This window comes from Macrotis lagotis, chromosome 2 (assembly GCF_037893015.1).
Source record: "Macrotis lagotis isolate mMagLag1 chromosome 2, bilby.v1.9.chrom.fasta, whole genome shotgun sequence".
In the NCBI taxonomy this organism is placed as follows: Eukaryota; Metazoa; Chordata; class Mammalia; order Peramelemorphia; family Peramelidae; genus Macrotis; species Macrotis lagotis.
In genome coordinates, this window is record NC_133659.1 from 22,255,705 (window position 1) to 22,327,793 (window position 72,089).

Consider the following 72,089-nt stretch of genomic DNA (forward strand, 5'->3'; position numbering starts at 1 on the left):
CTTCCCTGTTTGAAGGACCTTCCCAACTCTGGCAATCTCTGTTCTAAGTTCTAAGTTCTGATATTCTCTATTTTAAGTTCCCCCACATCAGCCCTGATGTTCTCAGTTCTAGGCTCATTCCAACACTGGCATTCCATTTTCTAAGTGAAGCCTAGACATAAAGTCCTAGATTAGGTGATTATGAGGAGTACAGAGAATAATTTCTTGTTGTTTTTTTAAAATTCTAAGTCTTACTTATCTTCATTTCTCTTAGTTGCCTACACCTGTGTCTTTTTTCCTAACTTTTTCATGTACTAGGAATCATCCCCCCTTTTCTTGCCTCTCCACCCCCAGCACTCCCATCCTGGAATTTCCTTTCCATAGCCCAGCTAGCTGAAAGAGACTCAGGAGAGCTGATTGTTAAATTTTAGCAAGTATGCCAAATCAAAACTTTCATTCTCTTCCTTCCCTCCTTTCCTTCCTTCCTTCCTTCCTTCCTTCCTTCCTTCCTTCCTTCCTTCCTTCCTTCCTTCCTTCCTTCCTTCCTTTCTCTTTTTTTCTTCCTTTTTTTTATTATTTAAGCAAAGGAGAAAATATTAACAGATTAAACAATATTTTTTTGAGGGAGAGCTAATTGTTAAACATTTCCCAGCATACCACTGCCTCTATCTTCCATTTTTTTTTTAGGTTTTTGCAAGGCAAATGGGGTTAAGTGGCTTGTCCAAGGCCACACAGCTAGGTAATTATTAAGTGTCTGAGGCTGGATTTGAACCCAGGTACTCCTGACTCCAGGGCTGGTGCTTTATCCATTATGCCACCTAGCCACCCCTATCTTCCATAATTGAAATCTTGTCATCCTTTAAGGTACAATTAAAAAAAGAAAATAATTCCAGCCCATTTCAGAATCCAACCTAAGATATTAGATTTCAAAGTCTTGGCTAATGGGTCTTCTGAAATGGGTGAGAATATTGGCCCTTATAGACTTTGGTGGCTCTTTGGTTTTAACCATAATCTCTAAATATAGAAAAATAGAGGGTTGAGCAACCAATTATTTTTTTTTTTTGACAAGAAGATTTTGAGGATCACTACTGTGTATGAGATGAACATAGAACATAGAACTCATAGGCCCAGAAGGAGCTTTTGAAATTACCTATTCCAAGATGGTGGAGATTAGGTGGAAACTCAACTGATGCCTTCCAACATTCCCTTCCAAATAAGTTTAAAATACTCTCTCAAATGGAATTATGGAGTGACAGAGCTAACAAGGAGTCAGGGTGAGACATTTGTCCAGACCAAGATAATGGAAGTGGTTGGCTGGAGAAGTCTTGGGATTTGGCTAGAATGGCCCACCCCATGGGAACATCTGCCACAGACCTTAGAGGCAGCAATAGCAGTAGGAGCAGCTTTAAGAACCCTGGTGGAGTGGGCAGTGGGTCAGACAATTGGACAGAAAGAGATTACAGGGGGCACTTTGCTGGTACCGGCAACAGACTGGCATAGCCTATATGCATTTCTAGGTAATAATTCCAGGACAAAGAGAACCATGTGCATTTGTGGCAGCAAGGAAGCAAGGGGTCTTCCAAAACAAAAAGGTGCCTGATGCTATGCCAATAAGTTTAATAATCTAAGTGAAATGGAAGAAAAATATTAAAAACAAAAGAAGAAATAGAATGCTTAAATAACCTTACATTAGGGAAAAACTGAACAAATCATCAATGAGCTCCTTAAGAAAAAATCACCAAAACCAGATGGATTCACAAGTGAATTCTACCGAATGTTTAAAGAGCAATTAATTACAATATAATATATATATTATATATTATATATTATATATTTTATATATATAATATATAATATAAATATAAATAGACAAAGAAGGAGTCTGATCAAATTCCTTTTATGACACAAATGTGCCACTGATTCTTGAAGCCAAGAAGAGCAAAAACAGAGAAAGAGCACTAAAGGTCAGTTTCCCTATTGAATACCGATGCAAAAATTTTAAATATAATACTAGCCAAGGTGACAAAGGTCATGCACTATGACTAGGTGGGATTTATCCCAAGAATGCAGGGTTGGTTTAATATTAGGGGACAACCTCTATCATTCTATGATTATCTTAATAGATACAGAGTAAGATTTTGCCAAAATAACACTCATTCCTATTAAAAACACAAGAAAGCATAGGAATAAAAATTAAAAATTTTCAATAAAATAAAAGTAGTATCTTTCTAAAATCATTAGCAGGCATTTTTTTTTTGTAATGGGGATAAGCTAGAAACCTATAAGATCAGGAGTCCATTATTACTACTATTATTCAATATAATATTAGTAATGCTAGCAATAACAAGGTAAGAAAAATGAATGGCAATAAGGAAAAAAAAATTTCACTTTGAAAATGATAGGATGATATACTTAGAAAATCCTATAGAATCAACCAAAAAGGTAGCTAAAACAACGGATAACTTCAGTAAAGTTGCAGGATATAAAAACCTACATAAATAAATATAATTCAGCAGGAAAAAATAGAAAGAATTCCACTTAAAAATATCTATAGAAAACAAAATATTTGGGAGTTACCTTCTAAGACAAATCCAGGAACCCTATATATACAATTACAAAATTTTTTTTTCACAAAGTTAAAGACCATTCTAAAGAACTGGAAAAATATTAAGTGCCTAAGGGTAAACCAAGCAAAAATAATAAAAATAATAATTCTGCTTGAATTAATTTACTTTTCTAGTGTTATTACAAACAAATTACTAAAAATATTTTATAGAACTAGAAAAAATAATTATAATTCATCTGGAAGAAAAAAGGTTAAGAATATCAAGAGAATTATTTTTTTTAAATGTGATAGAAGGTGACCCAGCAGGCTCAATTCTCAAGCAATGTCATAAAGTGGTAATCATCAAAACAAGTTGGTGCTGGCTAAGAAAGAGACGGATCAGTGGAATAAGTTAGGTATATAAGACATAGCACTAAATGAACATAGTAATCTAATATTTGATAAACCCAAAGATCCAACCTTTTGAAATGAGAATTTACCATTTGACAAAAATTGCTGGCAAAACTCAAAAAGGAGTTTGACAGAAGGTAAGTGATATTGTCCTTCTCTCTCAAAGAAGACCATAACATTAGAAGATGAATTGAATTTGAGTCAAGGGTGCTGTGCTAAGACACTAGTCTCACTTTTCTCCTCTGAGTCATCTGGGTCCAGTGGCCAGATATGAAACAGTACAACTGGAGATGATCCTGGATGAGAAGTAATCAGGGTGAAGTGACTTGCCTAAAATTGCAAAGTAAGTGTTGTGTCTGAGGCAAGATTTGAACTTAGATCCTCCTGACTCTAGGGGAGATGCTCTATCCATTGCAAAATTCCATAAACTAGGTTAAAAACCCCTATATAACTACATGTAATTAAAATTAGCCTTGAATCCTGATTCTGAAAGACTTTAGAAGTTTCCCAAGATAGCCTATAAGAAGGTATTGGAGTTTTTTGAGAAGGTGGAGGTGGGGGAGTATGTGGGTGACATAGTCAGACCTGTACTTCAGCTACATCATTTCAGTAGTATTGTGTCAGATACATTGGACTGGGGAGAAAACTCAGACCAGGAGACCAGTCAAGCTATCATTGGAATAATCTGAATACAAGGTGATCATCTGAACCAGAGTGGGAAAGATAATGGATGTGGACAGGTAGCTAAGTGCAACAGAAGAAAAAACACTGACCTTGGTGTCAGAATTTAAATCTCACTTCAAAATGTCACTAGCTGTGTGATCCTGGGCAAATCACTGAACTTTTAACTCCCTCAGCTCTCTTATCTGTAAAATAGAGATGAGTAACAGTACCTATTTTTCGGGATTATTACAAGGATTGAGTTAACAGATATAAAAGGTTTTATAAACCTTAACATGCTTTAGAAATCCTGGATATGATTATCATTGTGGAGATATAATTACTAAAACTTAGTAACTGACTTAATGAAATATGGTGAAAATACATTGAGAATTTGGGAATAATTGAATGAATGCAAAAACATATTTTATGTCCAGATACTGAGCTACAACCATCAGTGATGAGATAATCTCTGCTCTGAAGAAGCTTGGTATTCTATTGGACATGGATAGTTCTGTCCCTGGAGAAGGAGCTTGAGTCTAGGAAGTCATGGGGAAGGTGAGTGGAGTCCGAAGCATGAGGCTTTCCAGGAGCAATAGCGATAGCCTTTTGATTATTGTTTCTAAAAGGTGGAAAGCTAGGAGGGGAATGCCAGAGGGCTGATGGCAAGATGTCAGATGTTCACGGCCATGGATGGGATGTGAAGCATAATTAGAATAAATATAATGGTTTTGTGGTTCCTCACTCCTCTATTAAGACAATTCAGCCCTAGGGAAGAATTCCAGAATTAAGTATCTTCCTGCATAAGAGGAGGCTATGATCTATGGATGTCTGCTTTAGAAACTGAGACAGAGAAGTAGAAGTTTTCCCAGTTAGTAAGTAGTGGAAATGAGATTCAGATTCAGGTCTTCAGACTTTGAATCCAGAACTTCTCCAGCTTTTCTGTCGGGGGATATAAGTTCTGCTTAAATGGACTGGGAAATGAAAGCTATGATTGTCAGGTAGTGGATATGATATTGATTCTGCTATCAAAGCTTTGGGAAGGCTTTGAAGGCCAGGGAAGAAAATAAATTCAAGTCAGTCTAATCAGAAGAATGGAAAAGCAGGCTTCTATTTGTTAGTAGGGTAGGGGGTCACCCAATTCAAACAAGGGACTCTGAATACTATGGCTTTTAATTTAGGAATTTACTTCTTTCTATTGGCAAGAGGCCAATCCTCTGCTTGGGACTTTGGATTGCCATTCACAGCCATCTTTGGAGCTTTCAGGATATTTCTCGACACATTTTATCTCTTGGAAAGGGACTCTCCTTTAAAAATTTTTATACATATAAGGGAATTATACCTTTCTATATGTATAAATGTAAAATATGAATTTAAATATTATATGTATACACAAAAATGTTATTTGTAATATATATATATATATATATATACATATATATATACACACACATATATTCTTTAAGGTAATAATAGGTTCACCAAAAACCCTGGCCAAAAGTTAGCAATTATTTATAATTTAATAAGGGATCAAATCATGACTTCAACTGAATTCTCTCTATGTAGAGGTCATTCCTAAGAGCCAGTCATAATCATGCCTTGCATTTGTAGAATATTTATATAACTATGCATGCATATATAGTCACACATGTCGTTTTCAAAACCACTCTTCTTGCCTTATCTCATTTGAGCCACAGAATTCCAAACTTTCAAAGATGGAAGAGATCTGAGAAGCCAAGTACAAGCTGGGCCTGGAGAAGCTTTCCAAAATAGTTTAGTTGGGTAGGAAGTAAATGATTGAAGAGTCTGTGGGCTTCATGGATGTTCTGTGGTCTAGTGTCTAGGGAGCTACATTAAGAATCTACCCGTCTGGAGTCATTGAATATTGGTACTAGAAGATGTTTAGAATAATACATTTAGAGTTTAGACTATTTAACCAGAAAGAGTCTAAGTTGTAAATGTATTTATTTGACCAGAAAGAGACTTTAGAGATTAGAATATTAGAATATAGACTCAAGAACTGGTAGAGACCTTAGAACTGAGAATGTCAGAACATGGAGTTTCAGATGGGGAAAGTTACCCCTTTTTTTATCTCCTTCATGAAGCTTTTTCTAACTACTCCCTTCCATCCCCCAACCCAGCATCAGTTCTTTCTCTCCAAATGACTATGTTTTGGCCAACTTTGTATTCATTTATATTTATTCTTTTATCTTTATGTGGTAAATACACATACATACAGATCTATCTATCTATATCTATCTATATCTATACAAATATATATATATATATATATATATATATATTGTCTTCTGCATTGAGAACAAGAGCTGTTTCATGCTTTGTATTTTTTTCCCAGATTTTGGCACAAAGCTATTATATATTAGGTGCTTATAAATGTTTGTTTGATTGATTGAACTGAAATTCAATGTTTATGTGTATACAAAGGCAATGGTGGTTCCTTCCATGAGGGAAGTTTTCAAGAAGAGGGTGGATGAGCCTTCATGAGGAATAGTGAGTTTGATGGAAATGGCTGCCCAGGTCCCTTCCATCTCATAGATTCTGTGATTTCTCTAGGTGCTTTCTTATATCCATGCCATCTATGCCATGAGAAGGTGAGGGTCAGGACTATATCACTTTTATGCTGGATCCCCAGTACTTAATGTGGTGTCTTATACATGATAAATATTTAGCAGATGTTAGTTGACTTGGATATTCATTAAATAAGATCAGGTTTAATAGATATAAATAGAAGCCTTCTACTTGGTTCCAAAAAAGTCAATGGCATTAGAATAAAACAAGGACTGGGCAGTAGTGCAAAAGAAAAGACTCCAGAGGCTTTAATGGACTAAAAGATTATTATGAGTCATCACTGTGATGTGGCAAATTAAAAAAAAAGTTGATGTAAACTCAGAAGGCAGATCAACAGCTCACTTGGAGGCATGAAGACCTATGGTAGGATATTGCCTCAAGTCACTTGTTTAATAATGTTGGGGTTATTTTTTGTCCTTTGTTTTCGAAGAGAACCATGACAACAGAGAGAGGATACCATAACAAGCACAAAGGGGGACTGTGCTAAGTTGCCAATCCCACTTTCTCCTCCAGAGTTATCTGAATCCAGTGGTCAGATATGAATCTGGATGACTGGAGATGACCATGGGTGTGGGGCAATCAGGGTTAAGTGACTAGCCCGAGGTCATGTTGCTAGTAAGTGGCAAGTGTCTCCGGTTGGATCTGAACTCTCATCCTCTTGACTCCAAGGTCAGTGCTCTTGAGCCCTGTCAGCCACTTACTAGCTATGTGACTGAGGGCAAGTTCCTTAACCTCTTTGTGTCTCAGTTTTCTCATATATAAATTGGGTATAATAGTAGCACTTACATCTCACGCTTACTGTAAAGATCAAAATGAGTTAAGATATGTAAAGCACTTTTTTAAACCTTAAAGCCTTATCTAAAATCATCATCATCATCTTCATCATCATCATCACAATGACCAATATAAGAGAGGCTGTGGTTCTGATGTCCTCTTCCTTAGTCAAACATATTTGGAGACTGGTGTTCAGTTCTTGGCCCCACTGTTTAGGAGCAACATTGAGAAACTGGAAAGCATCTAGAAGAAGGCAACCAGGGTGATGACAGCTTAGTCACCAAGCCACAGGCATATGGATTGAAGAAACTGGAGATGTTTTATGGAGAGAAGACATAGAATGGAAATCTAACTGGATTTGGCATCAGAGAATCTGGCCTCAATTCTGACTTTGGAATGAATGAATGAATGGAAAAACACAAGTACATTTGTTAAGTCTTGCCCCAGGTGTTAGAGAAAAAAAAAAGTGAAATCTGGCCCTGCCCTCAAGGAACTTACATTTTAAGTCCTGTCATATTGGGTCATTCTGGATCCTTGTTCAGGTTTGCAGGTTCCCTTCCAGCTCAGAGAATTTGGCATTTTTTGAGTCGTCCGAGGCCACCCTACAAATCTATGGCTGATCTGGTCCTCAAAATCAGGAAGAGATGATGACAGACCATGAAAAAGGCAACAAAACAAAGACACTCCCCCCCACTCCCCCAGTTCCTCCCACATCAGGGCAAAGTAGGACATTTAATTCTGTGAAAAGAAGAAAACAAACAGAGAGAGGTTCATTCTGACAGAAAGCAAAAAGGGGTTTTGAAAGAATGAAGAGTAAATAATGAAGAATGAGACCAGTCCTTGGCAGTGTCCCTTTCAATGACAAGTAAACAGGACATTATCCAGTGAGGTCTTGGGATTTCAAATCACTTCATATTTAATCAAGTTTCATTTGTCCTTCCAAAAGCCAGTTCCAGGAAAAACATCAGCTAATTTTTGAAAAGAAACATCGCCTTTGAAAAACATGCGCGTGCACACACACACACACACACACACACACACACACACACACACTTTCAACTATTGATTTGATAGTTCATTTAGGATTCTTTTTCTTTGCTGTCTATGACTGAATTTTTTGTTCATATATCTTCCCTGCTTCAGTGCCTCAAATTCTTCCCTTCTTTCCTTTTTCTTCCTTTCTTTTTTCTTCTTCCTCCCATTCTCCCCTTTCTTTCCTTCTTTCTTTTCTTCCTTGCTCCCTTCTTTCCTTCCTTCCTTCCTTTCTCTCTCTATCCCTTTTTCCTTCCTTGATTTCTTCCTTGCTTCCTGCCTTTTTCCTTCCTTCCTTTCTCCTTTTTCTCCCCTTTCCTCCCTTTTCCCTTTTCTCCCTTGCTTCCTTTTCTTTCCTTCCTTTCTTCCTTTGCTTCCTTCTTTTTTCTTCCTTCCTTTCTCCTTCTTTTCCTCTTTCCTTCCTTTCCTTCTTCCTTCATTCCTTTTCATTTGATGTGAATACCATACTTCTTATGGAAGGAGACAATACAATATCTGAAACCCAGACATAAAATGGTTCTTGGCAGTCGGTCTGGCTAATGACACTAATTCTGCCCTTTAATGAAAACAAGCTCACTAGATATGGTCATCGAATACTCCATAATTAAGGTCAAGATCAGTCAGAAGATGATTAAGGTAGGCAGCAAGGTGGGGTAGAAAGATTTTCTAATTGTGGCTCTGCCTGTGGCTTTGCTGTGTGGCCTTGGGCAAATCATTTCCCTTTGAGACCCTTATTTCCTCTTCTGCAGGGTAAACCAGTTGACTTCTACCAGCCCTACCATTTCTGACATTGTCTTTTTTTGCCTTCCCTTTCCAGTATGGATGTTCTAATTTCTTAATAAAATATTTATATTTCCGACTACATACAGTGATAGTTTTTACCATTTTTCTGCAAGGCTTTGAGTTTTACAATTTTTGCTCTCCCCCTCCTTTCCCTCTCCACTGCCCCCAACAGAAAGAAATCTGATATAGGCTTTACATAGGATGCTCTAATTTCTAATGTTGGGCATTCTAATGTTACTGTTATAACATTCTATGTTTTAATATTCTATGTCCTCAGGCCTTTTGTATTCATACATTTTAAAATCAGGAGATCCTTCTTTCTACTCTATTTTCTAATTTTTACTTTTCTGATCTCCTTCTAGCTCTGTGTTTTGTGTTCTAACATTTTTTTATTTTACTTCTCCCCTTTTCACCCATTCCTTCTAGCTGCTGCGTATCTTCTCAGGTCCCTATAGCTCTGACATTCAGTTCTGTCTTTTTAAACATTTTATGATCTAAATTCTCTCTATATTTTAATATCTTGTTCTAAGAGCCCTATGCTAAAACAATTTGCTTGATTGTAAGTAGATCAAACAGTATATAAATTCAAATGATGTGATGGAAGGAATGGGCAAGCATAAAGGAGGATCTACCCAGCCTTGATGGTATAATGATAGTCTAAGTAAAGCCCTCCCCAGAATGCTTTTCCCATCTGTTCTTAGAATAACGTTGATCTCCAAAGTGATGGATAAGGTATTGAGGAAGGAGAATTTCTTTCACCACATAATGGGCATGAGCATGAAGGGCACCAGACTGGCCCAGATTGACAGAGAGATAAAACAGAGCAAAGAACCCAGACTCCTAAGTGGACAGAGATAACATGAATCAGATAAACCAGAGGTGAGCCAGTGCCTCTTTGGTGGAGAAGAGATTGATGGAATGAATTGGTGGTTATCCCCAATCCTTGCAGCATTCCAGGCCAGAGGGAAGGTTATCACCAACCTGCGCTGGGCCTCAAGGTGAGGGGTTCAGCTGGAGATCCCCTCCCCTTTTTTCTTCTCCCTCTAGAACTCCCAACCAAGCAGCCCTTTGTAAACACTGGGCAAATACCAGAGATGAAAGGAAGCTCCAGGAGCATCCTAAGCCCCACCACCTTGAAGGTGTCAATTTGCGGTCCAGGCTGGATGTCTTTTTGAACAATGCCATAAAAGCTACTGACTCATGGGAAGCCTGCTATGGATTGCAAGTCAGCAGAAGGTTTTTTTAATCTTTAGTTTGTCCCTCCCCAAGCTTCTTTAATTTCCCCTTGAACCTGCTAATTCTCAGAGTCAACAGGAGAGTTCCAGAATCAAAAGATCTAGAATCTCAAATTTGGGAGGGTCCTCAGAGGTCATCTCCTCCAAACCTCTGCCCAGGGCAGGAATCTTCCCTAGCAAGGGGGCAATCCAATGTCTGCTTGAAGTGATGGAGGCTCATTAACTCTTCACATTATCTATTCTTTGTAAGACAGCTCTAACTATAATTTTTTTTTCCTTTGTGAGTCCAAATCTGTCATCTTATGCCTTTCACATTGGTGTTCTACCTCTTGGGGCAACCCACTACAGACAGAGATCCTCTGCCCTTAGATAGCACTTTGCATGTCTGAAAATGTTCATCATGGATCCCTTCTAAGTCTTCTCTAATCTGAACATCTCCAGTTTAATCAATAGATCCTACTAGGAGATGGTCACCACCCTCCTTTTCTTTTGTACAAGCCCCAGTTTGTCAATGATATTCTTTTTTTTTAGTTTAATTTTTTTTTTGCAAGGCAATGGGGTTAAGTGGCTTGCCCAAGGCCACACAGCTAGGTAATTATTAAGTGTCTGAGATCTGATTTGAACTCAGGTCCTCCTGACTCCAGGGCTGGTGCTTTATCCACTGTGCCACTTAGCTGCCCCAATGCTATTCTTAAAACGTGGTAGGCAGATTCAGAAGGAAAACTCACATTTATCTTTACAAAGTTGTTCCATTCATTAAGTACATCAATAAGTTAGTCTATAAACACATATTAAGAGATTACCATGGATCAGGCACCATGCCAAGTCTTGAGGTTACAAAGACAGAGCAAAAATTGTTCCTAACTTCCAGAAGGTTAGGTGCTATTTGGAGAGAAATAAAGCATACAAATATGCATATATATATATTTATACACACATACATACATATTTGTATATAAGTATAAGAAATATGAAGTATAAAATAATACACAGTGATTTCAAAGGGAAGGAGGAGTTAATAGCTAAGAGAAGGGAGATCAGGAAAGGCATCCTAATGAAGAAAATTCCTTGAATAGTCTCTCCAAGGAGACTAAAAACTTCAGAAGTTAGATGTGAAGAGGGAATGTCTTTTAGATATGGGAAGACTATTAGAAAAAAATACTCAGAGGCTGGCTGTGGACTGGTATATGGGAGAAGGGGTGGGGGAACCAGCTGCCAGTCTGGTTTGACTAGAATGTTGAGTGGGAAGGAGAAAAACATATTATCCTCATATTCTAGATAGGCAAAGGATGGTTCAGAGAAGTTATTTGGTATACCAAAGGCTTCATGATTATCTAGCCCCAGAGATTTGATTGGAACCAAAGTTTTTGGACCTCCACTCAGAAGGGGGTTCAGCTTTTAAGATGTACCCAATGGAGGCACCTTCATGATCATCATTTTTATGATATCCAAATTTCTGTCTATTTCTCTCATTTTCTCAGCTATCTCCTTTAATGCTTTTTTCCTCCTTGCCTGGGAACATGGGGGGGGGGGGGCAGGGATTTCAAGGAGGAAGCTAACACAATGGGTGTTATTCTCCAGCACACTATGGGCTGCTTCAGCAAATAGGAGACAGGGATCATTTTTTAAGTTACAATAGGGGCTAAGACAATAAGTTACCTCCAAGGTGATCTGAGGGCTGGGAGGCTGGTGGGAGGGCTCCATGCTCTTCCTGCTGGGTAGAGCCAAGGAGGGAGTGCACTCTGACCCAAGGAATGAATAGATGCCCTGATGACAATTGGGCCTTATCAGCTGGGCTCTCAGTTCTGTCTACTCTGTCTGATAATATTACAGACTGTTTGTCTCTCCAGCAGAAATGTTGACTCACAACAACCCAGCCTAGGGGCGGAGAGGGAGGTGATGATGATGAGGGTTGGTGGGTTCAAGCAAGGGAGGATGTTTAAAACAAACTAGTGTTTGTAGGCAAAAAGGCAATTAGGTCTTTGATCTAAAACTGGAGAGGACTTTAGAGGCCATCAAATACAACCCCCTCATTGTACAGAGAAGGAAATTGAGTTGGGGAGAGCAGATGTAACTGGCCCAAGGCAGCACTGATTACTATCCCTAGCTAGGCAGCTAGTATATTCCTACAGAAAATCACTTATCCTTTTTGCCTCAGTTTCTTCAACTGTAAAAAAAAATGGAGATAATCGGAACCATCTACCTCCCAAGGCTGTTGTGAAGATCAAATGAGTCAATATTTGTAAAGTGCTCACCACTGCCCCTTGTTCACCGAATCTGCTATATACATGCTACTTAGATGTGATTATTGTAATTATTAATTTATCAGTAGTAGCTGTCCCTGTTTTACAGGTGTTGTTACTGTTCAATCGTTTTCAGTTGTGCTTGACTCTTTGCGATCCTATTTGGGGTTTTCTTGGCAGAGTTACCGAAGAGGTTTGTCATTTCTTTCTCCAGTTCATTTTATAAATGGGGAAACTGAGGCAAAAAAGATGGAAGTGACTTGCCCAGGGTCACGTAGTGTCTAAGGCTGGATTTGAACTTACAAAAGTGTGATTTCCTGAGTCCAGAGCCCTAAGTTGCCTTTCTATTGTAATGTGATAGTCAGAAGCTTGAATTTAAGACCCCTTTGAAAGAAAATATGTGAATCAGCTGGAGTTACATACAGAGGAATGAGATGGTGAAGGACCTTGAAACCACACTATAGGAGGTGATAGAATTGGGGATGACCTAATTGGAGATGGGAACAGCAGATGTATAGAGTTTTTTTTTGGGGGGGGGGATAGATCAAAGCATTTCAAGATTAAAAGGAGCTTAGAGATTATTTTAGAAATCTCTTATTACATTGATAAGGGAATTAAGGTAGGGGGAACTAAAGTGACTTTCTAATGCAGAATGTAAAGAGTATTGGAATTGGGGTCAGAGAAGCTGGTTTTTAATTCTGATGGTCCTTTCCCATGCATTATTCCTTGTGTTTGCAATTCACATGCCTTATCTATCAAATAAAGGGATTAGACCAGAAGATCATGCATTGGGATCAAAAAGGAAACTTGAAGGCCATCAAACCCACTCCTTTAATAGATGAGGGACCTCAGTCATAGAATCCACGTCTTCCTGGTTTCAAATCCAGTCCTTTCTTCACTATTGAAGAAACAAAATGAGCTTGAGAATTCTCTCTGCATTTTGCTTTTCTTCACAATGACCCTGTGATGTCGGTGGGGGTAAACATTCACATTCCGCTATGACACACAAAGAACTGAGAAGAGAATCAACTAAAACATTAGTTGAAACTGAACAACTTCATCAGAGTTTCCAGATATAAAATAAACCCAGAGAAATCATCAACATTTCTATGACTTGCCAACAAAATTCACCAGGAAGAGATAGGAAGAGAAATTCCATTTAAAATAATTGCAGAAAACATAAAATACGTGGGAGTCTACCTGCCAAGACAAACTCAGGAATTTTATGAACACAATGACAAAATAATTTTCACATGAATAATATCAGATCTGAACAATGGAAGAAATATTAATTGCTCATGGATAGGCTGTGCCAATATAATTAAATGAGGCAGGAATTGAACTCAGATTGGCCTTAGTCCATGTCCACATTTTATCCATTGTTCTACTTATTGACCTGGGTATATTGGAGGAATTATCCTATAGAAGAAGGCCTAGATTTGGTGGTCATCACAATATGGTGGAAAGATTATGGGACTTTGAATAAGAAGATTTGGGTTTGAATCCCCCCCCTCCCATACTTCTTACGTGAGCAACTATGGGAAAAAAATTTTCTCCAATAAGAAAAGAATAATGATGTTTAGATTGTCATCCTTCCAGGACTTCTGTAAAGAACAGTCTTTGTAAGGCAGAATGACCTTTAGGTACAAGGATGGGCCATTCTTACCCAACTTGGTCCCCAAAACCAGAAATGGGACCAATGTATAGAATTAATAAATAGGGAGATATCAAGATTGATATGAGGAAGTGTTTCCTAATAGAACTATAGCTGTACCAGTACAGGAAGAGTTGAGTTCTCCCTTCTGTTAGACTGGAAGATTGCTTTCCAGTGATGTTGTCCAGGGGATGCTTGGACTGGGCTGGGCTGGACTAGATGCCTCTGCTTTCTCTTCCAACTCTGACATTCCATAATTAGTATAATGGACTCAATAAAATCACTTTGAGATCTTTGTAAAAGATAGCAATGGGGATATCAGATACATTCGTATCAAATAGGGGACTAGTCCTTCCTTCAGAGTCCCTGGAATAGCTCCCTTGGATCTTGGGGGCAGTATTGTGTTTGCAAAGGAAGGGGTGAGTGGAATAGAACCTGTATCAAAGGTGAAAGGTCCTATTCTTTCTTCTTTCTCCCCAAGCCCTGTCTATAGGGGCCACCTGGGAAGGGGAGGGGCCCTTTGTTCTACAGAGCATCTACTTCCTACATTGGTATGTCCATGGGAGTTTCAGTGGGTTTGAAAAGTGTTCAGGTTGAAAAGTTAAAGTGATATCATTCTTACAGTTAAAATCCTGTTTATGTTCAACCCTTCCTCCCTTACTTTTATCTCATCTCCTCACATCCTTTCCTTCCTTCCCTCTTCCCTCCTTCCTTCCCTCCTTCCCTCCTTCCCTCCTTTCCTCCTTTCTTCCCTCCTTCCCTCTTCCTTCCTTCCTTCCTTCCTTCCTTCCTTCCTTCCTTCCTTCCTTCCTTCCTTCCTTCCTTCCTTCCCTCCTTCTCAGGGAAGGAGTTTCTCAAGGTCACATAACCTGAATGTATCAAATACAAGAGAATCTAGGTTATCCTGACTCAAACCTCCTCCACACTATGATTAAATTGACTTAAGGGTCATCAAAGTAATTCTTTTTGATCCAGCTGTCCCATTTGCTTCACAATTGCCCAGGCATGGAGCTTTTCAAAAACCCAACACAAAAAGGCTGATTCAGCCTGCAGGGGTCACAAGCCAACCTGGGTGTTTTGTGAAGGGAAAAACAAATTTGAGAGTAACCTGATCTTGAAGACAAAGAAAGGATTCCTGGAGTGAAACCTAGCCTTGTAGAGTGTCAGAGCAGCCTGAAAGAGGGGTATGGGTCTAGGGGTGGAAGGCAGGGTGAAGTCCTTGGGATATCCTCCTGGTGATCCCAATGGCTGCCCACCTTTCTCCCTTGCTTGGAGAAATTTATTTCACACAATATCACCCTCAACATGAACATTTCCCTGATAAGTCTTTTTAACTTTTGAATTTCAAATAGTCTGCCTGGGTTCCTATTTAATTTCATACTGTATCCTGACCTTGAAAAAAGAGGTAAAAATTGGGAAAACTAAATGCTTTTCTTTGCAGTAGATTCTGATCCTCTCCTGAATTGTTCCCTCTTCAGGGGGAATAATAAGTTTATAAATCTCTTCTCCAGCCTCTTTCTAGGAAAGTGTGATTTGGTAAAATATATTGTCATGGGATCTCCCACAAACAATTCTGCATGCAATGTGCACCATCTGTCTTTGATCAGTCTCAGTTTTAGTCACCAGTCCCTTGCTGGGGGAAGGAGGAAAGGGGCACCTTGAGTTTCTCCACCAACCATTTCTCTTTGTGTAACTTCCTGGAGAACTTCCAATTGACAAAAAGCAACCCCCCCCCCCTTCTTTGCAGGTGGAAACAGGTTTGTTTGAAGAGAGAGGAAAGTTCTCAATGTCATAATGTCATACTTAGCAGGAATGAGAGGGGAGTTGAGGCTTGCTCTCCCTGGGTCTCAGTTTTCTCCATTATTAAAAGACAGAATAGATGAAAGTCATCTTGGTATTGTAGAAAGAGTCAAGGGAATCACCGAACCCAGTTTCAAATCCCACCTGAGTGATGATGGAAAACCAACATCTGTGGACCTCAGTTACTTCACTTACAAGAAGAGGGATTAGGATGAGCTTCACTCCAAAGTTTCTTCCCTCACTAGATCTGTGATTCCATGTATAAAGATTTGTGATTGCAGTGGGTAGCAAAGGTAAAGGCAAAGAAGAAAGGAAAGTAGAATAAGAGCTAAAATGTATAAAATTGTACATAGTTCTAACTTCAGGCAACCAACCGACCAACAAATCAGCCATCATTCATTAAACATCTTTTTTGTTTTAGGCAGTATGAATATAAAGATGAAAAGAAAGTAGGCTTGAAAGGTTTATAATGGACAACATGGGACACAACATGGACAAGAATAGAGAACTACAACATAAATGTAATTTATTGGGGAAGGCTCAAGCAGCTTAGGGAATCAAATGATGAATGATTGAAATTGGATAAAAAAAACCTTACTTCGTGATTGCTATGTTCTAAGCATTGTGCTAAATGAAGGAGAAACAGAAGGGGAGGCAGTCCTTGTCCTCCATGAGAGCCTACCTTAATGGAGCTGAGAGGGAGGAGCTTCCCATTTAAGGGAGCCCAGGTGCAGAGTAAATGGAAAAAAACTAGGAGTCCTCAGAATGTAGCAACAAGGTGAATGGCAAGGCCGGCTGGTTCTCTATCTCAGCAGAATCTCTGCTGGTGACTTCCAGCTCAACCAGATGGAGCAACCATAAAACTCTTGTCACTTGCCCTCTGAGTGTCAGGGCTCATGTGAGGACTGGGTGGGGGGGAACTACCCTTTAAGACATGGTTCTTTCCACTCAGCAGTTTCTGGACAGAAAAGGTCTCGGGTTGAAGGTGTCATTGCCTGAGAAAAGCCTAGAAGGAAACTCAGGATTCTAGGTAGAAGAGATGAGGTGGGGAAAGATTCTAGGTATAGGGCACAGCCTTTTCTATGTACCTGCTTCCAAAGGAACATAGCTGGGAGTTGAATTGCCCATGTCAAGAACAGCCAAAAGGATTAGGTTGACTAGCGTATAGAACATATGAGGGGGAAGAAGTCATCATTTGTTAGAAATAGAGGATGGGGTCATGTTGTGAAACTTCATCATGGTGGGAGAAGATCATGGATTTGAGAAAGCTCCGACGAGTCCAACCAAGCAAGAAATACCAGGTGTCGGGTCCCAGGGCTGGGTTGTATGTTTGTCATCTGGGGGCCAGCTGGCTAATTTTGGAGAAATTCTAAACCAGGTTGATGACAGAATCATGAATTTATCATTTGCAGAAACTCAATATGTTTTGTTTTGTTTTTGGACTGCAAACTTACTATGAGTCAAGAGCGTGACAATGAAACAAATGAAGCTGTGGTGAATGGAATTAGGAGATGCAGAGCTTCCAGAAATAAGGAGATAGCAGTGTCTTCCTCCCCTCCCCACCTTCAGCTTCTTCCTTCCTCTCTGTCTGATCAGAATTCATCTGAGGCATGGAGTTCAGTTCCAGTCACTTCAGTTGAAACTGGGGGGGTGGGTAAATAGAGTAGTGCAACCAAAATGGTGGAAGGTCTGAGTTTCGACCATATGAGAACTGGTTGAGGGAATTAGAAAGGTTGGATCCTTGATTCTCTTTCAGAGCTTGAAACAAGCTGAGGACTTTCATGGGACCTTTTCTGATTCTCCAAGCTTCTCCCAGTGAAATTACTTTGCAAATTTCTCTCTGGTTTTTATTTATATATATTTGCTAGCTTCTTGGGGGAGGGGTTGTTTTTGTTCAGTCTTGGAATCTCCGATATCTTTGAAGAATAGCCAGGTGGCTCTTGGGCTCAAATCAGGCCTCAGGTACTTATTAACTGTGTAATCCTGGGAAAATTGTTAACCTTTATTTGCCTCAGTTTCCTCTGTTATAAAAATGAGGCTAGCAATCATACTTATTTTGCATGATCATTTGTGAGAATAAAAAAAGTATTTGTAAAGTGCTTCTTACAGGGTCTGACACATAGTTGGTGTTTATTTCATCTTTGTGTTGAACTCTGTGACGCCCACCTGGGGTGCTCTTGATGGAGATCCTAGAGTGTTTGCCATGACTTTCTCTGGTTCATTGACAAATGAGGAGACTGAGGCAAACAGGGTGAAATGACTTGCCCAGGGTCAGCAAGTGTCTATGGTCACATTCAAACTCAGGACCATGAGTCTTCCTGACTCCAGGCCCAGATCTATATTTACTATGGTGTCCCCTGGCTGCCCCGGAACATAGTAGATGCTCTAAAAAGACATATTTCCTTCTCTTTCCCTGGGTATCTTTGAGGAAGAAGACTGAGCCCAGGCACCTTCAGAAGAGGACATACAGGATGTTGAAGGGACCTGAGTCTATGTCCTAGGTTGTTGTTATTGTGATTAACTGCTACTACTATTATTGTTCCTGTTGCTGTTGTCTTAGGTGAGAACTGGTTGAAGGAATAAAGGATGATTAACTAAAAGAAGCCTCAGAAGAACATAGGAACTGCCTATGAGGCCTTGGAAGGCTGCCTCATAGAAGGCTTAGCTTGGCTCTGCTTGGCCCCAGAGGGAAGAATGAGGAGGACCAGGGGGAAGATGTAATGAGACAGGCTCAGTTAGGTGAAGGGTCTGAAGAGGCTTCCTAGAGACCTGAGCTGTCTGGACCTTGATAGCCACCTGGACAAGGCCTGGGTTTCCATTCCTCCAAGGTCCTCAAGCTTCAAGGTTGATGGTGCGGTCTGGTGGGGCTTTCTGTTGTTGGGTTGCTGCTCCTCTCCTCACATTTGGGAGATGTTTTCTGAACCATTAAGCAGAGGATTGAGTTCTTGCCTTCTAATGTCCTTTTCAGGGAGAATGGCATCTTTCCAGCTCTGAGTCCTCCCCAGGCAGGATGGGGCATGCTAAGTTCTGGGGATAGTGAGATGACCTGCCTGCCTGAGGCTCCAAGTGTGGGAAGGGGAGTAGGGAGGGTAGGAAAATGCAGATATTAATCCGCCAAGTCACCTTTCTGTGGTTCAAATGCCTTCTAGCAAGGCACAGAACAGGAAGAGAAAGTCCAAACAAAACGTTCCTTACCATCTCTGGGACTCAAGTGAAGCACCGCTGACGCAGAGGCAGGCCTGGGTGAAGCCAACGGGGTTTGTGCTGAAATCGAAGAGGCAGACATTCCCAGGTGCAGGATGAGACCCATACCAAGAGGCATGGTCTTCTTCCTAGGGCCAAGAGAGCCAACGGTCTCTCGTTCCACTTCCTGGAGCCTGGCAGCATCTGATAGCACATGGGGCTTGGACTACAGCTGTAATCAAAGCTGAGGAGAAAGAGGAGATTGTGAGAAGGGGAATCGCTTCAGATTTCGTATTTCTTAATCCAGAATCATGGAGAGGATCAAAGCCCTCCAAATAGCCAAGGTATGGGTTTGGGGTGGGAGGATATGAATTTTGAATCTTAGCTCTATTTCTTTAGGTCTAGAGCTCAAAAGGACCTAAGAGGCCACTTGGTCCTCTGAAGTTTCTTGTGTATTGTCTTCCCTGATTAGACTGGCAGTTCTTTGAGGGCAGGGCACTGGTTTTCTTATTTCATATTTGTATTCCCAATTCTTAGTTCAGGATCTGGCACCCAGCAGTCATTTCATAAATGTTTATCAATTATTTACTCATTAGTCCAACCCTTTCATTTTATAGATGAGAAAGATGGACTGAGATTGGATCATAGACTTAGAGGTGGAAGGAGCATGACAGCCATCAGGCCATTAATGACCCTCATTTGATAACTAAGGAAAGTGAGGTCTCTTAGACGACAAGCAATTCAGGGGAATAGATTTAGAGCTGGGGGGTGGGGTGGGAATCTTAGGGACCATTTAAACCAAACTCTTCATTTTGAAAGTCAAGAGACTGGCTCAAGGTCAAATGGGTAAAAGAATTAATAAATTGATTTACTCATCCTAGAGAGCTATGGTAAGGAAAGTGATAGTCCAACCAACTTTGTGATTTGGAGAATCCTCAAATGGCATCTGTGGGTGGGTTGTTGGAATACAGAAAGGAAACACTATCTAATCATTTCATTTCAGAAGCAAAGGGATTGAAGATGAGAGAAGAGTTGACTTGCCTCAAATTGTGTGACTAATAGGTGCCAGAGAGAGCCAAAGACCAGAGAGAAGACATGGATGGGCAGGAATGATCAGGAGGGAGATTTCAGCCAGTTTAAGGAGAAATTCTGCAACAATTAGTGGTGCAAAAAACCTGAATGGATTGCCTTGCAAATTCATTCATTCGATCATTGGTTTTATCATTCATTTGTTCTATGTAAGCATTTATGATGTACCTTCTATACTCTAAAATTCATTCATTCATTTGTGGATTCCTGCATGTCTATGTAACCATTAATAAAGCACCTTCTACACTCTAAAATTCATTCATTCATTTGTCGATTCATTCACTGTCTAAATAAACATTTATGAAGCACAACCAGGTGAGAGGGAATAGGGCATAGAGGAGGGTGGCTGGACTCCTGAGTTTAAGTCCTGTTTTTGATCCATACTGGCTGTGTGTCTCTGAGTGAGTCATTGACCTCTCTGGCTCTTTGGTCAGCCTAAGAGGGTAAGTTCCAGTGAGGACACTTGTTTTGAAAGAGGAAGTTTCCCTTGTGGAAAACTGACACTTAACTGACACACACACACACACACACACACACACACACACACACACACACACTCTCTCTCTCTCTCTCTCTCTCTCTCTCTCTCTCTCTCTCTCTCTCTCTCTCTCCAAAATCCTAGCCAAGGACTGGGCTAGGAACAGGGAATATAAAGGCAAAAATGAGATGAACCTGCCCTAAAGAACTTAAATTCTTTTGGGGAAAGATAAGATACAAACATAATAGAATACAAAGCATATACAGGGCAAAAACCAATTGATTTCTGAAGTGAATGGAGTGGCCCACTGAAGGAAGCTGTGCCTGGGTTGATCTTTGAAGGAAGCTGTCTGGGGATGCTAAGAGGCAGAGGAAGGAAGAAACCTGAGTTCTTTTATTTTTTATTTTTTTTTTGCAAGGCTATAGGATTAAGTGGCTTGCCCAAGGCCACACAGCTAGGTAATTATGAAATGTCTGAGGTCACATTTGAACTCAGGTCATCCTGACTCCAGGGCCAGTACTCTATCCACTGCACCACCTAGCTGCCCAGAAACCTGAGTTCAAGTTATGACAGAAAGTCTATATAAAACAAAAGTAGTGGATGTTTAGTTCTGGCAACAGCAAACAAAGACTAGATCATAAGAATCTGAGAAGAGCTAAACACTAATCCTGGAAAGGTAGAGTCCAGACAGGTTGCAAAGGGCTCTCAGGGCTAAAGAGAAGAGGCCCGTGGGATTCCTGAGCAGGAGAGTGACATGGTCAGGCTTGTGTTTTAGGACTCTGTGGAGGAGAGATTGGAGAGGGGAGAGGCTGAAGGCTGAAAGATCAATGAAAAGATGACAATAATGGTCCAGGGGGAGGGAGGCCTTCCAGTGGAACCTGATGGCCTCTTGGGGGAATCCTTATTCAGATGGAAGTTTGGCTCCATGACCCCTGATGTCCTTGTCAACCCTAAACTTCTAGGGTTCTAAACTGGGAAATCAGCTGAGGTCCCCTGACTCCCCTCCCAGGTGCCTCCCACTGGCCAGCAAACATAGAAGGGTCAGAATTCATTCAGTCAGAGTTTAAAGTGAATCTCTCCCATAGGTTCTTACCTAACACATAGACATATGGACAGGCACACACATGTATGCTCATATACCATGTACACACACATGTACAAGAAATAAAATTGGAAAATCAAGGACATGAATCACATAAAGAGATGCTTGCCTTAAAAAAGTTTCTTTTTTTTTTTCCTTTTCGAGCATTATGTCTTTGATTAAATTTTAAGCAATTGAAAAATGGTACTTATTAGAGTAGGGACAATTTTGGGAACCTTGAAGTTAAAAGGGCCATAGAACAAGACATATCAGAACTGGGAGTGTCAGAGCTGGGGGGTCTTAGAACAGGGGATTCAGAGGTGGGAGGGGCCTTAGAACAGGGATGTCTGGGCTGGGAGGGGTCTTAGAGATCATCTTCCTGCCCAGGAGTCCTTAACCTGACAGCCACTAGGGCTTTTGTTGTAGATAGATTTCTGGTGGTCTATGGCTTTAGGAGAGGAAAGTTGTACCTTTATTTTTCTTTTTACCTTATTTTCACTAATCTTTGGTTTCCTTGTATCCCTATACATTTGCTACATTTAAAAGCAGGATCCTGAGAAGAGTCTCTTGGGGGTTCCAGAATCCCATGCTTACTGGGGAAGGAATGGAATCCCAGAGAGGGGCCCAGGGCCAGCCTCCTGCCATCCCTGGGCTATCTGTGGGTTGTGGGGCTGGGAGGATGCTCAGGGAGGCAGGGACCTGCTACAGACCTTCAATTAGAGACAGACGGCCCAACCTTTCCCTCAGTCTTTCAGTATCATTGCTCTTTCAGTGCCAGCCCACTCCTTGGCAAGCTTTCCAGTTTCTCCTCCTGCTTCTTGGCCTCATCTCCCAGTTCCTTCTAGAAAACAAAGAAGAAGCACAAATAGCCCAGTGCCTCTTCATCTACCTCTAACCCTCCCACCCTCTCTGAGCTGCCTCCCCTTCAGCATTGCTCTGACCTCATAAGTGAGCCCCAGGAAGGAGGGGAGGCTGGGCTTAGTGGCCTCACCTAAGCAGAATAAACCAGAGGACCATTAGTTGGAAGCTGATCTTGGGACTTTGGGCCACCCCCCACAGCCTGGTCCAGGGCAAGGCAGAATTCTCACCCCTCTGATACCAACAGCTCACCACATTTGGCTCTTTTTCTTTAGGATCAAAAACAAAGGGATTGAAGAGCTAGAAAGGACTGGAGATCAAGGGAGAGAATTCATCAAAAAGGATTGACTATAGGCTAGTCAGTCTGCATGGAACTTATTTAAATTATTTTAGAATTCTTCTGGAGTTAGGAAGACTCATCTTCCTGAGTTCAAATCTGGCCTCAGACACTTATTAGTTATGTGAGCCTAGGCAAATCAATTCCCCTTGTTTGCCTCAGTTTACTCATCTGGAGGAAATGGAGAAGGAAATGGCAAACCATACCATTATCTCTGCCAAGAAATCACCAAATGGGGTCATAAAGAATCACACGTGACTAAAAAATGACTGGAAACCAATTACAAAGCTATATAAGGCCAAGTTCTGAATATTTAATTCAATCCCATGTCTTACCTAGAGTCACATAGAATCAGAAACTTGGAGTTTATGGAATTCAGCCTTTCTGTTTTACAGAAGAGGAAACTGAGACCCAAAGAAATTAAGTGGTTTGCACAGATTATAAGGGGCTTGAATAAAAATTAAATTAATTAATCAATCAAAAATTAATCAACAAATTGTTTAACAGTCCTTATGTTAGTAAGGACATACTGAGGTTTGCAAAACATTCTACATGTTATCTTATGTTATTTTGTTATCTGTTTACAACAAGTCATTGGGATATATGCTATTATTATTTCTATTTTATAAATGGAGAAACTGAGGCAAACAGAGAGGAGGTGACTTACCTAAGAGTCACACAGATAGCAAGTGTCTGAGGCTGGATTCAGACCAGGTTTCCCTAAATCCAAGTCAACCTCTTTCAACTGAGCCATACCAAGAGTGGTTATTGCAGAGGACAATGAAAATGACATAAGAAAACATGGTTAATGGGTAAAAACTGAGACCCAAGACTTGTAGAATATATCAAAAAATATTTATGACTATATATCACAAACATGTTCTTTAAGAAAAAAGGAGGTTTTAGTTATGATAAAACATCCAAATACATCACAAAATGAAATCAATTTTATTCATCTGTTAGGAAGAAAGAATTATCTATGTAGAATCATTTCTAACTCAACTGCAAAATGTCAGGTTTTTTAGACAAAAGATTAAAAATCAATACCAAATAAGCAGAAAATGTGGAGATAAGAGATTATGGTGACTAACTGAGACAGTTCTAACCTGACCTATTTAAATGAACTATAGATATTAAAAATAGTAAGGAATGGATTAAAGAACAGATATTGACATGGACATTAGTCTTGGCTAAATAAATTAGGATGCTAATCAATCAGACTCCTGGCTTCAGTCCTGACTCTGTCACTTATTATCTGTGATCTAGTCATTATAGTTCTGTGGCCCTTAGTTCCTAATTATTAATAAGGGATGGGGGGGTTGGAAGTGGGTGACCACTGAATTCCTTTACATCTTGAAATCTATTATTAAAACACTTGGTCTCTTTGCCTAGCAGGGTCAGGGCAATGATGCTTTCAAATGTAAGATTATTTATATAATCTAGAGAAGTGTGGTAGAAGATAATGAGCAGTATCATCTCATAAAACAGTGAGAAGCCATGCTTGGAAAACAAGTTTATGGAGAGTTTGGCAAGAGAACCAACTCAACCAGATCATTCTGAAGGCATTTAAGGATAAAACAGGGAGGAGGTCCATGAGCAGATGGAAAATGGGAAAGATTGGTAAAGATGTCCCTCAGAAATTTATTTTTTTCCCTCTGTCAATGATGATGAAACCATCTAGATATACTATTTGATGAAACAGAAATAAAAACAAAGAAATATGGGAAGAGGAGTTGGACCAAACCAAGGTCTTCTAGAAGGTAGACTTAAGGGATCCATTTTCAAGATCTCTGAAGAAGGAAATACAGGAACCAGAGGAAAGAAACATGGTGGAAAGGATTTGGGTGAAAATCAACAGAAGATCAGCCCCATAGTTAGGAGGTACAGTGTCTTTGCGAAGAAAATCCCAAATGGGTTATGGAGAGTAGGACATGACTACAAAACAGAACTGAACAACAGCAACAATCATAGAAGGTCAGTTCTAAGTGCTGGTGTCACTGGAGAGAACAACAGACCACCTGGACAGAAAGAGGAGGCAGAGAAACAGATAGCAAGACTGGCACAAGGATAGGGGATTTCAATTACCCAGTCCTCCAGAAATTCCCTCTGACAAACGTGGAGCAGGGAATGCGCTTTCATTTTGCCTTAATAATTAATTTCATCCATCAAAAGATGGAAGAAGCAACAAGGGGAAATTCTTTTCTGGATTTGATTCTCTTGGAAATGAACTGACTCAGTAGAAATGAAGGAAACCTTGAGGAGATGCTATCTGTACTGGAGACAGAATGTTTTTTAAAAAATTGATATAATCTTCAGATATATCCTTCCCCTTACTCTTCCCAGCCAGCCATTACTCATAACAAAGATTAAGAAGAAAATAAAAATATTTTATCAAAATTAATCCAGCACAATGAGTTTGACCCATAATCAACTATGCCTGCCATGGAAGGAGAGGCCCATTTTAAATCTCTTATTTGGGGTTTTTAGGCTATTTTAATTTTTACATATATAACATTTGCCTATTAAAAAAGCAATCTTTCCATTCATATTTCTGTGGTCATTCTATATATTGCTTTCCTAATATAGATACTATGGCCCTTACTTTTTTTCTTTTTTAATTTTTTTTTTTAGGTTTTTGCAAGGCAAATGGGGTTAAGTGGCTTGTCCAAGGCCACTCAGCTAGGTAATTATTAAGTGTCTGAGACCGGATTTGAACCCAGGTACTCCTGACTCCAGGACTTGTGCTCTATCCACTGGGCTACCTAGCCACCCCCAGACCCTTACTTCTTTGAAGACTGAGTAGTTAAAAATCCAGTCTCAGGTTTCTCTATTGCTCTCCAGGGGGGTTGATGTGTTTCTAGGTTCTCTGCTAATGGCTTTGGACTTTACTGATTATATTCCTTCCATTGTAGGGCATAGGTTCCTCCTGAACCCCAGTTCCATTTAATCACCGATAAATTAGTTTTTAACCTGGAAATATATTCCTCAAAATGTATGATCACAAATATACAGATTTATTCCACCATGTGGCAGATATAATTGTTCTCCCCCTTCACTTCAGTCTCTGGAGAAGGGAAGGGGATTAGATCCATATTTAATTTGGTTTCTATAGAGCACAGTACCTGTTTCAGTTCCAGTCTCAGGACCCTGGCTGGTTGTCTATACCATTTCAACTGCCATCTTGCTTCTAAGGACACGGGATCCATGAGGTTCCCCTCCAGCACCTAAAACTCAGAACTAGACAATGGAGAGTAAAAACAAGTCTGCCCCTATACCCCTTGTACCTAGACACCCTCAGATCTGAGATAAAAGAGAGCATGTTTAGTTCATGTTTTTCCTTTTTTAAAATATTTTTTTCATGTAATATGTTTCATTTATTTAATTTATAATTTTTTTTATTTTTGTAAGGCAATGGGATTAAGTGACTTGCCCAAAGTCACACAGCTAAATAATAATTAAGTGTCTGAGGTCACATTTGAACTCAGGTTCTCCTGACTAAAGGGCTGGTGCTCTGTCCACTGTGCCACCTAGTTGCCCCTTATTTTATTTATTTAAAAAATTTCCCAATTGCATGTAAACACAATTTTTGACATTCATTTTTTAATTTTTAAAAAAATTTGTATTTTTCAATTATATGCAAAGATAGTTTTAATCATTCTTCCTTTTGCAAGTTTTTGAATTCCACATTTTCTAGTACCCTTTCTTCTCCTTTCCCATAGTAATGAATAATCCGATATAGGTTATATGTGTACTATTGTGTTAAGCAAATTTCCACATTAGTCATGTTGTGAAATAAGAAATAGAACTAAGGGGAAGTAAAACACATTAGCATTCATTTAAAAAATGTTTTGACTTTTAAATTCTTGTTCTCCCTCCTTATCCTCACTTCCCTGAATTAGTAAGCAATTTACTATAGGCTACACATGTGCAATCATAAAAATATATTTTTATATCAATCACGAGTTAATGAGAACACAGAAAAAACTTCACAAAATAAAATGAACAATAGTATGTTTCAATCTTCATTCAGATTCCATCAATTCTTTCCTTGGATGTGGAAGGCATTTTTTGATCACGAATCCTTTGGAATTGTCTTAGATCATTGTATTGCTGAAAATACTTAAGTCATTCACAGTTGATCATCATAAGCTATTGTTGTTACTGTATACAATGTTCTCCTGGTTCTGCTCACTTAATTTTGCATCATTTCATTTAAATCTTTTCAGGTTTTTCTAAAAACATTCTGCTCATCATTTCTTTTTTTTTTTTTTGGCAAGGCAGTGGGGCTCAGTGACTTGCCCAAGGTCACACAGCTAGGTTATTATTAAGTATCTGAGTCTGGATTTGAACTCTGGTCCTCCTGACTCCAGGGCTGGTGGTCTAACCATTGCACCACCTAGTTGTCCTTCATCATTTCTTATAGCACAATAATATTCTGTTATAATTCTATACAACAACTTATTTAGCTATGCTCCAGTTGATGGACATCCCTACAATTTTCAATATTTTACCACCATTAAAAAAGTTGCTATAAATATTTTTATAAAATAGGTCCTTTTCCTTCCCTTTTTTAAAATCTGTTTGGGATATAGACCTAGTAGTGATATTGCTAGGTCAAAAGTTATGCACAGTTTTATTTTCCTTTGGGCAGAGTCCCAAATTGCTCTCCAGAATTCAGTTCATAATGCCATCAAGAGTTTATTAATGCTCCAATTTTCTCACATTTTCTCCAACATATATCATTTTCTTTTTCTATCATATTAATCTATCTGAATGCTGTGAGGTGGTATGTCTGAGTTCTTTTAATTTTCATATCTCTAATAAATAGTGATTTAGGGCATTTTTATATGATTATAGAAAGCTTTTATTCTTTAGTTTTTGCAAGGCAATGGGGTTAAGTGGCTTGCCCAAGGCCACACAGCTAGGTAATTATTAAGTGTCTGAGGCTGGATTTGAACTCAGGTACTCCTGACTCCAAGGCCAGTGCTCTATCCACTGCGCAACCTAGTTGCCCCCTAAAAAGCTTTTATTCTTTACCTGAAAACTGTCTGCTCAAATCCTCTGATTATTTATTAATTGGGAAATGACTCATATTCTTATAAATTTAACTCAGTTCACTAGATATTTGAGATATAAGACCTTTATCAGAAATAATTGCTGTAAAATCCCACCCCCTCCAACTTTCAATTTTCCTTCTAATCATGGCTGCATTAGTTTTGTTTGTGTAAAATCTTTTTAATTTAATGTAATCAAAACTATCCATTTTGCATCCTGTAATGCTCTCTATCTCTTGTTTACTTATAAATTCTTCTTTCATCCATAGATCTAACAGGGTAAAATGTTTCAGACTCCCCTAATTTGCTTACAATATCCCCCTTTATGTCTAAATCATGGACCCATTTTGACCTTATCTTGGTATATGTTGTGAGATGTTAGTCTCTACCTAGCTTTGCCAAACTGCCTTTTTTCAATGCCCAGTTTCTGTCAAATAATAAGTTCTTACTCCAAAACTTGGATCTTTGGGATTATCAAACACCAGATTACTATTCTCATTTATTACTTGTATATCTAAAGTCTTATTATGTATCTTATCTGTTCCACTGATCCACCACTCTATTCTTTGCCAGTATTGGATTGTTCTAATAATTACTGCTTTATAATATAGTTTGAGATTCTGGTATGGCTAGGTCACTTTCTTCAATTTTTCAAATTAATTTCCCTGATATTCTTGATCTTTTTTTCTTTCAGGTGGTGGTTGTTATAATTTTTTCTAGCTCTATAAAATAATTTCTTGGAAGTTTCATTGGTATGGCACTGACTGGTATGAACAAGTGAATTAATTTAATTATAATTATAATTTTAATTATATTTTTATTATGTTAACATTTATTCTCAGTCTACCCCTGAGCAATGAACATTTTCCATTTGTTTAGATCTGATTTTGTTTGTGTGAAAAATGTTTCATAATTATGTTTATATAGTTCCTGGGATTGTCTTGGCAGATGGACCCCCAAGTATTTTAAATTGTCTACAATCATTTTATTTTTACATTTTTTTCCTAACTTTATTTAAGGCAATGGGGTTAAGTGATTTGCCCAAGATCACACACCTAAGTAATTATCCATCTGAGGATGAATTTGAATTCAGGTCCTCCTGCCTCCAGGGCCGGTGTTCTATCCATGTGCCACCTACCTGCCCAGTCTGCAGTCATTTTAAATGGAATTTTTCTTTCTATCCCCTACTGTTAGACTGTTGATAATATATGGAAATGCTGATGATTTATGTGACTTTATTTTATATCCCACGGTTTTGTTGAAATTGTTAATTATTTCAACTTTTTTTCAGTTGTTTTTACTTCTCTGCAGTTTTGATATTTCATCCAGTGAATATGAAAAAATGAATTGGTTTAAGCACTTTATATTTTCAGCAGTTTTGAATAAGCTAGACATTTAGGCAAAGTTTTTTGTTTTGTTTTTTAATCTACCTTCAAATGCAGAGACTGCTTGGGTAGATTTTTGACTCTGCTACCCAGAGGAGAGTGGGTGGAAGGTACAAAGAGGCTGTCAGACTTGATACCACACACACAACAAGACAGAAGAACAACAAAAACTCTTCCCAGCAATTAGACCTCTCCCAACAGAAACGGGCTGCCTAGGGAGGTGGTGGGCATCTGCTCATTGGATAGTCAAGCAAAGCCTGGATGCCCAGGTGTCAATTCCTTTGTAGAGTGGATTCTTTTTCTGATGCAGGTTGGTCTACAAGGGTCCTGAAGCTGATTCCTTGAGAGTCTGTCATTTCATCTCCGGGAACACCCAGGATCTCACAGATAGAAGATGTAGGAGGTTGGACTTTTTTGAGGTCATTTAGTCTAATCCCCTGTTTTCTTTTTAAATTTTATATTGGTATTTTCTTCTCTTACTCCAGTGATCCTCTCTAAATAGAAGGCCCCCCTTCTAACAGAGCAATTAGGGAGAACAAGTCAATTCTACAAACTGGTCTTTTTCTCTCCCTCCTCATCTTTGTCTCCTGGCTTCCGTGGCTCAGGTAAAATGCCACTTTCTAAAGGAAACTTTTCCCAGCCCCTCTTAGTTCTATATCCTCCTCTTTGTGAAGCCCCTTGTGGCTTGTTGTTGCCTAGATGTTTGTGGGGGTGGCTAGGTGGCACAGTTTGTGGATTGTCTCTCCCAAAAAGTTGACTGTGAGCCCCTTGAGGGCAGAGTCTGTCATTCACCCTTTCTTGTATCCCCAGTGGTCAGCACAGTGTCTGTATACAGTAGGCACTTAATAAATGCTTGTTGACAGAATGTCAGAAGTAGCTTCCTCAAGGGCACTTAATTATAGAAATCCAATGCACACAATAATAGCCTTTGCCAAGGGCTGGGGTATTGTAGCTCTTCCTAGCTGAGGAAGAGAGGAAGAAGAGAGGAGATCAGGAGTGGAGGGCCAGCTTCCTCTTAGGACAATGGGAGCTTTGGCAGCAGAGGAAGACATTCTTGTAGACACCAGTCCACAATGTGCTTTTCATTCCCTTACAGGTACTGAGTCACATTGTTATCTGGAGAATATTGGGGAAAGCTCTTTGTTTGCTTATTTGTCCCAGGGGTTACAATGGGTAATTATCTAGCACTGGAAGGAACCTTTAGTTCAATCCACTGCTTTTACAGATGAGGAAACTGAGGCCCAGGGAGTGTAAATGACTCGTCCAAGATAACAAAGGTAGTAAACATGACAGATAGGGGTTGAACCCAGGCCCCTTATTCGTTCGAGGTAATACCCATTGTGAGTGGGTAGCCTATTGGGGGTAGAGTCACAAGAACTGAGTTTACCCCCTGCCTCTGACACATTAAATTAGAGATGACTTGTGATGACTATTGCAAACTACTATGGCAGTTGCCCTATCAGCCATTCACACCTTAGTGCAAGTGACTTTAGGCAATTTACTTCGAGGCTATGGAGGCAGGGAATAAGGGAATTCTCTTTCAAGGGAATAAGAGTTTTGATCCAACAGGAAGAGGAGAAAGGGATCGTTTTAATTCTAGGAAAGATAGAGGATGACAGCTGCTGTGGGGGGCTTTGATGATCCAAAGGTGCTATGTTCACTCTGGGTACCTGGGAGCAGGGGGTTGCAAGAAAGGAGTGACCAGGAGGTGGGAGAGGGCAGCAGAAAGGGAAATGGGAAAGTGGTCATAGACCACAGCCTCCTTTGCAATTTGTCTGGCCACAGAAGAGCACCAGAAAAAAACTGCCTCTCATGCCCGCTGTCTCCCTAGGAGCCAAGAAGGCTTGGGCTCCAGTGGGTCAGAGGCCAAGCCTCCCAGTGAATAGACTCTTTCTCCCTAGAGAAGCTGCCTCCTCCAGAGCTGTGGCTATGAGAGCCCGGCCCGTATAATAAGGCAGGAGGGAGAATTCGTTCTCACGGTCAGCTGGGTGCCCTCACAGTTTAATTTGGCATAATTATAAGGTCCCTATTTGCTTTGTTTTTGCAGGAAAGGTTGGAGGGAGAAGGGGGGAGGGAAGGGGAGCCAGCAGAATGGCACAGTAGAAACGGCTGCATTTCAAGTGGGTGGGCTTGGTTTTTATCCAGACTCCACTAGAGACTAGCTAAAGGAGTGGAGAGAGAGAGGTGGTGTGGTTCAGTAGGAGGTGCACTGGTCTCTGGTACCCCGAAAGAACTCACTTTGACTCCCATGCTCTGTCCCATTCACCAGTTGTGTGACCTTGGAAAAGTCACCGAATCTCCTGCTGTCTCAGTTTCCTCATCCATAAAATGGAGATGATAATACAAGGCCACCTTCCCTCAAGCTAGTATGAATCTCAAAATGAGCTAAGTCATGTAAAACATTTTGCAAATCTTAAAGGTGGTCTAGAAAAGTCAGTTTTTATTATTTGTTCCCTGTGAGTCCTAGGGCAAGTTATGAACCACCACCAGTAGTAGGTCATACAATTTATTTTTTTTAGGTTTTTTTTTTTTTGCAAGGCAAATGGGGCCACACAGCTAGGTAACTATTAAGTGTCTGAGACCGGATTTGAACCCAGGTCCTCCTGACTCCAAGGCCGGTGCTTTATACACTACACCACCTAGCCACCTAGCCACCCCTAGGTCATACAATTTAGAAGCAGAAAAGTGCTTCGGATCCACCTCCCCAAGCCCAGAGGGAGGGAAGAGAGTTGTCCAAGGTTACATTAGAGGAAGTGTCCCTTGCTCTGAAGTCAGTGAAATGTGTTCAAAGCCTTCCCACCTTTGATTTGTGCTACCTATGTGACCTTAAGTAAATCACTTACCTTTTTCTGGTCTCAGTAACCTCATCTGTACAATGGGAGTTAGTCTAAATGTTGGCTGGCCATGTAAACCTCATCATTTGACTCCAAATCTTGTGAACTTTCCAAAATAATGTTGGGATTCTCTGCATCTCAGATTAGCAGATCATGAAAGGATATATTTGGAACCTCAGAGGTCCTCTAGTCTTACCTATTCATTTGACAGATGGGGAAACTGAGGTCCAGCAAGGTAAGTGACCCACACAATTGGGATTCTAAGTTCTGCCCTTTTTGCACTGTATCCTCTGAGTTCAAATCCTGTCTTGATGTGACCCTTAAGGCAAATCTTTCAAATTTTGTTTTTTTTCTCTGTAAAAATGAATGGGAGGGTTGCACTGGATTGTCTGGAAGCAGCCTTCTTGCCCTGAAACCTCTGATCTTATCAAAATGGTTCCCATTCTAGTCTAAAGGGCAAAGAATGCTTTGGCCAATCTTGGGATTCCCAGCTCTTGGTTCAATGCCTACAAAATGTTTAGGGATTGATCGGGTTTAAATTGCCTCAGTTTCTTCTTTGGTATATGTGTAATTTACACAGTTGCACTGTGGCCACACTTGCTTTCCTAGCTTTTATTACAGTTTCTGATTTTTTCCCCAGTGTTTTAGCCTATCCTGGTGAAAAATGGTTGAGTGAATGGATTATGTGGGCTGCAATAGATAAAGGAGCCAAAAGATCCCTATGTCCTGAGGTTGGCAGGAAACCAAAACCCAGAAGAGCTCCTTTCCAAGAACCATGACACTTGAGACTGTGAAGAAACCCTTAGACAAGTTCTTTCTAGAACCTCTGTATCCTTCCAGCCTGCATCCCTGATTCTCCTTATTGCTCCCTTCTTGTGACCTGACATATTCCATTCTCCCAATTTCCATTTCTCCACACCCCCATTTTCCAGACTCAGACTCTTGTCGTAGCCACACCCCTGTGGGCTGGGACCAGAGGTACCACTTCCTGCAGTGGGGCCAGGATGAATGGGAATCTGCCAGTTTTCCAAGTGTGGGCCCCATCCCTTTGGAGTTCTGTGGCCTTCTCTGGGGTGGGAAGGGCTGGGCTGGGAAAAGACCCTGGGGCCAGGAAGTAATATTTACCCAAGTGGAGGAAAGAGCTGTTTCCTTCTCCTCCCCTCCCTCCATAGTTCCTTTCCTCTCCCTTAATTGTCCACTTTCCCCCAACCCCCCACTCTCCTTCTGGAAAACCAATCTATTCTCAGTCCTTGTGCCTGGATCTGGAGAGCTGACCACTTGGTTTAGACCTTCAATTTAGTGATCTAACAGTCAAAATAAACACATTTCTTCAGTCTCCAGGGAGTCATTAATGTAATTATTGTGGGAGTTTTGGGTAAGTGAAGGCTCATTCATATCAACAACTGAGATGAGATTTATCCACCAAAGTTGTATTGGCTGCCTCGAAATCATACAAATCCTACCATTTTGAAAGTGAATGCAATAGGAAATTCAGTGTAAGCGTTTCCCCAATAATTCAGAGATAGAAATTCCCAATCACAAGATCTCCTACTCTGAGAATCTCAGAATTCTAGAGTGTTAGAACCATAGATTTGCACAATCACAGGAATGGAGAACCCTGAAGCTCAGGAGCATACAATCATTGACTTTCAGAATCCTAGAATCCCAGAATTCAGTGATTTCAAAGCTGAAAGGGACCCTAAGAGAACATCCCATCTAAACAATATAAAATTTCCCTCCATAAGATCCCAGTAGCCAGTCTTTTTTGGGGAGATACTTTAAATTATAGAAAGCTCACCACCCCTGAGTCATCTCTGGCTTGCACTATTTCAATCTGATTTAGGCAGACAGAACATTGATATTTTATGGCAGACATAGACATCTCCCTGGGGTAGTGGTTGGAGATAGAAAGAAGTGAAAATGTAAGGGATCATCCTTATTTAATCAGTTCAATTGGTCCATAGAGGCAGAAACAGGGAATTGTTACAGACAAATGAGTATGGAGCAAACATTTCACCATTGGATTTGGAATGGAGAAGATTCTTCTGATACTTCCTAGCTGCGGAACCCTGGATACCTTTCAGAGCATTGCCCTCTAAGACAGGAGTTCATAATCTAGGGTCTGTGAAGATAACTATTTCAACATCATCAGCTTCATTTATAAACTCATTTTGGAACATCCATGTAAAAAGGGCTGCCAAAGTGGTCCATGGAACCAAAAACCATCTAGGATCCCTGTTGTGTTACAGTCTGCAAAATACTTTTATATGGATCTCCTTTGATCCTCCCAATAATCCCATGGTGTATTAGTATCATCATTTTTCTGATGAGGAAACTGAGGCTGATAGTTTTAATCACACAGCTAGCCAATTATCTATGACAGTTTTTGAACCTGGGTCTTTCTGACTCTAAGTCTGGTACTCTACCAGTGAAAATTTCTCATCACTTCAAGCACCAGTTTCTTCTCTTGAAAATGTGAGAGTGACACTAGATAGCCTCTGGGGCTATCTTGCTCTAGGTCTGACTCTGGGGGCCTGGATGCTCTGAAATGCCTATAACCTCCTCTCTTTCCTATTATGTCTTTCATATCAGAGGTTCACCCCACCTGACTTCAATCATCAATACTTGGAAAGACTGTCTAATAAGATTTTTTTTTTATTTAAATAGGTGCTTAACCACTAACCCTCATTCTTCAGAGAATTGATATGATTTTTATAAATATATATATATATTTTATAAATGAATAAAAAATTTATAAATGTCCCTTCCAATCCAACCTTTCTGGAGAGCAATTTGGAATTGCACTCAAAGGGCAACAAAAATGTGCATCTTCTTTGATCCAGCAATACCACTACTGGGTCTATACCCTGAAGAGATGATGAAAAAGGGTAAAAACATCACTAGTACAAAAATATTTGTAGCATCCCTGTTTGTGGTGGCAAAGAATTGGAAATCAAGTAAATGTCCTTCAGTTGGGGAATGGCTTGGCAAACTGTGGTATATGTATGTCATGGAACACTATTGTTCTATTAGAAACCAGGAGGGATGAGAATTCAGGGAAGCCTGGAGGGATTTGCATGAACTGATGCTGAGTGAGATGAGCAGAACCAGAAGAACACTGTACACCCTAACAGCAACATGGGGGTGATGATCAACCTTGATGGACTTGCTCATTCCATCAGGGCAACAATCAGGCACAATTTTGGGCTATCTGTGATGGAGAATACCATCTGTATCCAGAGAAAGAACTGTGGAGTTTGAACAAAGACCAAAGATTATTACCTTCAATTCAGGGAAAAAAAACCTGTTATCTTATGTAATTTTGCTATCTTATACTTTATTTTTTTTCCTTAAGGATATGATTTCTCTGTCATCACATTCAACTGAGATCAGCATATACCATGGAAACAATGTAAAGACTAACAGACTGCCTTCTGTTGGGGGGTGGGGGAGGGAAGTGAGATTAGGGGAAAAATTGTAAAACTCAAAATAAATAAAATCTTTCTTTAAAAAAAATCCCTTCCAAAAATTCAGAAAAACAAGCCCAGAAACACACTAGAAACAAATGCTATTTGTGTTAAACAAGCAAGGAGTCAAGATTGGGGAAGGTGCAAGTACAAATTGAAGGTGACAGTCCTGGGAGACTGGGGAGGGAATGCTGCTTTATGTAGATTGTTCTCCCAGGATATCATCAGGGTTTATTTCCTTCAACTTCCGGCATGCTTCAGGGCAAGCTTTCCTGGAGCTGACATGAAGGATATAACTCTTCTCTTTGTCACATCCCCTGACCTCCCTACCCTGAATTATTATTATTATTATTACTTTTGTCTGTTGTTTCCTTGGACTTCTGTATTTTCAAGGAGTTGAGGGTTCAGAGGAAGGGATGGGAACCCAGAGGATGTGAGCTCCCATATCCAGGAAAACAAAAGAGAGAGGCCAACCTGCTCCACATTAGACTGAGCCACTTCACAAGCTGATAAAAGCTCCCTGAAAATGGTAAAAATAACATTGGGGGCCACTGATCTTCAGTAGCTTTAGAATAATGACTGAAGTAAGTTTAAAAAAAACAGCCTGGGAGCATTTTCCATGGCTGACCAACTTTTAACTTTTAGAAATCACAGTCACTCCTGGAGTTGGGGATGGTGTTGTGGAAAGAAGGGTGGGTTTAGGGGTCTGAGGACCTGTGTTCAAATCCCAACTCTGACATTTACTGCTTGTGTAACCTTGGGAAAATCACCACCTCTGTGGGACTCAAGTTCTTTATCTGTAAAAAGAGGCATCTAAAATCCCTTTCAGCTCCTTCTGGATCCACAATTCTTGGATTTTGCTACCTTTCATTCATGGTTGGTTCATATCTTCAAGAAGGAAATCCATAAAATTGATTAGCTTGTTTTGGGTCTTGGGCCATTCCCTGGTTCTGGGACCACTACCGCAACTTGGCTCTTGAAGTATTTCTCACAGTTCGAATGGGTCATTCAGGCTATGCCATATGAACGTTGGGTGAAGAAGCTGGGGAAGTTGAGTCTGGAAAAGACAAGGAAAGTTTAGACCAGGATGAGACATGAGGCTATTGGGGAGAGGAGAACTTGGGTTTTGTTGCAGATTGAGGAGCCATGGGGAGGGGGCAGAGAGCTAGAAAGAGTCCAGTTAAAGCAACGTTATGCTCAAGAACAGCTTCCTAATAATCTGGGTCATCTCTCCCCAAATTGATTTTGGGACTGTGAGCAGGTGTAGGTTCCTCCTCACTGGAGTCTTCAGGCAGAGGCAAGGGATGACCCCCTCTGGGGAGTTTAGCAAACTGGATTCATGCTCAGAGGACTCTGAAGGCCCAGCCCCAACTCTGAAATCCATTGGATCAGGTCTCCAGGGCTAGGAGTCAACATGGGAGCTTGGAAAAAAGAGTGCTTGTGACCTTATGAACACATTGTCTGTGTGTGTGTGTGTGTGTGTGTGTGTGTGTGTGTGTGTGTGTTTAGCCTCTTAGTTCTTGTGATCCTGGTGGACAGGACACAGGGCCCAGAGTCAGAAAATCTGGTTTCCTGCCCGCTCAGCCACTCACTGACCATGTGACCTCAACAAAGGAGGATGATCAGCAACGCATCCTCTTAGCCTCTGTCGGATGCGGAATGTTGTCTGTCTGGATGTTCTAGGGGAGGGGACTGCAGCCCTGCCCTTGGAAGAGGCCACAATCTGGACTGGAACACACACACACACACACACACACACACACACACACACATACACACAAACACACATGAATAAAGACATGCACAGACACATGGACACACATGTATGAACATGGACACACACACATGCTTCCAGTGACCAAACCCAAAACACCCTGGTTCTTGGATAAATCATCACAGATACTTCCCAAACGCTTGAAGATTTGTTAAGGCCTTTGCAAACATTAACTCATGTGACCCTCATGATGACCATGAAGGAAGTGCTCTGATTACCCATTTTACAGTTTATGAGAACATGCTTTTGATATTGAGCTGGAAAGGACTTTAGAGTCTGCCTGGTCCATGTCCTCTTTTTTTGCAGATCAGGAACCTGAGGCTGAGAAATGTTGAATGCCTGAAGCCAAACACAACTGCCCTGGCCCCCCACTCAAAGTCTTTCCATCCAGACCTGAATAAAAGTTTGAGGGGCTCAGATATTGGAGGCAAAAGCAAGAAAAAGGCTCAGGTGTCCCCTCCCCAAGTGGATGCATGTGACCTCCAGCCAAGATTACCTTTTGGAGCCTCAGTTTCCTTTTATATAAAATGAAAATAATAAACTCTATCTATTTTTGAGGTGCAAATAAAATTAGCAGAAAAGAGCAAATTGCAGTGGTCAAAGAGGGCTATGATTTCACTGCTGGGAGGAACCCACACTGAGGGAACTCTCTCCATCAACACTCATCTGTTCTAGTCCTTCACATCCTAGAGGGGCTTAGAACACTTGGGGGCTCATTGACTTTCCAGTATGTGTAAGAGAAGGGTCCTGGCCCCAGGTCTTGCTGACTTCCAGTTTGGTTCCAAGATGTCTCTATTCTTTTTTTTTTAATTTTTTTTTTTTTTTTTTTTAGTTTTTGCAAGGCAATGGGGTTAGGTGGCTTGCCCAAGGCCACACAGCTAGGCAATTATTAAGTATCTGAGGCTGGATTTAAACTCAGGTACTCCTGACTCCAGGGCCAGTGCTCTATCTACTTCGTCACTGGCCACTCCAGATGTCTCTATTCTTGTGACCCTTCTTGAACTCTTTATTTTATTCAGTCAAAAACTACCTCCTCATAACATTCAATGATTAGTCTTTATTCTTTCCTCTGAAATTCCGTTGAATGAGTCTTTTCCCTCTTCCTTATGATAGCAAGTTACTTCCCCTCTACCCGCTCCCCTTCCCCTCTTCTCTTTCCCTTCTCTCTCCATCCCCATCCCCAATCCTCAAAACTGTCTCTTCTTTTCACTCAATATTGTCAATTCTTTCAATGTGTTCAGAGTCAGAAGAACACAAGGGAAAAGAATAGTCTGGTTTGATTGGCATGGAGAAGTTTCCTTCCAGGCTCTGCGATCTATCAGTGTAGGCCCTCCCTCTATACCACCTTCTCTTTTTGTGAGAAAATCCAGTGAATACAAGAGACAAAATAAGGTGGGATAAAATAGCTTAAAGTGAGATTGTGAGGGGTCTTGAATCACAGAATGGAGAAATTTGGACTTTATGTAGATGAAGGGTAGCACTGGGAAGTAGAGTGATGTGTTCAGTTATTCTGGCCTCCACTTACACAGGATGAACTTGACTGAGATCTACTGAGATTTAGTGAGTTTTAGCTGGGAATAATTAGTTTGATTGTTCTTCCACTGATCAATCAATCCACCAATTAATTGACATTTATAAAACACCTCATCATCCTGAGTTCCAATCAGGCCTCAGATATTTTTTTAGCTGTGTCACCTTGGACAAGTCATTTCACCGTTGCCTCATTTTCCTCATCTATAAAATGAGCTGGTGAAGGAAATGGCAAAATACTTTAGTATCTTGGCCAAGAAAACCCCAAATAGGGTTATAACATGACAGAAAAATGACAATCCATTTCAGACAATGCCATGTATCTGATAACGGACTAGGCAATACAGCTAGAAAGACAAAAGAGAAAGTTCTTATTCTGTTAGGGGACACAGAATACACCCATATGCACACATATAGAATATATACGTGGATAAAGAATATATACCAAAGTAATACATAAATGCAAGGTTATTATTATTTCATGGAAGAAGCACTAGTGTCTGAAGGATCAGGAAAGACTTCTTGCAGGTGACATTGCAATTGAAATTTGAAGACATCAAAGGCTCAATATATCTCAAACAACTCCCACACCACACTTGTCCCCCCTCCAGGCTGCCACGTTTTTTTTTGAGGGTGCCACCATCCTACTAGTCCCACCACTGTAACCTCTGAGTCTTCCTCCCCTCTTGCCTCTCCCTCAATTTTCCATATCCAATCTCTTGCCAATTCAGTTTCTCCAAACCATCTTGTCTCTCCACTAACTCAGCTTCTTCTCTAGTTGAGGTTCTCATCGCCTCTCACTTTGGGCTGTTGCAATAGCCTGCTGGTTAGTCTCCCTGCATCTCTGCACAGCTACCAAAACAATATTCCATAGACATGAGTCTGATCATGTCTCTTCCCAGCTCAAAAATCTTTTGTGGCTTTCATTTGCTTCTAGGATAAAATATAGACTGTTTAGCCTGGCATTTCAAGTCTTTCATAATCTGGCTCCAACCTACCTTTCCAGACTTATTTCCTAATTCTTCCCTTCAGGCACTCTGTGTTCCAGCCAAACTAAATGACCAGATGTTCTAAAACCGCCTAATTCCATCTCCCACCACTGAGCCTTTGTATAAGCTCTCTCCCATGCCTGGAATTCCCTCTATTCTAAAATCCCTACCTCGGCGGCACTTCAGCAAAACCTTCTCTATTTCCTTTCCTCCCCCAGTTATCAGTGCTCTCTTTCTATCCAGAGATCCTGTTTGCTTATCACAATCCATGTTTATTTGCTGTTGTTTTTCTGGTGCTCTCTGCATTTTTGTGGCTCTCTTTGCATTTCCAGCTCTTGGAAAAAAGAGCAATTAATTAGCTGAATTGAATTGGATGAAAGGATTCCTAGGATTTGGGTGAAGGTCAGAAAACTCAGACATTTAACTTGATTCCCCCAATAATTTGCAATGTGACTAAGAAATATCCTTTCCCTCTCTCCTGATGGTTACTTAAGGTGAGCACTGGGCCTTAATAGGAAGGAGATGTGAAGAAGAATAATGGAGCTACTGACAGTTCTGTACAAGTAAATGAAATGCCATTTTTCCACTCTAAAATGTCTGAGAAGTATCCTGAGAGTGCCATGAATTCGAATAAGGGAGAGATTGATATTGATGGGGGGACTCAGAGAATCAGAACTAAGAGGAATCCTCAGAGGAAGCTGGTCTGACCCATCATTAATTCAAACTTGAATACTGTCTTTATAGGTCCTAGAAAAGTGGCTATCCAGTCTTTCCTGGTAGATGACTAGCGATTATAAACAAAAATACATAAATGATAATTAGCTCTTGCTATCGGTCACCATATTCATAGATTTTCAATTATTATCTTTTTGTTCTCACAACCACCACGGGAGGTAATTGCTATTACTATTCCTATTTTATGGATGGAGAAACTGAGACAAATTGAGGTCAAGTAACTTGCCCTCAGATAGATTTGAACTCAGGTCTTCTGACTCCAGGGTCACTATGGAATCACCTAGCTGCCCCACCTTCCTCCCTTCCAAAGCAGGCGACTTCATTTCTCAACAGTGCAAACTGTTAGGAAATTTTTTTTTATATTGGGTAGAAAAGAAGATCCTGTAACTTCTGCCAGTTGGTCATTATTTTACTTTCTAGTGCCAAATAGAACACATCTAATCCCTTTTCCATAAGCTGAGGCTTCAAATATCTGAAGACAGCAATCATCTGCCCCTGAGTCTTTTCTTATCCAGGATAAACATTACTTGTTCCTATGGTCAACCTTTATATGACTTGGTTTGGAGCCTCATCATCATCATCTTGGATGTCCTTCTGTGGACACACTCCAGGTAGGTCATGTCCCTCTAAAATTGTAAAGCCTAAACCTAAGCACAGGATTTCAGACAGGGTCCAACCAAAGTTGCTCCCCCTCCCCTCAGTCTGACCACAAGCCCTCTCCCAGGACAGTAAACATTCCCTTTAACTCTTGGTCAGCACATTGAGCTTCAGCCTCCTTACAGAGTGGGTGGTTGAATAAAATGTCCTTTTTGTATGAACTCCTCTCTGGCTGCATCATCCACTTGGAGAGTGGTTAGCGGAGGGTGGACTCGTTTTGGAGTCAGAACACCTGATCTGAGAGTCTGCCCTTTACTTATCATTTGACCTTGGCCAAGTCATAACCTCCTCGGACCTAAGAGTCCACATTCCTATAATGAGAGGCTACAACCACGTGGTCTCTAAAGTCCAGTTTCATAGCTAGGATCCTATATGTTGAATTGAAACTACTATAATATATAATATATTCTAGAATATTATATATAATTTACATTGAATTGAATGCTCTAGTACTCTATAGAATAGAATATAATTCTGTCATACTTTACATAATAATAGCCTAGAAGAGTCTAAATATGATGTAATTACTATAGTATCATATATATAATCCTATCATATTTTATATCAAATTAAATAGAATCCAATCCAGACTTTGACATTGAATATGCATGTGACTAGAGAGTGTTTTGGGCAGGGAAGTGTAGAGACCTCTACAAATTTAGCAGCAGGAAGCAGAGAGAAATCATTGGTAACTGGGCAAGGATTTGCAGGTAACCGCATTTCCCTTTAAGACTTTTCCACACCAGGAGGATTTATTAGAGAATGACTCACAGCTTATCAAAGGCTTCTGATTGGCCCAGTATGAGAGAAACCAAAAAAGAAATCAATGAATTCATGGCCACACACCCCCAACACAACACATGACAGATTTCCACATTGGTTTACAATGAGGGACATGGTGGCTCCCTACAGGAAGGAAAGTGGCCTGAGCTTAATGCTTCTGAGAATTGGTCACCATGGTAAGCAAAAAGAAAGGCCAGGAGCCCCTGGGAGAGATTGGGATGACCTCAAAACCTTATGGGGTGGATCATCAAACAGTCACAGGGCCAAGGAAAGTTGGGTTATAGTACCCAGTTCAAGGCAGTTAATCTAGGGTTTGTTTTCTACAGTCAGTTATAGCCACCTACTACCTATTAGAGTTTCCAATACTTCCCCAATTCACCCACTCTCACAGTTGTGTAAATACTTGACCTTCCCCTTCTGAGCTTGGTGCCAGCCCCTCAAGGCACTTATAAACTATCAAAGATCAGAGCAGGTGTGACTGGGAAAATCCCCAGCAACCCCCTCCCTAACCCTAGCATTTCTACCAGGAACACCCACAAATCCACACCCCACCACACACATATCTATAAGTATATCCATATCTATATATGGGTCTATCACTCCCTCTCTCCTTCCTCTCCCTCCCATCTGTGTAGATGTATGTACTATCTCTCTCCATATGTATATATATATATATATATATATATAATTATTTTAATGTATATATTTTTTTCCTACCTACTTGTACCTATCTATAGTTTTCTATGTGTTTATATCTCTATCTCTCTACTTGTCTACCTACCCATCTATCTACTCTATCATCTATCTATCATCTCTCTATCTATCTATCTATCATCTATCTATCTATCTTCTATCTATCATCTATCTATCTATCATCTATCTATCTATCATCTATCTATCTATCTATCATCTATCTATCTATCATCTATTTATCTATCTAATCATCTATCATTTATCTATATCATCTTTCTCATATATACATACATATATAAATATATAAACTACAAATCTATATTCCTGTTTCCCTCTCCATCTTCATTTGTTTCCCCTCCCCCCCAATAACCTTCTCTCTTTCCCTCTTCCTCCTCCTTTCTCTCTTCCTCTTTCTCCACAGGATGGTCTCCAAACCTTTTGGACCATTTACCCCTCTCAGTGTTTATTCTAATTTTTTAGTAGCCTGCAAACAGTTAGACATATTTGTGTTTTAGTCAGTAATGAGTCATTTGTGCCTTTGCCCAAGGAAAAGACCTGTCTCCCTTGAAGAGGAAAAGATCCAAGGCTGGAAATATCCCTCTTATGCTTTCAATTCTTAGGGGGAAATGGAGTGCTTCTTTGAAGACTGGAAGATGTGGATAAGGAAGAAAAGAAAAAAGAAATAAAAGGATCTGAAGAGACCAAAGGGGAAGTATATCTGGTTCTGGCTGGTGATTGGCAGAATGGGACACAGAGAAGGAAGAGAATGAGATTATTAACATTTTCCACTAGCTATGAGACTCTTTGAAAAATGGTAGAAGATGAGCCATTTTAGGAGAAGAAAATTTCTTTGGCACCAAAGAATAATGGTGCAGATCCATAGATGGATCTATATAGATGCGAGGGAAAGAAAATGAATTCCATGAAAGTCTTTAGTAGAAGGCGTCCTCTTGCTCAAAAATCTCCAATGTCTCCCTATTACCTCCAGAATCAAAATAAAATCTCTGGTTTTTAAAACTCATCACAATCTGGTCCTTTTGCACTTTTCCAATCTTGTTAGACACTTCATTCACCTAAGACATACTTTATGAATTCTGCAATGCAGGGACTCTGACCTCCTTGTTGTTCATCAAACGGCCTCCTCCCAACTCTTTTGCCTTTGCCCTGGCTCTTCCCTATGTTTGGAATTTCCCCCTTCCCCACTTTTGCCTCCTGCCTTCTCTAGCTTCTTTCAAGATTCAGTTCACATCTCACCACTTCAAGAGATCCTTCCTGGACCCTCCCAATGCTAATATCATCCTCCCAGCTTACCTTCAGTTTATCCACTACATATCTTGTATAGACTCGGTTGTTAACATGTTATCTCCCCCATTTGACTGGGAAGTCCTTGAAGACAGGGATTTGGCTTTTCTTTGTCTTCCAAGGGTTTGGTTTGGTGACTTGCATATATTAAACCATTAGGAGTACCTGAGTTGACTTCACTTGACTTGGCTGGTAATGCCTTTTGCTACAAGAAAGAATTCCAACAGTATTGCTAAGGATTGGAGAGCACTAAACAGGCAGTGAACTATCTCAAGATTTAAAAAAAAAATTACTCTTGTCAATTAAAAATAGGGGCTTCAGAAGAGAGAAGCAAATTCTGGAAGTTTGTGAAGAAGATGACATCCACTACATCAATTCTAAACTTGAGTGGTCAGATTCCATTTGGGAGAGTATCAGGTCCTTTTGTCACTTGCACATTTTGAGGAATGGAATGATTATTAAGGGAAGTCAATACGAAAATATGGTATGCTTCTTAGACAATAATGATATTTCTGAAGGATGGTTTAAAATATAGAAATTAAAAGTTCTTTTCAATCGGTCAAACAAAGACTGGTATGGTAGATTGCCCAGGGTCTCCTAAGTCTTATCAAGAGGAATCTAAATGGAAGCCATTTTGGTTATTGGACTTCTGGTGAATTTGTTATTAAGTTGAAGGAAAACTTAGTGAAACATATTTGAGTGCTGATCAGTAGAGGGGAAAGTGAAGCTATTTCATTGTGGGGATATACTCTGGATTTCTGGGAGAGGTGGAAGAAATAGATGAGTTCAGAAGCAGATAAATTTGACTAGGAAGCAAAATGTAATGTGTTGGGGGAAGAACTTCACCTATCCATATATATATATATATATATATTATATATATATATATATAATATATATATATATATATATGTATAGGATTTTTTAGGATTAGGGATAGAGGATCTACAGCTCAAGGAATCATTTAATTCAAAACCTTGATTTTGCAGATGAGGACATTGAGACCCGGGGAACTTAAGTGATATGAAAGCAGAATAAGAATTCCGACCAATAAATTCCGACTAAGACTTATTTTTACACATCAAGTCTAAGACTGAGTCATCAGTGTCCTTTGGATTTTTCATATGGAGAAGGAATAGAGGGAAGGATTCTTTTGCTATTTCTTCCACCTTTTGTGAGATGAAATCATCATTAAAACATGATATACTTCAGAAGGAAAAAGGTGTGTGTGTGTGTGTGTGTGTGTGTGTGTGTGTGTGTGTGTCTGTCTGTGTATGTGTGTGCGCGCGTGCACGTGCGCAGGCTAAAATGTTGCATGAGCTAGTTTTAGTGAAAAATAGCAAAATGGGTGATATTTAGGCGTATTGTTGAAAGAAGGTGTTTTGAAGAGTGATCAAATTACTAACAAAGTAGACTGAGAGAAAGCAGAATTATTGAACAATTCTTTGCTTCTCTTTTCTCTGCCAACAAAGGATGATCTGGGGATTAGGAAAGATGAAAGAAACAACTGTTGGTAGGATTTTGAAATGGGAGATAAATAAAGAGAATATCTAACTGTCCTTGATGAGTTCAATCCACTTGACCTAGACAAGTTACATCACAGGGCACTGAAAGGCTTGGCAGATATAACTGGTGAGGCACAGGCAGTGATCTTGGACCCACAACAATCCAAAATGATCAGAATGAAACACAAAAATTAATTGGTGATTGATAAATGACAATAAGGAGAAGGAATTGCTACTCAATTCCTACTTTCTTTTTAGTTTTAGTTTTAGTGAGTAGAGCACCTGCCCTGGAGTCAGGAGCACCTGAGTTCAAATCTGGCCTCAGATACTTAATAACTGCCTAGCTGTGTGACTTTGGGCAAGTCACTTAACCCCATTGCCTTGCAAAAACCAGAGAGAGAGAGAGAGAGAGAGAGAGAGAACAATCCTCAGACTGGGAAAAAAATCGTCTTCTGTATTCCTGTAAACCATTATTATTACTAAGTTATTATTAGGATTAAAAGACAGAACAAAGATAACTAATGAGATAATCCAATTAAATTGTCTACTCTGTTTCCTTCACTTTTTGGTTTGTTTTTTCTTTTGCAAGGCAAAAGGGGTGAAGTGGCTTGCCCAAGGCCACACAGCTAGGTCATTATTAAGTGTCTGAGGTCCGACTTGAACTCGGGTCCTCCTGACTCCAGGGCCGGTGCTTTATCCACTGTGCCACCTAGCTGCCCCTACTTTGTTTTTTGAAATAAGCCCACTCTGGTCTTCAATTTCTTGACAATATTTATAGATGTCTCCTGACAATATTTTTTTAGGCCCAAGTGAATCACAGTATTTGTTAGGGTTTTCTTTGTAAATGACAGCTTCCCTGTTATTACTTGCATACATATCTCAGAAGGCTAATTGCTCTTTCTATTGTTATCAGATTAATAAATAACTGTCTCTATACCTGAATTGGGACTTCTACTCTTTCCCCTGACCCTCCCTGGTTACATTCTCACTTGATAGCTAGAATTTATATAGTTCTTTAAGATTTTCAAAAAGTTTGACAAATACTATCTCACTGATCTTCACAACTCTGGGAGGTAATGCTTATTAGTATTTCTATTTAATAGATGAAGACATTGAGACAGCAAGTCAAGTGACTTTCCCAGGGTCACACAGCTAGTGTCTGAGTCTGGATTTGAACTTAAATCTTCCTGACTCCAGGTCTAGTACATTATTTACACATTCAACTTGGATATTTCTTTTTTTTTTAGGTTTTTTTTTTTGCAAGGCAAATGGGGTTAAGTGACTTGCCTAAGGCCACACACCTAGGTCATTATTAAGTGTCTGAGGTCATATTTGAACTCAGGTACTCTTGACTCCAAGGCCGGTGCTCTATCTACTGTGCCACCTAGCTGCCCCCAACTTGGATATTTCTTAGAGGAAAAGTGATGGGTTCCTCCTCAGTGTATCTCACTTGGTCCTCTTGAATAAAAGTCCCCAGTTTGTCCTTTAGCCTTACATTTATAATTGTCCTTCTCATTCCCTATCTCCTTTCTGTGAAATTTTTAAGCTCTCTAATCTTTTGACTGAGATAAATTTCAGATCCTGGCCCACTCCCCATAGAAGCCCTGTTTCCACATTTTTATTTTTTATTCTTTTGGTTATTTATGCAAAGCAATGGGATTAAGTGGATTTGAACTCAGGTCTTTCTGATTCCATATTTTTAAAGGAATACTCATTGACCCTAATAATCTGGAGTGTGGAGAGACAGGATTTCTTCACCTTCTCTTCTAATGAGAGAGACCAGCCTATACTTGGAAACTCTCATTTGACTGTAGTAGGAATATAACTGTCATGTATTCAATGTATAATCACTGAAATTTTCTTTTTTTTGAGAGATTTTATTTATTTTGAGTTTTACGATTTTTCCCCTAATCTTGCTTCTCTCCTTCCACCCCCCAAATAAGGCAGTCTGTTAGTCTTTACATTGTTTCCATGGTATATATTGATCTCAGTTGAATGTGATGAGAGAGAAATCATATCCTTAAGGAAGGAAAATAAAGTATAGGAGATAACAAAATTACAAAATAAGATGAGTTTTTTTCCTAAGTTAAAGGTAATAGTCTTTGGACTTTGTTTAAACTCCACAATTCTTTCTCTGGATACAGATGGCATTCTCAATTGCAGATACCCCAAAATTGTGCCTGCTTGTTGCACTGATGGAATGAGCAAGTCCATCAAGGTTGATCATCACCCCCATGTTGCTGTTAGGATGTACAATGCTCTTCTGGTTCTGCTCACCTCACTCAGCATCAGTTCATGCAAATCCTTCCAGGCTTCCCTGAATTCCCATCCCTCCTGGTTTCTAATAGAACAATAGTGTTCTGTGACATACATATACCACAGTTTATTTAGCCATTCCCTAATTTACTTGAATATTTTTGTGCAAGTGATGTTTTTACCCTTTTTCATCATCTCTTCAGGGTATAGACCCAGTAGTGGTACTGCTGGATCAAAGGGGATGCACATTTTTGTTTCCCTTTGGGCGCAATTCCAAATTGCTCTCTGGAAAGGTTAAATTCACAGCTCCACCAACCATGTATTAATCACTGAAATTTTCATGCTCGCCATATTGATCAAAAAAATTTTTTAATACTCCTTGGTATTCACATCTCACCTCCTTAGCATCTCTGATAATTTTTCAACTCTAATAATCTCTTGATTTGATAATCACACTTAAAATCTTTTCTTTTGTCACTACCCTTTTTCCATTTTTTTGCACCTTTTTATTGTTACTTTGTTTTTCTTGTCCTTTACCAGTTCATCTTATTTACTTCTTTTGCTTGCCTTTTTTTTACTTCCATTGCTTTGGTTACTGAATTGTTCTTTCCTTCTTCCTGGACTCCTTCTCTCAAGTCCTCCATCCTGCTCTTTCTCACAAAAGTGTGAAGTTAAGCCTATATCATTTGCCTTTAGATTTTACCCCATTTTTTCTGAATTCATTCTCCCCAAATTTGATCTCTTTTCTCCTTCCTAAGTCCAAGTCTCTCCAAATCACATGAATAGTTTCCCTCTATTTCTTATTAAACTTAAATTTTCCCTCTGTTCTTCTCTATCACAATTTTTTTTCCATAAAAACTAGAAAAAGAAAATAAAAATTACATAAAGTGGTCCTACTGTCCTTGTTGGTTAAAGTATTGGTTATAATAATCTTTGAAGATTTTCATCCTCTGAATAATTGTTTATATTTCCTAATAAGCAGAGTGTTTCAAATTCAAACAACTTTGTATCATCATCTTAAACCCATCACATTGGTAAAAATGGCAAAATACTGGAAAAGTCAATGTTGGAGGGGTTATCAGAAGATAGATATGTTAATTTACTGCAAGGGGAGCTGGGAGCCTTCCCCAACTGTTCTGTAACATAATTTGGAATTTGCAAAGAAACATTTCCAAGTTCTTCCTGCCCTTTGACCCAGAGATCCCACTACTGGGTTTATAGCTCTATGAGGAAAATTGCCCTCTTGACAAAAATATTCTTAGCAACACTCTTTGGAATATCAAAAGCAGCTGAAAACATATGTACAACTAATAGCTGAACAAATTATGTTATATAACTATAATGGAATAATATTGCAACATATAGAATGGAGAATAGGAGAAATTCAGAGGAACGGGGAAGCCTTGTATGAAGTAATATGTAGTGAGGAAAGCAGAGCCTAAAGAACAACATACACACTGACTACAATAATGTAGTCATATAAACAAAGTCAGCCCCAAAGGCCAATAAAACTCAGGTTAAAAACAACAAACAGGGAGGGCACCCAATTATTGACATTAAAGCACACGTTCTTCCCCCCACCCTTGGTTAACAGAAACAGCAACAAGATGGAAGGTGATACATTAAATAAAGTGCTCCATCCCAATTATTCTTTTAAGGCATTTTGCTTACCTGTTTGGGGGCATAATCTTTTGGAGGGATTTTATTTGACTAATTCTTGAGAAATGACTATTATCAGAGCTAGAATTAGCAATTTTTGTACTGAGGGCAAACAGCAAAAATGAATCTTCGAATCAACTTTTTATAGTACTTTATAAGGAGTGGTAAGGGGCATTGGCTGTGGAGGAGAAAGGAATAGGCCATCCAGTAACTTTATAGTTTAATGATGAGAGTTAATGAGATAACATGGGGCTCTGATCAGGCAGGCAGACTTTATTACTATCCTCTCCAGGAAAGCCATGGTGAAAAGAGACTGTCTTGGAACCGAAGTCTTACCTCCAACATGTAAAATATTTGGGTCATGGTCTTTGGCTCTGAATGAAGAAAGTCACTACATTGTTAAGATGGGGGAAAATGGTTTGGGGGCAAAGACCTTTTCATTGTGAAGCTCTCTAACATGAGATAGATAGAAACACAGATAGAGAGGATGCCAAGAGACTTCATGGTTCTGGAATGTGGAAGAGGAAGTGGGCGTCAGACCGCCAGGCAGGCAGGCTAGAAGGAGAGAGTGGGCTTGGTGTTAGGGTGGGCTCCGTGGGGAGCCAAGTTCCTCCTGAATGGATGGTCAGTTGGCCTTTCTGACTCCAGGGGTCTGTCTGAACATGGTGTGGGTTCATTCTGTAAAAGTATCTCTTGGCTACGATTGCTCATTGTTCAGTTCATGCTTTCTCCTGTCTCTGCAGGCTTGGGGTCAGGCCCAACTGGCCAAGTACTTCAGATTCCCAGACTTCACTGTGGGGAGGGAGCCTGGAGCAAGACAGGCCCACTTGACTTGTGGGTTGGTTTGGCAAGGTCTGCAGCTGATGATTGCAGGACCCTACAGGCTTAGAGGCAGTAAACAGGGTGGCTTGTCTTTCCACACCCCCTCCACTGTTACATGGAGAGAGAGAGTCAACTATGTGGATTAGATTAGTCTTCAATTAAGATGACATAGAAAGATGAAATTATTTTAAAATGTTGATTTTGACCTGTGATGTCATTGGTTTTAGGATCTCCCAGGAGAAAACTTTTTACTGATGAAGACTGGTGATAATTCTGTAATGAATGCAGCCATTCATCTATCTTCAGGCAAATATTTATTGACACATTTGCTAAGTCTTGAGGATATAAGGGCAAAATCAAAACAATCCCTGTTAAAATTTACAATGTATATGGGGAGATAAAATGTGCCTACATATAAATGCATACATTAAATTTACTACATTTACATCTAAATACATATTTTTAACATTTTGACATGTAATGGGGCCTAATAAATACATAGGATGTCTCTGATGGCATGATAGGGACTGGAATATACTCTAAAGTCTCTCAGATGGTGAATCCCATAGGAGAGCTGGGGTAAGGACAGAAAAAAGAAGGGCCTTGGATAGAAAAGGGAGAATTGGCATCCATTACTGACTCTGTTCTGCCAACTATGTGATGAATTTTTGGTTCTTTGATGGGTTATGGTTGTGTAATTAGAACTGGGAGCACCTTCAACAAGACTTGGTTGGCTTTAGTTAGCTCTCCTTGGTGGCTACTTGGTTGGACTCCACTGCTGATGGTGTCTGGTGAAGGATGATACTGTAAGGGTAGAGGCCTTAGGCCTTGTTCACTCTGAGTCTGATATATGAACCTATGAAAATAGCCTTGGTATTTTTGCATTGCTGTGTTTTCTTTTTCCTTTTTGATGAAAGAGATTATTCTGGAGGATTTGACCATGTGAATTTGGAAAATTCATGAGAGCTGGCTTCCAGGTAACCTGAACATCCCAGGATTCCAGGATCTTGTGGTCAGAATAAAAGCTAATTTTTGCACTGATGCCCTAACAAGGAACAAGGGATGACCTTCTAGAGGGACCTTTGGGATTCAATCCTGTGGTAGGTGAGACAAGGGCATTACTCCTGATACCCCACAAGGATATGGACTTAGCTGCATCTGTGTTATGGAGAATCCACTCTTTTGAGAGACTGAAGAAATTTAGGAAAGAGCATGCCCCAAAAAGGGATGGTAGGGGGAATGTTTATACTTTTATTTTTATTGTGTCTTTCAAGTAAATATGCTTTTCTAAAGCTAATTTCTATTAATTGGTTAAATGGAATTAGGGTGCGTTTACCAGGCAACTAAGGGTGGAGGGGAACACAACCAGTGTGGGACTCGACCTTCAACCTCTCAGGGTGTCCCTAGGACACTAAGCGGGGAATAAAGCTAAACTGACTCTGGGCTAATGAGCTCAGGGAGGATTGTACTTGATACATACAAAATATTTACACAGTCAGAAAAAGCTCTGGGGTTTTCATCCCAATTCACTCTCATAGAGATGAGTTAGATTTTTCTCAGTACAGCTATGCTACCTTTTCATCACTTTTTAAAAAGTTTTTACAGGGCAATGGGGTTAAGTGACTTGCTCAAGGCCACACAGCTAGGTCATTATTAAGTGTCTGAGGTCAGATTTGAACTCAGGTCCTCCTGACTCCAGGGCTGGTGCTCTATCCAATGCACCACCTAGTCACCCCCTATGTTACCTTTTCATCCTTAGAACTCTCAGGATACCTTGAAGGGTTCAAGGCAGCTTTTTATGTTTTTAGTTAGAGTCCCCATTCTAACATTTTCTCCTAAATGTTGACTGCTAATTATATTTTTACTGTTGTTCAGTTATTTCAGTCATCTTCAACTTTTCACAACTCCATTTCAATAATTCTTGGCAAAGCTGTTGGAATGAACTGTCATTTCTTTCTCCAACCCATTTTACAGTTGAGGAAAGTAAGGCAAGCACAGTTAAGTGTGCCCAGGATCACATAGCTTGTAAGTGTCTGAGGATGAATTTAAACTCAGGTCTTCCTGACTCCAGGTCCAGTGTTCTATTCACTTTTTTTTACCTTATAGCATTGCTATAGTGCTCCAGTATCATTTAAACAACTAACATCAATTAGTTTTTTACAAAGAACAGAAATTTAAAAAAAAATTGCCCATACCTGAGAGCATACCCTCACCCATGTCATACTGGTCCCTGAGAATAATGGGCTCAAACTTAAAAAAATTCATAGAAAAAATTTTCCCACTAGGTTCATTTTTGAATTTGGCATAGTAAATGTAGGGCCCCAGATGGGGGTGGAAGGGGTCAATTGACTGCCAAGTGAATCTGGAAGACTGGGTTCAGCTGGCTGCAAATACTGGCATGAATTGGGGTCCCTGCAGGTTTGATGGTTCAGCATTCTGAACTTTTAAACTCACAAGGTGATGGCTATCTGCAATGAGAGACAAAGAACAGAGAGGTCCATATTCATCTACTACATATCAGCCTGAGGAGGTAGGGTCCAAAGTCTCTACCCATCCAGAAGCTTATAGCATGTCTCACTCAATCCAAGATGGCCAAGCAGAAGAGAGAAAGGAGCTTAAGTCATTTAATGTCTTTTAAATACATCTGATTGAGGATTCAGCAACCAATCAAAAAGTCTATGTCTTCCTCATTTGGTTAGGAGACCTGAACCAATCAGGGAATGTCTGCATGTGCTCAGATTCCATAAAAGAATTGTGGAGATTGTCCATGCTTTGAAGAATTGGGCTCACTGTCCACTTCCCTTCCTCAATCCACTTATAGAAACAACATATATAGACTTTCTATTCTTAAATATTATTAATTTATAGATATAGAGAGGGACTTGGATCACTGAGAAGACAAGTGACTTGACCAGAGTCACACAATATGTGTCTGAGATAGAATTTAAACTAGATGAAAATGAAAATGGCTGTCTATGTACTATGCCATGTTGCCTTTCATATGAAAAATGAGATTCAATTTTATATAATTATTTATAGACCTGGTTCTAGCTGTGTGACCTTGGAGAAGATGTCTTCTCTGGGTGTCAGTTTTCTCACTTGTAGATGATTTATAAGATCCTTTCCCACTCTATCTTAGGATGCTCCTCTACCCTATCCACTGATTGCAAGGTTCTAGGAAGTCAAAGAGTTATTTAAAAATTGCAAATATTCCTGTTGAAATTTGGAAGAAAGCCCAAAATAGAGTATTGCCTTTGACCTACCAATACCACTACTAGGTCTGTATCCCAAAGAAATCAGTGAAAATAGAAAAGAACCTAGATGTACAAACAATATTCACAGCAGCTCTTTTTGTATCAGTTGTATCAATTGAGGAATCAATTTTGTATCAGCTTAACAAGCTGTTCCATATGAGTATGATATAATTCTATTATGCTATGAGAAATAATGAGCAGAAGGCTTCCTGAAAAATCTGGAAGATTTGTTTGAACTGATAAAAAGTTAAGTGAGTGGAACTAGAAGAATATTGCATATAGTATCAGCAATAATTATGATAATTAATTATGAATAACTTAATTATTCTAAACAAAGTAAAGATCCAAGGCTATTTCAAAAGACAATGATGAAAAATGATAAACTCTAAGTATAGATTGAAATATACTTTTTCCTTCTTTCTCACTTTCTCTTTCTTTCTTTCTTTCTTTCTTTCTTTCTTTCTTTCTTTCTTTCTTTCTTTCTTTCTTTCCTTCCTTCCTTCCTTCCTTCCTTCCTTCCTTCCTTCCTTCCTTCCTTCCTTCCTTCCTTTTGTTCTAATTTACATCATTTTACTTGCATTCTCAAAGGATGAAGAATTGAAGTGAGGAAGAAAATTTAGAACTCATTTATTTTAGTTTTTTTTTGCAAGGCAAATGAGGTTAAGTGGCTTGCCCAAGGCCACACAGCTAGGCAATTATTTAGTGTCTGAGGTCAGATTTTAACTCAAGTACTCCTGACTCCAGGGCCGGTACTCTATCCACTATGCCACCTAGCCACCCCCGAACTCATTTATTTTAAACGTATAAATAAAGTATATAAAAATCCCAATATTCCACATTGAAGTTGGATGATCCTACCCCACTGAGACTCCTTATATCATGATTTATCTTGATATTGACCTTCAGGATATTCTAATCTTTCTGGGACAGTTTACCCAGTATTGTGCATAAATACTCCTTGATTGATCAGAGACTGAGCTCCTATAACCTCCATATTGAGGAATGCCATTGGACAATTCAATTGTTTCTGTAGCTAACTACTGCCTTCCCTCTCAGCAAAGTCATCAGTTCTTCTTGGTCATAGTTCCACGCCTACCTCTGCCTCATCTCCCATCTCCATTCAGTGGTCAAAGTACTCAAAAATCCCACAGGGACTCCCTATTACTTTAGGGATCAATTTGCAGGATTTGCGATAGGGTCGATTACAGCCTCCACCCGTTGGCATTTGAAGACTCTGACAACCTACTATCAGCTCCCCTTTCCTATCTTACTACACACAACCCTCCTTTACGCGATCTTTTTTCTAGTTGGTCAATGACTTTCCATCTCTCAAATCTGTGCTCCTGCCCTTGTTATTTGCCTCTCTTAGCAGATCCTCTCTCTTCAGTTACCTTTCTTAGAATCTCTAGTTTCCTTCAACCCTTTCTACCTTTAGGGCATTCCTGATCCCTTCAGACCTTAGTGTAGTCCCTAAAAATTACCCTACTATTTTGGATTTATTTTTAATATACTGACGCACACATAGTCCTTCTTCTCCCCCCTGATAAAATATCAGCTCATTGAGAACAGAGATGGCTTCACTTTTTTGCAGTGAATAGTGTTTTATTTTTTCCAATTACATGTAAAAATAGTTTCCAACATTCATTTTTGTAAGATTTTGAGTTTCGAATTTTTTTTCCTCCCTCTCTTCCTTTCCCCCTTACCAAGACAGCAAGCAATCTGATATAGGTTTTACTTATATCTTAAACACATTTCCACATTTAGTCATGTTATGAATAGAAGAAAAAACCCAAGAAAGAAAAAACAAAATACAAATTTTAAAAAGTGAAAAACAGTCATTTTGGTCTGCATTCAGATACCATCGTTCTTTATCTGGATGTAGATGACATTTTTCCTTCACAAGTCTTGTGAAATTGTCTTTGATTACTTTATTGCTGAGAAGAGCTTTGTCTATCATAGTTTGTCATCACACAATGTTGCTGTTACTTATGTACATTGATCTCCTGGTTCTGTTCACTTCACTTAACATACATTCATTTAAATCTTTCCAGGTTTTTCTGAAATCCACCTGCTCATGATTTCTTATAGGACAATAGTATCCCATCACACTTAAATACCACAGTTTACTCCATCATTTCCCAATTGATGGGCATCCCCTCAATTTCCAATTCTTTGCCACCACAAAAAAGCTGCTATAAATATTTTTGTACATTTAGATTCTTTTCCCTTTTCATCAATCCCTTGGGACACAGACCTCAAAGTGGAGTTGTATCCACAGTTTTATAGCCCTTTGAGTATAGTTTCAAATTACTCTCCAGAATAGTTGGGAGTTCACAACTCAAAAAGGTTTATTCGTTGGAGGAGCAGGGGTTGCTCAGTCAAAGAGACTAAAGTTTATATCATCATCATATTCTTTAAATTCTGTCTTCTTTTCTTCCTTTTCCTCTTCAGCAGCAGAGCCAGCAGAAGCTAGATCAGTAGAGCCAGCACTGGCAGTAATAGCAACTGCACCACCAGTGGGCATGGAGTCCAGTTCACTGCTCCTCTGAGGAATCACATTTTCCAAGTTCTTGCCATTTATCTCACTGATAACCTTTTTTATTTGCTCCTTATTGGTCTCTATGCCCATGCTGTCCAGGATCATTTTTTTTTTTTTTGGACTGTGGAGTTTGATAAATCATTGCCTTCAAGGTAGGCTGCCACATAGACCATTTTGGCTGTCTGGGCTCTGCTGGGTGCAGTCTGGTGGTCATGGCCTAGCACTACAGGAAAGGTGGGAGCTGAGACAGCCATAGCAAATACAACTTCCTAAGGCAGGAACTATTTTCCCGCATCTCCTCCAACATTTATCATTTTCCTTTTCTGTCATATTAGCCAATATAAGTATGAAATGATACCTCAAAGTTGTTTAAATTTGCATTTCTCTATCAATAATCATTTAGAACATTTTTCCATATGATTATGAATTGTTTTCATTTATTCTTTGAAAATTGCCTGTTCATATCCTGTGACCATTTATCAATCGGAAAATGACTTGTGTGTCTATAAATTTGACTCAGTTCTCTCTATATATTTTAGAAATTTAGAAATATACACTGGCTATAAAAATTATCTCCTAATCTTGGTTGTATTGGTTTTGTTTGTGTAAAAATGTTTATTTTTATGTAATCAAATATATCCATTTTGCATTTTATAATGTTCTCTTTATCTTGTTTGGTTATAAATTATTCCTTCTCCATAGATCTGACAGATTGCTCTATGGCTCTTCTAATTGACTTATGACTTAATCCTTTATGTCTAAATCATGTACCTATTTTGACCTCATCTTGAGATATTGGTCTATGTCATTTTGACCATACTATTTCCCAGTTTTCCCCCAGCAGATTTTTTTTGTCAACTAGTGAGTTTTTATCACAAAATAGGGAGTCTTTGAGGTTATCAAATACCAGTTTACTATAGTCATTTACTAGTGTTTCTTTTGTACCTAACCTATTCCACTGACCAACCATACTATATCTTTGCAAGTACCAAATAGCTTTGATTATTGCTGCTTTATAATCCAGTTTTAGATCTAGTATAGCTAAGTCACCTTTCTTTGCATTTTGTTTTATTAATTGCCTTTTATTCTTGACCTTTTGTTTTTCCAGATGAATTTTTCTAGCTCCATAATTTTTTGGTAGTTTGATTGATATGGCATTCAATAAGTAATTTAATTTAGGTAGAAGCATTGCCATTTTTATTATATTAGCTCAACCTATCCATGAGCAACTGACATTTTCCCAATTGTTTAGATCTGACTTTATTTGTATGAAAGGGGTTTTAGTATTTGTGTTCATGTATTTCCTGAAATTGTCTTGAAAGGTAGCCAGCCTACTAAGTATTTTATATTGTCTACAGTGACTCTAAATGAAATTTCTCTTTCTATTTCTTGCTGCTGTCTTTGTGGTTATATATAGAAAGGCTGATGGTCTATGTGAATATATTTTATATACTACTACTTTGCTAAAGTTGTTCATTGCTCATCTAGATTTTTAGTTGATTTTCTGGGAGTTGGCTTCACTTTTAGCTGTATATATATATATATATATCTATATATATCTATATATATCTATATAGATATATATATCTCTATATATATATCTAATACCTTGCATAGTATCTGACACATAGCAGGTGCTTAATAAATATTTTATTGAGTGACTAATTAACCTTTATTTCTTTCCTCAGAGGAATAAAATGATTCTTTAGGAACCATTTATATTTTCTACTTAGGGTCAAATTTGCCACCCTAGAGCAAAGTTCCATTCAGCTCACCTTAGTTAGGTTCTGGGGTCACCCTAACTCAAAGTCACATGTACTATGATGAACAAGTCTCTATCCAATCAACTCAACAGAAATGAAAATTCTCAGACCCCAAAGGTAATCTAGTCCCATTCATTCTGCAATCTAGACACAAAATCACTCAGAAAGCATAAACTACTTTGGGTCAGTTGTAATTGCTAAGAAATGTTTCCTTCCTTCAAGAAGTTTTCCTGTATGTTTGTTTGCCCTAATATTTTATTTATTTCTTTTTCAAGCCACATGCAATGGTAGTTTCCAACAGTCATTTTTTTTGCAAGGTTTTGAGTTTTACATTTTTTTTCTCTTTCTCCTTTCCCTTCACCCTCCCCCTGACAGAAGTCAATCTAATGTAGACTATATTGGTATAACCAAGTTAGCCTTTTTGTAATTGTGGTCTAGGGGAAAAAATCTGAATTTGTAGACTGATCATGGTCTGCATTCTGGCATTGTCTCTTTCTGACTATGGCTATAGTCAAGTCACTCACACCATGGAGGGCTTCATTTTCTTTTTCTGCAAAATAAAAGGACTGGATCAGAACAACTGGGTTCAAAGCTCAATTCTGCTGCTGTGTGACCTTAGGCAAGTCACTGAACCTACTTCAGTTTTCTCATCTTTAAAATAAAGGAGTTGGACTAGATGCCTCTGAAGTCTCCTTCCAGCTCTATATTTGTGGTGCTATCAAGCACTATATAAATGTTATCATCACAATCATCATCATCACCACCACTACCACCACTATCATCATAATAGTCATCATCATTATCAAAATCATTATCATCATCTCTACCACCACTATCATCATAATCATAATCATCATCACCACTAGCACCATCATCATCATTATCATTATCACCATGACAATCAGCATTATCATCACCATCATCACTATCATGATCATTGTCATCATCATCACCACCACTACCACCACCACCACCACCACCACCACCATCATAATAATCATCATCATCACCACCACAATTATTAACATTGACATCCTTCCAGATGTAAAGCTATAATATTATCCCCTTCTACTCATTGTCCCTGGATTTGGCCTCTGGGGGTCCTAGGAGTCAGGATCATAGATGGGCTCTTAACTTTAGAGCTGGGAAGGATTTCAGAAGCAGTTTAGTTCAACCCTCTTATTTTATAGGTGAGAAAACTGAGGCCCAGGGAAGCAACATTCCTAGCCAGGCCACACAGGTTGTAAGCACCAGAGATAGGACTTGAACCCAGGGCTTCTTTGAGTTCATTACCAGCAATATCAATGGAATAAAATTCTCAGTGAATAAATATGCAATGACTGGGGACAGAAAACCTGTTCATTGGTGGAACCGTGGGATGAACATAGAGCCTCTAACAGGTTAACTAGAAATTACGTAAGTGGGGACATGCCGAAGTCGAGTTGTTTTTCACAACCCAGGAACTCTTCAGATTTGCTCCAGATTTTCACCACCCAATGGGACACTAGGTTTCTCCGGGGTGACTGAGGGACTTGCATTTAACACATTGTTTTTTTGAGAGGGAGGAAGGAATTGGGTAGATTTATGAGACTATAATTAATGAAATCTGTGCTTCCTCCCCATCCACAGAATTTATTCCATTGGCTTCCCTGAAATGTCACATTCTCTTGCTCTAATCAGATGTAAACAAAACCAGCTCCATTGGGCCCAAACTATGGTCCACCCATGCTTCTTTCTTCCAGATGAGGGTCTGCCAGGAGAACTGGAAAGCCAATGGCACTGCTGTCTATAAAACAACTTTTCTTGCCTCCTCCTGAGCCCCAGGAAAGAGCTACTATTGAGGAAAGCCTTCAGCACCCTATTCAGCCTCTCCTGGGAGCTGGCAACTGAAGGCTTATTTCTGTCCCAGGCTTTATATAACTCTTACCCTCCTTATTCTGCTGCAACCGGATTCATCTACTTCATTCACAATCCAACCACCCCTGGGGTTCTTTACCCATGAAGGGGGTTGGGCAGGGGGATTGTTGGTCAGTGTTTGCCAAGCTGTGAACCACTTGATGTGAATAGGGGCTCAGTGGGAAAATGGTCCCATTATTGCCATTTCCTAGTGCAGTAGAAAGAGCACTGGATTTGGGGTCAGAGGTCCTGGATTCAAATGCTTTCCCTGGCATTTACTAATGATGTGACCTTGGGTAAGACTCTAACCTCTCTGGGCTTCAAGATGACCTCCCCTATTCTTTCAGCCCTAAATCTATGATATTATGATTTTTAATATAAAACAATATCTTTAAGCACAAACATTATTATGATTTCACTGGGGTAGTTTGGTAGTGCAGCAGGCCTATTGTCAGAAGGACTTGAGTTCAAATATGATCTCAGATAGTTACTAGCTGTGTAACCCTGGGCAAGTCATTTCACCCTGCTTGTCTGTTTCTGTAAAATGAGTTGGAGAAAGAAATGGCAACCACTCCAGTATCTCTGCCAAGAAAACCCAAATAGGGTCCCAAAGAGATGGACACAATTGAAAATGTTGAATAGCAAAACAATACACCAACAAAAGGGAATAGCCAGCATGAGAGTTGTTTCTAACAGGGCCTGTTCGGCAACATATAGTCCTGTACATTGTGAGGCCAAGGTAGTCAATCAACCACGTATTTATAAAGTGACTTGTCCAAAGACATCTAGCTAATATATATCAGAGTCAAGATTAGAACTCAGGTCAATCTGACTCTGAGGCTAACTCTCTATTTACTACTTCATGGATGTCTTTTCTTTAAGTTTTTTTAAGAAGCTAGGACTCAAAGAAGTTATCATGTTATCATATCACATAGCCAATAAATTTCAGAGGTAGGATTTGAACCCAAGACTTTCCAAGTCCAAGTAAATCCAAGTCCACTCTGTTATATTTGTATACTACGGTTCTTATTCTTGAGTAATTTCTGTTGTGTCCCACTCATCATGACCCCATTTGGAATTTTCTAGGCAGAGACACTAGAATTGCTTGCTATTTCCTGCTTGAGCTCATTTTACAGATGAGGAAACTGAGGCAAGCAGGGTAAAGGGACTTGCCTAGGGTCACACAGCTAGGAAGTTTCTGAGGCCAGGAAATGAGTCTTCCTGACTTCAGGCCCAGCACACTGTCATTGCCTCATTTACTACTGACAATAATGAGACAGGCAGTGAAATCCTCATTATTACATTTTACAGTTGATAAAACAAAGACAGATTAAAATACTTACTTAGAGTCAGATAGCTAGTATGTGTGACCTTTGATAAGTCACTCATGTATATAGAGTTTCAATTTCTTTCTATGTCAGAAGTAGGGCAGCTAGTGAATAGAGCACTAGTCTTGGAATCAGGAGGACGGGAGTTTGGATCCAGCCTCTCACACTTACTAGCTGTGTGATCTTGGACAAGTCATTCAACCCTTATTACCTTACATCCAAAGCCATTTCTGTCCTGCTGGTTCATATCTGGCCACTGGACCCAGATGTCTCTGGAAGAGAAAGTGAGACTGGTGACTTAGCACAGCCCCCCCCCCCCCAAATCCAATTCATGTGCTTGTCATGGCATCACCTCCCTGATGTCATTGTCTTCTTTGAGAATGAAAGACAAAATATGATTATCATCATTATGTCAGAAATGAGATTTGAATTCAGGTCTCCTGATTCCAGTTTGGGTACTCTATCTACTAGATATTATACTAGATTGGTTTATTATATTTAGACCAAATAAGCTAAAAGTAAGGGACAGAATAAAAGTGTTTAAGGTACAAGTCTCAAAGTCAGGAAGACCTGGGCTCAAATCTTACCTCTGGGTAAGTTACTTGTTCTGAGCTCCTATTAGATCATTTGGACTAGGAGAGGGCTGCTCTCTAAGGTGCCTTCCAGGTTTAAATCTGTAATTCTTTATGACTCAGATTTCCCATTAGCCCAAGCTCTGAGGCAACTATCTCAATTCACATTGAAGTGTTGGGCTTCTAGAATAAGGCTATTCAATGACTCTGGAGTTAGCCAAGATGTTATGAACCCCCATCAGTGGGCTTCCCTTTCCATAATTCTGACGTTTTTATCAGCTTAGAGAGACAGATTTAATTGACTTATTTTACTAAACTGGTACTTTAAGAATATATGAAACAGGGGCGGCTAGGTGGCGCAGTGGATAAAGCACCGGCCTTGGAGTCAGGTGTACCTAGGTTCAAATCTGGTCTCAGACACTTAATAATTACCTAACTGTGTGGCCTTGGGCAAGCCACTTAACCTCATTTGCCTTGCAAAAACCTAAAAAAAAAAAAGAATATATGAAACATCCTTGGCCACTAAAAAGGTCTGCAACACACTTTCCTGTAATCATAGACAGATTTTAGGAGAAAATAGCTTCAAACTTAAAGAACACATATGATATGACAAAGGTAGAATTCTATTTTCTAGATAGTTCTAGATTTTCAAGACATTCTCCTAAGATGTTATATAGTTTTGGCTACACTTTTAGTAGATCTGTGATGCTACAAATTCAGTTTTGTGCTCGACTTTCAGTGAAGCTATGTCTCTCAGCTGTTCCAAAGCTTTTGGAAGGGTAACAGTGCCAATGGGAATGTGGGAAATCTTATGGATCCCTAATGCTTTCAAGTTCCTTTCTGATGGAGGCCAAGGTCAAAGCTGAAATTCCCTTTACACCTATCTCCCAACCACCTTCCCCATCTCCCAAACAACTTCTTTCTGTTCTCTCTTCTCTTCTACCATATGTTTGGTTGATGCCAAATCTGACTTGGGCCTGAATTGACCTAATATTTTATAGTTGACCCCTAGGATATGACCTCATCCAATACAAATAATGCTTCTTGTGCAATTAAGAGAGGGGTGTGGAGAGAAGTCTACGGATGGGGGCTTAAAAATTATTCCATTACATAAACATCATCCAACCATTCAGGGCAAGCACTAGAGCCATGAAAGGATCTAGTGGTCAGACTCTGAACTCCACTCAGCAGTGGGAATTGGGATAGTCTTAGATTTAGTGCAATAATGCAATGAAGCCATTGAATCTCATAGGATTATAGATTTAAAGCCATAAGCGGTCAACCTCTTAGTTGGAAGTTGATGAAAAAGAAACCTATTAAGCAACTTGTCTAGAGTCACACAGCTAGCAAGGATCTGAGGTGAGATTGGAACACAAGGCATCCTCACTGCAAGTCCAATGTTTTATCCATTCTGCCTCCTACTTGTGATCTATTTGGCCTTTTCAAACTTAGTTGGAATGACTTTGATTGATTTGAATCATTCTAGTTAGTCATGTTCCCATCTGGGAACCAGAGCAGAGCATTTTATCACTTATTTTAGGGCCAAGGGTAATTTGATTGATTCAATTGACTCCTGCCATTGCTGTAATGGTTTGGGAAATAGCCAATAATTGTTTTTATGTGTTGGTCTTAGGAAGATTGTCTCTCTCTCTCTCTCTCTCTCTCTCTCTCTCTCTCTCAATGCTTGAAGGGGAAACAATCTATATTGAAATGATAGAGAATCTAACTAGGGGTCACTGGGCATGTCTAGGTCCACATTTTCTCCAAGGTTTTTACTCTTTAATCAGAATCAAGTTGATTACCCTGTCTGTGTCTGCATGTATTTCCCCAATGGGACTTCTTCAGGATAAAATAAAAGTGAACTGATTAAAAAAACTATCTCCTCATTTACATTTTCCACAACTCCTTTTGTCCCTCCCCTTTTTACCCTGAATGTAGATAATTTAGAGTTGATTACATACAGAGGAAATTCTAATGAATTCTCATCTGAATCATTTTATAAAATAATTAGAAATGAAAATGTATTATTTCAATGTTATAATTAAGGCCAACATAATCAAGTCGGATCTCAGAAGAGTTTCTGAAGTGAGGAGAACCTTTAAGGATCTTTTTTAAAAAGGTGAATTTATTAAAAGTGTGCTCAGGTACTCTAGCTTTCTGGGCCCTGAGGATATTCTGGACTCCTCACTAGGGAGAAAGAAACAAAATAGTCTCTGTCTTCAAGGAGGATTCTAGCGGAGAGAGACCATGTGTTTAATTAGGTATATTTATAATAAGCATAAGGGAAAAAAAAAAACCAAACTGGCCAATCCTTATAATTTCTCTTGTCTGTGCTATTCACACAACTATACCACCCCCCTAGGGCAAGTTCTCATAACTTTAGTTCTGGGTGGCAGTGACAGCTTCCTCATTGGTCTCTTTTACTCAAGTTTCTCTCCACTCTAACTCATCCGTCATTCGAATGTAAAAGTGATTCCTTGAACCATGTCACTCCTCTATTCATTAAACTCCATTGGCTCACTAAATATATATATGATGGTGATGATGAGGATCTTTGTCCTTCATTCTAGAAGACAGTGACAACTCATCTTCCTGGGTTCAAATCTGACCTTGGACACTTTCTAGCTGACCCTGGGCAAGTCATTTCACTCTGTTGGCCTTAGTTTCTCTATCTATAAAATGAGCTGGAGAAGGAAATGTTGGAACACTCCAGTATCTTTACCAAGAAAACTCCAAATAAAGTGACAGACAGTTGATGGAAATGACTAGAAAACAGTTTCTTTGCAAACCTTAACATACTATCTAAAAAAAATGCTATCTAAATACTCACTATTGTTATCATAAGAATATGTAGTTGTTATTAAACACTCTGAACCTTATTTTGAGCATCAGTCTGAAGGTGAAAAGACATATTTGGAGTCAAGCTGTCCTTTTTAAAGCACTGAACACACAGTCCTAGGGCACTAGTTCACTAGTAGATAGGTAAAATGATGATGGTGGCAATTATGACATCACTAAATTTCTATAATGTGATCCACCTGCCAGTTGGATATTGACATCCCCAATGCAATTCTCAACTCTCTGAATCCTCACTCCACCCTGACTTTTGAATCCCCTTCCAGATAGTCATGGGTCAGGGACATAGATCCTCAGACTGCTTACAATAGTAGGGAACTGTTAATTAAGATCCTTTTGGTAAGATGATGAACCATTGGGAATTACCATCCATCCTGTTACTTTAATGACAACTGAAGTCTTCCATTTACACTTCAACAGAACCTTCTTAAATGTGCGGTCTACCCTCAATTGGAATATGAACTTTTCAAAATTAGAGGCTCTCTTTAAAAAAAATAAAGAATTTTCAGTGGAAAAGAATAGATTTTCTCTCCTTTCATACTTCTTCCACCCAAAACAAAATTAAAAACAAAATTCTTGTAATAAAAATATATAGTTATGCTAAAACAAATTTCCAAATTGACCATCTTCAAAAATGTCTCATTCTACATCTAGAGTTAAGCCTCTTTTTCTTATGGCGTAGGGAGCAAATTTCCTCTTAAATGCTCTAGAGGTAGAGTTGGTCATTGCATTGATCAAGGATCTTAATTCCTCAAGTTGCTTGTCTTTGCCATGTTGTTATTGTACAAATGAGTCTTCCAGTTCTTCTCACTTCACTGCATCAGTTCATATAAGTCATCCTAGATTTTTCTACATGTTTTGTTTTCCTATTTAGTTGTATCTCCAGCAACTGAGTACAATGTTTCACACATAGTTTTATAAAATGCATTTGTATTTATTCATTCATTCCCTGAGTCCATTCAATGAGCATTTATTAAATTACCAATTACACTAAACAATGAACCAACATCCACTATGATGGATGTAACGTACTGGAACAATATATTTCCTCCTTTGATTGTCATACCAATCTATATAGTAGGTATGAAAGATATTAATATTCCCATTGGACAACTGAGTAAACCAATGCTAGGAAAATTGACTGATCCATGGTAACTCAATTGTCAGAAGGTGGAATCTGAACTCCAGTTTTAGAGGAACAAAACAAAAAACCCAGATCTTCAAAAAAGTTTCCACTCTACTGGGGAAAGCAGAGAATATGATTCATATACCCAGAAGGATCACACAAGATAGAAAGTGATAAGAGGAGAGGAGAGATGCAGGTAAAGCATGTTGGTAAAAGTTGAGCATGGAGAATGTACTTTGAGTTCACCTGACTCATTCGGTCTGGGGGAGGGGTAAAACCATAAAAAATTCCAGGGACTTGAGTTAAATACAAATTTAGCAAGACTCAACAGTGAGACATGTTGTGGGGGGGGAAGGTTTAAAGTAATTTTACCAAAGAGAATCCAGAGCTAGGAAATAGACAGCATTGCTGGGGGGTGTCCAGTAGAAGACATTAAAGATGGTAAAGGACTTAGAGATAGGATGTTAAAATTCATTAGTTTGGATAAGATTTGGGGAAAATTGTTCATTTAAATTTAAAAAGAGGGGCGGCTAGGTGGCGCAGTGGATAAGCATTGGCCCTGCAGTCAGGAGAGTTCAAATCCAGCCTCAGACACTTAATAATTACCTAGCTGTGTGGCCTTGGGCAAGCCACTTAATCAACCATTTGCCTTGCAAAAACCTAAAAAAAAAAATTTAAAAAGAGAGGTGGAAAGATCACTGGTATTGGAATCAAAGGATCTGTGTTCTAATCCCACTTCTTACACTTAGTACCCATATGACTTTGGACAATTCCCTGCCTTTCTTTGGATCTCAGTTTCCTAAACTGTAAAATGAAGTGTTTGGATAAGAGGACTTCTTGGTCCCTTTCAGTTTTAGATCTACAATCCTATGACAAATTTAGTTCAATTCATCATGTAGATGTTTAGCAGCTACATTTTACTAAACAGTATTCTAAGTTGAGGGGGACTTAAAGGATAAGACATTGTCTTTGTTCTTCAAAGGGCTATAATCTCATTGAAGAATTCATATGAAACAGTTAAGTGACAATAAGAATCCACCATTACCTAACACTTGATGTTTTACAAAGCATTTTGCAAATATTATTCCAGTTGGCCCAAGTCTTATGTAAGGCAAGTATTATGCTCCCTGTCCCTTTGTAGTTGAGGAAACTGAGGCTCAGGGAAGTTAAGCATTTTGTCCAAAGTATTCCAAATTGTAGGTGGTGGAGTCAGGATTCAAACCTAAGTCTTCTGACAGGGGGTATAGATCTTTCTGAATTTCACCACCAAAAGGAATGGTACCAGTAAAAACTGTGTGTTCCCATCCACTCACCATCTTGGACTTACATTCAGGGGGATTGTTCTTTAAAGATATATTTCAGCATCTAGTTAAAAAAAAAAACCTCTAAGAAGAATTGCCCTAGTTGAGGTTCACTGGTGTTCCCATCTTGTGTGACCTGAGAACTGAAAAAATTCAAGGAGAAAGAAAAGAAGATGAGGGAGGAGATCAGGAAACCAGACATTTTGGACAATTTCAGGAGTTCAGTCCGGGTTGGATTCCATTCTTCTCATAGCAGTAAAGAAGAGAATTCTTTGTTCATGAGAAGTAGGCCGCCCATCCCTTAACAGTGGTAAATGTGTATGAATGGTATTTGGCAAAGGAGCCCCATGACTGTGGAGGGAGTGCTTCGGGGTCAGCTGAAGCTAGCCCTAAAGAGTTGGGAGGTCGTTGCAAAACATCCGTTGCTCTTAATTACTACATGGGATGCCGAGGAAACAAAAGCAGATGTGTCTTTTTTCTTCCTCTCACTGATTTCCAACTTAGGCAGAGCAGTATAATAATAATGATTAATAATAATAATAAATAGATTTCTATAGTGCATTAAGGATTCCAGAATGCTTTACATAGGTAATCTCATTTGATCCTCACAGCACCTCTGTGGGGTTGGGGCTACTATTATCCCCATTTTACAGATAGGGAAACTGAAGCAAACAGGGTCTAGGGACTTGCCAATAGTCACCCAGCTAGGAGATATCTGAGATGGGATTGGAACTCAGGTCTTCCTGATTCCAAGTTCAGTGTTCTATCCACTGTACCCCTCAGCTATGGTAGAAAGAATCCTGGGATTTTAGGACTGTCTCTGTCATTTTACTAGCTCTATGATCTTGGACCTAATTATTCACCTCTCTGTGTCAATGTTCTTCAGTTCAGTTCAGTTTAATTCAGTTCCCATTTCTAAAGCACCTAGTATGTGCTAGACACTGTCCTGGGGGGCTAGAGATGCAGAAACCAAAGGGAAATAATTTACTGAGGGGGCAGCACCCAGGTAAATCAATGCAAAAGAAATTCAGAGCTCTTCCCTTTCTAGGTGATCTGGCCAAATGCCATGGCCTTAGGTCCAGAATTTGTCTCTTTTATCCTGGAACTCCTATCTCAGGACCCTGATGTACAGACTGGAGTTGCTTCACTACATGGAGGCCTGGCTCCAGCCCCAAGTCATTTTCATTCCCAGTCATCTCTCCATCAGCTGGCAAATTGCTCCTGTCATTCCTCTGTCTTCTAATTTGGAAATCTAAGTGAATAGTCTTGGTCATTACCACTGGAAAACAGCCTATTTTACTGTGGTGCCATCACTATCCCAGGAACTTTCCAAAGCAAGTATCCCTTCCAGGTATCCCTTATCATTTCTCCCAATGAGAATATTAACTTCATGAGGACAGGGACTACCTTCTTTTGTGTTTGTATACCTTATACTTAGCACAGTGCTCAGCAGATAATAAGTGCTAAAAAGATGCTGTTTCATTCATTCCTTCAATTTTATGTGAGAACATAAACATGGAGGTGGATCAAAAGAGGCTGCTGGGAAGAGGTGGCACCTCAGTGAAGTCTAGGAAGGAAAGAAGGGTTTCAACGGTGGAGGTGAATAAGGAGAATATGCTGGGCAACCTAGAATAAAGAGAGAAAGTCTGGATAACCTCCTGAAGATGAGAATGTCATCAGATTAGTGAGCAGGCTGGTTAGACAGGAATATCCAGAAAAGCAGTTTCAAGTCTGACTGGGAAAGGTTTTAGAAACAAAACAGATGGTTTTTATTTTATCCTAGAACATAGGTTCTTAACCTGGGGTCTGTGAACTTATTTTTAAAAATATTTTGATAACTGTATTTCAATAGAACTTGTGCCTTTTGTAGTTGTATTTTTTATTTTATACTATTTAAAAAACCTGGATTTTGAGGAAGGGAGCCATAGGGGAATGACATGGTCAGACTAAAAATGGAGTTTGGCAACTGTGTGAAGGATGGATTAGTGAGGGGAGGAGATTATAAAATTTGCTTTACCTGCCTCTAACAGTTGTCATGAGCAGTATATCTCAGCCCCACCACTAAGAATTTTTATAATGCTAGCTAGCCATGTCTACCTCCCACCTCCACACCTCTATGTAGGCAGTGCTCCCTACCTGGAGTTTATTGCCTTCTCTACTTTGCTGGGGTTTTTTTGCTTTTTTTTTTAGGTTACTTTGCTGTTTTGTTTTGAACTTTGTATCCCTAGCATTATACCCTGCACAAGATAGGTGTTTAATATGTAAATATTTGTTAAATGGAAATGAATGGAGCTCCCAGTGAAAGCATTTCAGGTGCTTGAAGACAGTTTTCCTGTAGTCTCAAAGCCATTGACCCTTTGGGATCTCAAAGACCTACCTCATTGCCCAGATCTGCATCTTTTGCATCTTCGTGGGGGGGGGGGTGAAATTTAGAGGTCATTGACTCAAACTCCTCATGTCACAGGGGAGTAAACTGAGGCCCAGAGAGGGTTGGTGATTTGTTCAGGGTTAGACAACTGGAAAAATTCTGAGGCAGACCTCAAACTCAAGGCCATTGAAATCCAGGGTCTCAAGACATCCTTCCCACCACCATGATGCAGCTTGGGTACATGATCTGGCAAGGTCCACCTCCCTCCACTATTCTCTAACTTCTTCAAGTCCACCAGTCTTTTCTCCTGACCAGCCCCTGGATACCTTGTGGACCAGTTGTACTTCTTACATGATTTTCCCAGCTTCCAGCAGTCCTCTGGGCGCCTAGAAGACATTCAAGACATATCTGATGTTTGAGAGTTAGACTTATAGGTGGAAAGACTTGAGTTCCAATCCCATCACTGAATTATGTGAAACTGAGTGGTGATGAGCAAGTTACAGAATGTCCCTAAAACCATTCTTTCTTCTGTAAAAAGAAGGTTTGATGATCCCAGTAGCTTCCCTCTCTTGACTATATAAAGTCCCCTAATGGAGGTCAGGTCACCCTCTCACAGAGGGGATCAAATCTCTTTTTTTTTTTTGGTGAAGGGAAGTTTGAATATCAACCAGCTTCCATCACCAGAAGTCTTCCTCCCTCCCTCATTAGCATAAATTAGAATCAGTCTCCAGGTCCAGGTCTATCTCAATTCCCCTCAAGACTTGTCCTATTAAAGTTAAATAAAAAGCACCATTAAAAACCTACTGGATTGGGGCAGCTAGGTGGCATAGTGGATAGAGCACCATCCCTGGAGTCAGGAGGACCTGAGTTCAAATCTGACCTCAGACACTTAATAACTACCTAGTTATGTGACTTTGGGTAAGTCACTTAAGCTCATTGCATTAAATAACAATAAAAATAAAAATAAAAAACCCACTGGATTTCAATGGTTTGAGTTCTCAAGGATCTAATTCCACACAGAGTCCAGAAGACTGTTCCTCTAGCCATCATCTTCCCTGGTTTGCCACAATCTAGCTATATGACCTTGGGAAAATCATTTCCATCTCTAGGCTTCTGCTCTTTTATCTGCAGTTGAGAGACTTAGACCCAATGGTCTCTGAATTCTCTTCCAACCCCAACATTATACATTTTATCACTGTGGTTTTTTTTTAAGTTCTCTGATCTGAAGACTCCAACTAAGCCAACAACCTGTCCAAGATTCTGGTTCTCTAGCAGGTAATTGTTTTCCATTTTTCTGGTTCCAGTAATTTCCTGGTTTAACAGTGCTATGATTCATGGGACCAGTCTCCAGCAGCCTGGCAAATGGAAAATCTGGCCAGGCCTGGGGCCATGAGCAAAGTGGAAAGTTCTGATTGACTTGAACTACTCTTGGAAGGTTCCCCAGGCCATGAATGGCTTTGTGAGGGAGGGTTACAGGAGAAAGTCAGTAAGAAGGTGTCAAACCACTTTCTGTGACTATTTCTGCAGTGGCATAAAAGAAAAAATCCTTTAGGGTAGGAGTATTTGGGGAACTGGATGGGCAAAGCAGCTCATTCCAATAACTAAGGAAGACCTTGGATGGTGGGCCTGAGCTGTTCCAACTGCCACGTGTTTGCAGTTGTGTAGCAAAAGGTTCTGGGCTCTGGGATGAGAGTCAGCTATGGAAAGGGTCCAGGAACTTCTTGGGCGCCCATTGCTGGTGAATCTGGTCAGCCTCCTCCTGGCCTTCTTTGAGAGGAGTGATGATGAGATCATAGATTTAAAACTGGAAGGAACCTAAGAAACCACTGAATTCAAACTCTTCATTTAATAGATAAGGAAATGGGAGGCAGAGGTTGAGAATAGCTGAGAGGAGATTTGAATATAGATCTCAAATACAAAGATACAGATAAATGGACAACCAGAGAAAAGAAGATGGCACAGAACTAAGCAGTCAAAGGAAATACATTCTATTGAAGTGTCTGAGGTTAGGAGATCCTGCAAAGCAATTGGATAGATTAGAAGAAGAGAAGAAAAATACAAATGAAACCACAAGTAGAAGCTAGAGAACTAGTTCACTGAGAAGGTATGAGAGGTAGAAGAGAAGGGGCCCTGGCTTGATCCTCTCCACTGATCATGCTTGGGCTTTTTGGTCTGGGGCTCCACTTTCCTAACTTCCTTATCTGTCCTTTCATGAACTGTATTCTTGTCCTTTAAATGTAGTCCTTGTGGTTCAGGTCTTTGTTATTAGTTATCTGACCTCACTGATGTTTAATTATTTGTATAAACAGCATCCTACGATCATCTAAGTTGTCTGTGTCATCAAGCTGATTACCCCTTCTTTGGTCATCCTTCGTATCATTTGAGACCCCAGAATGACAAAATTAGATTGGAAAGAGTCCTTTGAACACCAAATGTCAACAATTGGAAGGATTTTAAAATGTAGACCGACAGAGCTGGGAGGGCCCTTAGAACAGGAGATGTCAGAGCTAGAAAGGATCTAACCTCTTCATTTGGGGACCAAAGATCATGAATTCAACCAGCTGATCTAGAACTCTGTCCTTCTAGTTATATCTGTGCAATCATATTTCCATATTAATCATGTAGTGAAAGAAAAAATGGACCAAAAGTAAATAAACTACCAAAAAAATAAGGAAATTAAGGGTTGTTTCCATCTGTCTTCAGACTCCATAGTTCTTTCTCTGGATGTGGACAACATTTTCCCATCATGAGTCTTTTGGACTTGTCTTGGATCTTTGTATTACTGAGAAGAACTAAGTCTATCACAGTTAATCATCACCCAACGTGGCTATTACTGTATTCAATGTTCTTTTGATTCTACTCCATCAGTGCATGTAAGTCAACCCTCTTTCTGGTGAAGTACATGTTTAT

General features: G+C 39.6%; 1 long non-coding RNA gene across 1 annotated transcript; it reads left to right on the plus strand.

Moving 5' to 3' along the window:
- Positions 1 to 17,486: 17,486 nt before the first annotated feature.
- On the plus strand, positions 17,487 to 20,578 carry LOC141510936 (uncharacterized). The gene is made up of 2 exons (XR_012475201.1): positions 17,487 to 19,232; positions 19,892 to 20,578. It is a non-coding gene; the product is annotated as an uncharacterized LOC141510936 (long non-coding RNA).
- The last annotated feature ends 51,511 nt before the right edge of the window (positions 20,579 to 72,089 follow it).